The sequence below is a fragment of the Phoenix dactylifera genome, unplaced genomic scaffold (genome assembly GCF_009389715.1).
Source record: "Phoenix dactylifera cultivar Barhee BC4 unplaced genomic scaffold, palm_55x_up_171113_PBpolish2nd_filt_p 000796F, whole genome shotgun sequence".
NCBI lineage: Eukaryota > Viridiplantae > Streptophyta > Magnoliopsida > Arecales > Arecaceae > Phoenix > Phoenix dactylifera.
In genome coordinates, this window is record NW_024068163.1 from 8,512 (window position 1) to 69,459 (window position 60,948).

Here is a 60,948-nt window from a genome sequence, read left to right on the forward strand (position 1 = left end):
ACAAAAGACCCTAGATCAACTTATAAATCTAAACTTTGAATTGAAGTTTCATATACATCACATAGTCTCCAATAGAAGTAGATAAGATCTATTATTTAGATCCAAAGACAATAATTAACATTATTAATAATTCCACCAAGATGAATACTTTACAATCTCCAATTAATTCTTCAATAAGAAAATAACCTATTTGCAATATATCCAAGCATATTTTTCATCAACATAAGAGTTTCATTCATAATCCACATACATGTTCAAACCTCCAAGAATATTCCAATTAGGTATCATAAAAATCTTTCAAAGCTCAAATCTTAAACAACTTTCTATGAATGGATCCTAACTTGCCATTGAAATAATTAATTTCAAGCTAAAAGTAATATCATAGTGTACCTCCATATCAAAATGAACGTCCAAATTAACCAATAAATTACATTGTGCGATAGTATTCCATGACTAATATTTCTTCACTTAATTTAGTCAAAATCTAATTAATCATAACTTGAAATACAAGTTGCTAAACTGAGAAAACTCTCAAAATAGCTTACTTATACTTTGGCTATGAGCTTGGTTAGCTAGCATTCTGATTTCATTAAGCGTCTCAAATAAAATTCACATAAGATAACACAAATTTTTCAATAACAAAAATAAAGACATTTGTCAAATTGCCTAATTCCTACCCGTCTCTCAAACTTTCTAACGAACCCTAACAATCCTAAAAGTTAAGCTCCGATATGACTATTTCAATCACAATCACCAGTCATCTTAAACCTAAGCTCCAATACCACTAAATCTATCCTGCCCCAAATTCGGAGTGGAACAGACATCGCATACTTATATGGTAGACCAAAGTCGGGTCAAAGCATGCCAAATAATTTAGTTAAAAGCATAAAATATTGACTAGGAAATAAATCATTTCTCGAATAATGCAGTTTTTTTTGAAACATACTATAGTTTTCACAAGAAATGCTAGAAACAGAACTTAGAAATCAGAAATCAAGCTATGGTCACATAACCCGATGACATGGGTCAGAATGCACAAAGTGCCAAAAACTACTATTCTTAATCACTGGTGGCATGGTGTCCCAAAAATCACTATTCTAATCATCGATAGTGAGGTGTCGAAACCAATTTCTCATAGATTACAAGTCGACAAGGCCAACAAATAATCCTCATTGGTGGGGCTAGAACAGATCATAGCCATGCTGAGAATGCATATTTATAAAATAATTTTTTTATGATTTGCCTAAGTCACATTTTTAGATTTCATAACATAGCATATAGCACATTTTGCCATCGCATCGACTTCCTCAATCTCAGTTCGTGTGTGCTCTCTTACCGATCAACTGGAAGGGTCAAAGCAGCTTCCTATGGATGGGAGGGGTCTCAGTTCTGCCTTTGAAGCAAGAGGGAAAAAGGTACTCTGTCATTCATAGTTCGAGTTCAAACTGTGGTCTTATCTTCTGAATCAGATGGAAGATATGCTATTGGTTTGCCCCTTGTCCCTACTTCGGGTGGAGCAGCTCTGCCCTTACTATTCTCTTATAGTAACTAGCGGTTATCCCAAGCAAATTGTAAATACTATACTAGTTTGGGTGGATCAATGACTATTGGACTCAATGGCTTCCTCGACATTATCAAAATAAATGATATGCTAAATGTACTATAATAAAATAATCATAACATTAACATGACTGACCCGTTTAACTAAGTATAAAACAAATATATAATTAATATTTAATCAAATAATTATCATTTTACCAAAAATTTGGAAAATACACTTTGAAGCATTAGGTTATTTACCTCTTATCACTTCAAAATTCTACTTCAGTTACACGGGTTCGGTGTACCTATTTTAATATAATTAAAATATCATAAATTTTATCATCATTCCAAAAGTCAATCGAAGTCAAAATCAAATACTACTGAAAAACGGTTCTATGCCCCCAAATCAGGTTGATCAGGTGACAGTGCATGACTACCTAGGTCGGTCTGAACAAGATAAATTGAATTGATCAAGTGAAGATCAATAGTGGCCAAATTTCAAAAAATCTAGCTGAGGCTGAAGTAATGGGCCGATCTACCGCTCGGATATCAAGGTTGTTCAGGATTTCCAAACTAGGTCAACGTAAATCCAAGTAATAAGAAAAGCAAAGCTTACACTAGAATGCCTAAGCATGTCTAGAGAGAAAGAGGGAGAGGAGAGAGAATCTCAGCTCGGGTTCAGTCAGAGGTTTAGGTTTGGTTCGTCATAGTGGCACGGGCCATCCTAGATTGATCATCATATCTGGCCATGAATCAAGAGAGAGAAATGATGGCAGAATTAGAGAGAGGAGAGAGGAGGAAGGCGAGAGGAGAGGAGAGAAAACTCTCTTCTTCCTTCTGAAACAAGGGATTCGTCTCTCCCTTCCTTCATGATCAGATCTATGGGTGGCTGTGGTGGCCAGCCCTGACAGCGAGCGATAGGAGGCAGCTCGACCAACCTCGGCAGCCCCGATGGTGATAAGAGGCAGCTTGGCCAACCTCGGCAGCCGACGCGACGAGCAAGGGCCGACGGTGAAAAGAAGAGAAAGAAAGGGCCGAAAATAGGGGTTTCAGCCCCTCTCTTTCTTCCTTCAAGGTCTCCAACGGTGGGGCTCCGATGACGGCCCAAGGCATCAAAGGGACAATCCCCCTTCTCCAGCGACAAGCGCCGGTAGCAGAGGAGGCCGGCAAAAGGAAGAACAGCCGGGGTTTTTAGATCTAAAAACAAAAGATTAATGGGGCCTTTTATTCTCGGATTTTTCCGACAAAGACTTGACTAAAAATGAGGCCTATGAACAAGGAAAAAGAAAATTAGAAGATTAAGGTTCATACCTATGATTCCGGCGAAGCTTGGCCGTCGCTGCAATGCAAAAAGACAGCTAGCAATTGGAGAGGAAAGAGAACAGAGATTCCGGCGACGGCTCCGATCGAGGGACTTAAGCTCTCCAGTGAGATCAAAAAAAGGATCAGAGGGCTCTAAATAGGCTCGAGGAAGGCTGGAATCCGGCCCTTGGTCGGATTCCTTCCGATGAAGTCGAGAGGAAGAAAACTCCTGAGTCGCACGTGCGGAATCAAATGGACCTCTCTTTGTTTTGGTGTTTAGGGCCAAATTCAATTGGGCCGGTCAAATGGACCAGGCCCAATTGTTTAAAGGGCTGGGTCGTACATGAATACATGATTGTCTTGTTCTCTTCTCAATGAGATCAATGTGCTTTAGAACTTAATGGTGTCAACTGGGAGTTAAAGTTTAGAAGGACAATATCTGATGAACTTACTGTAGATTGTAGGGAATTGGTGGAAATTCTTAGCTTCTTAGTGCCTTCCACTGATCAGGATAGAATTATTTGGAGATGAACAAAGTCAGGATGTTTCACCATCAGATAATTTTATATGTTCTTAAATTTTGGTGGTGCATCTGAGAACCACACACACACACACACATATATATATAAAAGCCCCCTGTTCCACGTTGTTCTGGATTAAGTTAGACTGGATCCAACTTTGACTTGTCCACTGTTATGGATGTCTCCCTATGAATGTGGACACCAATGACTCTTCTACTAGCTGTTTTGTTCTAATCCAATATGAACTAATCTCCAATCTTGGCCACAACTTTTATTTGGACATGTCGACATATAACACTGATGGCTGTCCAACTGAAGGGCTGCTTTGCTCCATCCCGGTTCTTTGTTAATATTTTTCTACTGCATGGGTCTCAATCCAATCATTGGGTCAAGGGGATTGGAATAGATTAATAAGTTGGCAAAGAAAGGGGAGTTATAAAAAGCATAGCATGATAAACATGTGGTCCTTTCAAGGGTCAAATATGTGTGCTCCTTGTTAACCCCCCCCCCCCCCCCCCCCCCCCCCCCCCCCCCCCCCCTCTCTCTCTCTCTCTCTAAGGGCTGTTCATGGTCATCAAGCCTGTGTTGTGAACAAAAGAGTGATGTTATCTTGTGGTTATAACAATCGCTATTTGCATTGCAACTATGTCAAAGTGTAATTGTGTTTGCTACTTATTTGTTTAACATTATATTTGTTTTCCATTTAAATATGATATATGATCTAAACTTTATAGTTGCAAACCATTAAATGTCTTAATGATTTTGCTGGTAACTAAAATTTATGACATTATTCATATTCGATCTGCTACATCCTTGTAGGCCATAACTAGATGCTGCATAATTAGTGTCTTGAAATTTTAATTTCCTTTTCAATTTGGAAGGAAAATTTAGTTCTCCGGCCCGAAAATGGTGCAGCATTTGTTATCAGAATAATTTGGGGCAATTTTGAAGCATGAATGTTAGGTGTGAGTAACAATATTTTTATCAAAACAATGATTTGAGAGGATAGCCAACCTCGTGGTAGGAGGAACCTGCCTCGTCTATTATTTCAGCGTAGCCAATTGTTTCTGAAGAAATTATATCCTATAGGGTGTACACTATATGGAGGTGCACGCTATCAATCACAACCGCTCGTTTTTTTAGTTAGCAGAATAAGAACGAGCGGCTGTAATTAGCAGCATGCATGGCCATATGGTACATGCCATGTAGGATATAATTTTATCATGTTTCTGTCAATTGATATATAATACGTTGATGGATTTCTCCGCAAACAGGAGTTCCATAATATTAGTAAACTCTTTACAGTTTTGCTAGTTCACTTGACCTAAAGGTTTGCAGTCAAAGTGTTTTGCTAGAACCGATTAAGAATGACAAAAGAGGGTACTTGTCGTGTCTCCTAAATATCTTTCATGGATGTCATTGAAAAGCCTTGCATACCAACCATGTTGGCTGGTGCCCTTGTGCAAACCAGAGAAAAAAGAGCAAAAACTTGTCTTAAAACTATGCAACCTTGCTCACAATGCAAATGGAGGATTTTAAAGTTTACTAGTTTGGCAACTTGTCATATGCCACTGCATGGTTAATTATCTAATTGTTCCCATATTTCATACCTACTAAGCAACCCAATGAGTTTTAAGGTAGTTCTGCCTGTTCTTCATAGCTTGGTCATAAATCTTCTAGGCATCCAAAAATTAATCAAAATGTATTAAGCTTAAACACTGAGGGGGAAAAAAAATCTAGATTTGAGTCATGCATCTAGATGGAATGCATAGAAATTATGATTGTTGATATATCTCAAAAAGAAACACCCAGCTTGATAGCAGTCATTGTCTTGAAAATTTGGTGAATCAAATGTATTGTATATATATGCCTAGCAAAATATTTTTAGTTGGGTAAGGACAAAACCTAGCTTTTGATATGTCTTGTATTAAAGTAAACCATGTTGCAATCAAAGGAAATCGAGTCTCGGAGAGTCAATATGACTTGTGCCATGATTGTTATTGTAAAATGCATATCCTCAAACCCGAGTATGTCGCTGCATCGTTGGTTAATGTGAGACCCTGGAACTGGGCTCGGTCCATTTGACCGGCCCAGTCCCAAACCTTGGTCTTACGTGCGTTGGATCGGGCCCAGTCCCGTTGCACGTGAGGCAACATGATGGAATTCCTTCCATCCCGAAGAAGAAGGAAGCCCTGTTTTTAGGGCTTCCTCTCCTTCTCCTTAAGGCCACCAAGGAGAGCCGACACACCAAGAAGAGGGAGAAGGGGGGGATTCTTATTCGTGTTGCCAGAGAGAGAGAGAGAGAGAGAGAGAGAGAGAGAGAGAGAGAGAGAGAGAGAGAGAGAGAGAGAGAGAGAGAGAGAGAGAGAGAGAGAGAGGGGGGGGCCGTTGAGTGGCTTTCTTCTTCCATTGCCGCCGGAGAAGAAGAGAGGCGCCGGATCTTCGTCGGGGCTGAGGTAAGAGTCCCTCGCCTTCTTCTCCTCCTCTTTTGATGCTTGGCCATGACGTGTTGTGTATTGGAGCCGGCCAATCGTCGGATTTGGGTCCAAAACGGCTTCGGCTCTAGCCGTCGGCATGCTCGCCGCCGCCAGTCGCCGGGGGTGACTGGGCTTGCTCCACCACCTCCTGTTGCTGCCAGGGCCGGCCATCGCGGCCGCCCTTCGGATCGACCGAGAGAGAAGAAGAAGGGGGCGGCAGGGGGCACGGTTCCCCTGTTTCGCCAAAGGAGAAAGGGGAGTCGGGAGAGAAAAGAAGAAAGAAGAAAAAGAAAAGAAGGAAAAAGAAAGGAGAAAAGAAGAAAGAAAAAAAAGAGAAAAGAAAAGGAAAATAATTTAATAATAATAAAGAAAGAGGGTGGTTTGTGGGTATGAACCCAAACTTGGGGTGCTAGGCACTCCTGCAGGGCCAGCCATGGAAGGATATTAAGATTTAAGTTTTATATATATATTGTGATAAATTTTAAAAGAAAAATATGATTTTTGGATGTTAGGTTCTGCGAGGGATTTGTGAGATTAATTAGATTGCGTTCAATGTAAGTAATGAACTGCCTTCTCCAGACTCTTCATTTATATAATATTATTTTTGCATCGAATAAATTGTTAATGAATTTATATGTGATTTATGAATTTTACGAGATGATGATTTGAATGAAAAATGGATATATGAACTGGAATAATATTTTTCGGATATATTTACTATTCTTGCATCGTGTATGCATATTTAGATCGGACTATGATATATCTATTATGTTACAAAAAGAATTTTGATGTGCATCAGATTTAAAACTCTCAGCCTGGCTATGTTCCGGACCCTGCCAATAGGGGTTATGCATTGGCAATTCTGGCCCCACTACAGAGTATAAGTGTGGTATTCTGGCTCACTCCGCAGGGTATAAGTGCGGTATTCTGGCCCACTCCACAGGGTATAAGTGCGGTTCTATTTCTGGCCTAGCCACAGGGTATAAGTGTGGTCGTAGTTAAAGGCTGATGTGATGAATGTGATTTGTTTCGAATCAGATTTATGATTATGTATATAGATATTTTAAAAAATACGAATTTTAATGAATTTGTGCTTGAAAAGAAATTGATTATGTTATTATGTTGATTCATCGTAATTTGTATTTATATTTTATGTATTATATGAATTGACTAGTTAAGGTGTTTATTACTTACTGGGCTGTCTAGCTCATCATACAATTTCTTGTTGTTTTACAGATTCCGAGAACTAACCTATCGGGGATTTAAATTGGGAGAGCGACAAGAAAAACTGAAGCACAAGTTATCCTATATTAGGCTTTATTTAAATTGATGTTTTATCTTTATTGTTCCACTGTGTATTTAGAACTGTGAAACTATATAATTTGGGCCAGTCGATGGAATAAGATTGCATTTATTTCAGCTGAATTAATTTAGTTACATTTTTGAGATTTGGTTAAGATGCCTTGCATGCTCGTGGGGAGAGTTTCCTACGGGTGTGCGGCGGTTGGCGTGGACCCCCGGCTCGCGATCTCGGGCCGGGGGCGTGACAGTTAATTAGGAAGTCGGTCGCCGTAATTAATTAAGTCGATCTTGATGAGGTTGCAAACTCTTGCGCCTATAAATTGATTTTTATTAAGAACAATAACTATTGGATCTATAGTAGGACATACATGCCAAAGGTACGGAAAACGACAGTAACATGGTGATAAGGATGAAGGCCAACTCACATCCACATCATTTTGTCTTCAAAGATTTACCCTTCAATTCAAGGGTCTATGGTCTCCTTATCATATTAAAATAGAAATGCTAAACTCTAGTATTTACTTTACATTAGTTGGAGAAAGACTTGATGGAGGTGGTTATGGTCCCCAGATATGAAACTCAACTAATGGTTTCCTACATTTGTTGATAAAATGTTCAACATAACTATAAAGGTCACCTCATATTTCTACCCCATAACTGGGTCTAGCTGCAGCATGCTCATTGTATGCCAATTAGCAATAGTGTATATATATATATATATATATATATATATATATATGTATGTATGTATGTATGTATGTATGCCCCAAGCTATTTAGACAAATAACCTATATCCTACTCTACAAAACGTTGCAATTTTTCGTTAGGATGGCGAAGTCGATATAGGGATTTTCTTAAACAATGTTTCTATTTTCCGCTCGCTTATTGCCCCAAATTGAAAAAATAATAAAATCGTAAAATTTAATAGAGTTACTCCTCACTATTTCTCCATTCGCAGCCATTTTTTTCAAAAAAAATCCTCGGTTTAGTGCATCATGATTAATGGTTTTAATTATTAATCATGAAAGTAAAAGAGTAGTTAGCACAAAATCACTTTGATGATTAATCAATTGAAAAAATTGAAGGTAAAATTCTTGCATATAGACAACTTGGGTGACTCCACAGATCACAAACTTTTCTTCTTTCTTTTAGAAAAAATATCGTTATCTTTGCCGACATGCATGGAGTTCCCACTCGATCCAATTGTCTAGCCTTTAAGGCTGTGAGACCAAGTGGATCCCTTAGTTCATACCTGCCTTGGTCTTTTCCCAGCCGAGCCTGCAAGCCTTATCCCCAAAAATATGAATGGAATCCTTCCTCCTAGTTGTGCTTCAAAGAATTCCTGCCATGTGTTCCAAGGTCAGGGTTCAGACAAGTGCCATCCATCTCTTTCAAAGCCAGCCCACTAGCTTCTCCATTCCAAACTACTTTGAACCATCGCATGCCATAGCTTGAGGTATATAGAAAATTCACATTAGCTTTGTGGTTGATTAGGTCCCACATTTGTGATCATCACATGCCATAGCTTGAGGTATATAGCAAATTCGCACTATCTTTGTGGTTGATTAGGTCCCACATTTATAACTCACATCATATCGTTTGCTTTCGACTATGTTACCGTCATTAAGGATAAATTGCGCATGCATTGCACGCGCATTTCTCCTCCTAAAATAAGATCGAACTTTATGGTCAGACATTTTGGACCAATGTAGGATGGCAGCTAGGGATATAAATTTCCGACTCGTGTTGATATGATCCATACATGTAACCTTTTTTTAGTTGACCGGTCGTTCTATGCACTCACAATGACCGATCATGCTTCGATACGCACGAAGGACCTACATATCAATGTTTTCAGTTGCATACAACAGTTAGTGACATGACGGCCACCGTACATGTATGGGATACATTAGTAATGGCTATAGGCTAGAATAGACTATCCGTCGTACCTTTGTCGGACTAATAACATACATATATTTATGTATGTATGCACAGTCATATGCCTGCTTGATGTTGTCTTTTTGGAATATGGTATTAATTATGTGGTGCATAAACTTTGGCAACTCTTGGTATGCATCAAGAGTTGATATTTGAACGGACAGCATGATAATAAATTTTATGCATTTCTTATATAAAGTTTGTTGTGTGGTGGCCCACAGAACAATCAAAGCAGTCGTAATAGGCAATAGCCCACATGAAAAATTTTTTAATGAAGGCTATCTGAACTTTTTGCTTTGTCTCGGTTCCATGTAAAAGCCTAGGCTCAGGGGCCATAACCCCTGGGCTAATGGGAGCAGGTCAGCCATATACATCATCATCATGCTAGTATGAGACAAGTTTACCAAGGAAAGTGAAATATGCCTACTTTATTTGGACACATACATGCAAGATTCCTTTCCCATAAATGGAATGGGCAATGATTTGGTATACTTGATGGGAAAAGTTTTATGTGACATTATGGAGCAAATGATGCTCACAAAGAATGACCCTTCAGATTTATTTCTCATGCTTCTACATTATGATACAAACTATTACATGGGGCCTCTAGTGGAATAGTTTGATTCTTATATTTACTATAGGTTCTAACTGAACAGAGGGCAGCTTTTCCAGGTGGTCAGATCTTTTGGATGGAGGACATGATCATGAGTGGATAAGAATTTCTACAAACATTGCCATCTTACACCCATGTGCACTCTGTCTTTGAAAATTAGGTATTGGCAATCATTAAATTTGGATCGGCCTCCTTGCTTGAGGTCGTCAAACAAGTGCAATAATTGTTTCGATCATTGTTCTCAAAGGCCTAGGCTTGAGTCTTGTCTTCATCTTATTACGAGCGATGCATGCGCAAGAAGGAAAAACACTATAAAATTTTAGATTTATATTATATATTGACTTTTAAAGAAAAAATGGACTTTTCTCATTTTTCTTATGTTCTCGCCGTTAGCAAAGTGATAAGAATCTAATGTATAAGTCTCTTTCATTTTCTAAAAGCTAGGAGTTTTGATTATTTGACTCTTTTTTTTCAAATAGTGAAAATTATTTAAATAAGAACTAATTATCTATTTCGAGAGAGGTGGAAGGGATTTTTTTAAAAAATGATAGATAGGATTGTAGAATAATTTTTAAATTCAAAAAAATAATATATAGCGTAGTATAGATGTACCCATCCTAATCACTTAACTAGGCTTGCCTAGATTCCTTTTATTGCGCACCATCTCATCATTTATCACTCCTCATTCACCCTAAAATTTAACAACTTATGACACACCAGAGACCCCACAATGAGTAGCTCCAAACTTAGCTATCTATCTAATATGTGTATCAGCCGTCTAATTACTGCCAACATCTAAGCTACTTATTTAATCAAAAAAAAAAGCTACTCAAGTAAAGGTAGTCACTAGGAATAATTTCTCAACCCACTTCAATATATATAGATTATAACAACCTAAGACCTCACTCAAAAATGCTAGCACAAAAGATATTTTTTTGGATTCCTTGGCCTTTTATAAGTATCCAAGATCTACCCAGTATATAGCTGATGTGGGACTAAATACACTTCCACACAAGTCCTAGCATCTTAGTCGGGCTAAGGATCCGAATCAATTCAAATACAATTACAAACATCACGATCATTCTGTAATCAATCCAAATGGATCCGTGTTATAATGTCTCCTTGTCTACATAGACTATAAAATGGGTTAGCTTTGATACTATTTATTATGACCCAGAATTTCACTCAAAAAGGCTCGCTGAAAGGTATTATTCGAATTTTTTAGTCCTTGTAAGTATCCAAGATCTCTACCTAGTACATAGCCAATGTGGGATTAAATACATACCCATACATATCCTCACATATATGTTCAAAAGTTTTCCAAAAAGAAAGAAAGAAGAAGAAAGGAAATCCTACGACAAATTTAAAGTTAAGCCCGATAGTATTAGATGGACAAATATTCAACATGCATTTTACCTTTACTAGTGGTTCCCTTAGACACTATTTATATAGTTCCATTTTTTCATCAAACTCAATTTGGTTTTTCCCAAAGCTACAATAGAAAAATGAAGCTAACATCTAGAATCCACATTTTGTGATCAAATCCTAGACTATGAAAAATATTTAAAACCATTTTCCATCTAAAATTTCATCTCTAGAAATTCTCATTATCTCAAAAATTCTAATTAGGAGTAAGTCAAAGTCTGTTCATATTTAAAAACTGTATGAAAGAAGCAAGCTTTCTGATGTTGCACCTCTCTGCAATTAATACATGCTTGAGTACTATCTCTTTTAATGTTTGAAAAATTATCAAGTTTCAATTTGAACAAAGCAACAAGACTTGTTGATTTAGATGTTGGTATTGCATCCATTATCATGCACCGCCATACATATCATAAACCTCATTCAAAACCTCTCATTTTTCATGACTAAACTTATATTTTAAATGTAATATAGTACCCACTTGATGTTTCTTGCATAAAGTTGCCTCAACCTTTTCATGCTCATAATAATAGCTTTGAATTTAAATTTTTGATTGATGTGCTAAAAGGTAACTTATTGGTATTCTTTATTCTTAGAAAGCATATTATATTTGAAGGTCCTTTTGCGAATCAAATATGGTGACTTTTAAACAAATCATGATGCGTCTAATGAATTACTACACATATTTTTTTTTCCCTTTTGTGTCTGTCTATGTTCTAGCTATTAAATACACATAGGCCACACTTGTAATTCTAAATCTCCTTTTATTCGATCTATAATTTTAGTTTCAGATTTTTAGAAGGAACATTTAGATGATATGACCATCCAAAACATAATATTCTGCACATTTTATAACACCCTTTCTTTTCTTTTCTTTCCTTATTTTCTTTCATGCCTCTTTTAAAGTTCTTTTGCATCATTCATGATCGAATTAAACTAATTTGGAAAGATGAGCTCTACATCAATTTAGATCTATTTAATAAAAAATATGAGATCATTGTCTTATATTCAAAGTCTCCATGATTTAAGCTGAAGAAATAATTTATCAGCCCCATGAATTAAACCGATATAGTTTAAACTTTAGGTTTTATTTTTCATGAAATTCCATCATTCTATGTATCCATATATCCAGGATCCACTTATTTTGTTAATAAAAAACTAACTCTCAAAAATCTCAAATGGATATTTTGTTCATGACTTCAATATATGCTCCAAATTATATGAACATAAGGAGAGTTTTACCAAGTCAATTCGCATAAATTTCTTGTCATCATCCAAGTTCACCATCTTTGAATTTCTTATGCATGATAAACACTAATGGAATAAAATATCTCTTTCAATGAACTACAAATGGCTACTATCTCAAATAACTATAGACAAGTAGTATGAAAAATTTAAAGAAAAACTAATCTCTCCTTTTTAAGTTTTTTGTTGAAGCAATTAATATTGCAACTTTCAACCAAGTTCGCTCTATTCTCTAAATTCATACTTATATCTAACGGTTGATGTTTAATACATTTACATAACAATAACCATCATAACCATACACATTAAGTTTTATCGCAACTTTAAAGCTAGTTATGTAAATCATTTTTCATTATTTATTATCATTTACTATTCTTCTTTAATGCTGCTAAATTTTGCAAACTCCGCTTTAGCTTGTTGTATCTATATAATCTTAAGTCTTAATATTTTTTACTCATAAACACTAATTTAATTAATTTTTCTCATCAATATTTTTAAAATCCTATTATAATTTCTCAAGAATATTTTGCTCAAATCTTTACAATTTGCCTTTCTTTATTCCACTTTATCTTATTGGTTATGGTTTTATTATGCTAATTCATTGTAACTAAATATTTTGGTCTATACAAAGTCAAAGGTCTACCTGTTTAATCATAATATTTTCTCTTTAATTTCAAACTGATATGATATTTTGTTTTACTAATTCTTTATAACTTCTTTCTTTAACTCTACTTAGTTTATCCATTTTCATGATATCTATCTATATAATATAGTTTTTAGCCATCATTTTTTTTAGAAAAGAAAAAAACTCATGTTAATAAACTTCTAGTGTTGAGGCCTCTCTAGATCTCTATTCAAGACAACCTTATCATCTTAGCTGATACATCATCACTTGATTCTATTATCCAATTATAAAATTTCTTTCATGTCTTATCATATTTCTATATTCAAATTGACACTTTTATCACATTTATTATATATAATAGCTAATATGTCAATCAGTAAAGCATTGTGCATCTTATTCTTATGTTGTAAAACAATAATTTTTTGAATTATTATATCAAAGTAATATCACTTACATGAATAGCTCTGATTCTCTAGCCATATCTCTACAAATTGAAGAATAAAAATCCTTAATTTATTAATTTTATTAGTCCATAGTTTTCTATATACTAAGTACTTACTAGATGATATATCTAGTAATAAGGCAAATTTAGAAGTTGGGTATACCACTGGTAGTAAAATGATAAAAGTATATATTGGTAGCTTCAATTAATTATTAAATTATCTATAAGTAGAATATTAGAAAAATAATGGGCTAAATAACTTTAATTTAAGAAATATTGATGTTCTGAAAATAATCAAAATGATGATTTTAAACTTAATCATCAATATAAGTGAGCAAATGATGGTGAAAATAAACATGAAATGAAAAAAATAAATTAAAAAATGTTGGCGATATGATCAATTATGATAATAATATATTTCATACTATATGTAACAACAATAATCACATTTACATTGGTAAATTTGGTGTCCGTGAAATTGGTGGCTCTTATAAACTAGATTAGAGGATAAGCAACAATGAGATGTGCTAGAGAATTTTAAGTTTAAAGATTACAATCAATTAGTAGCGAGCTTGCAATTACAGTCGCATGATTTTTGTATACTAGTTGAGTTTGTATGGAATGTAGGGGTATTATGCATTGAAATGAAAAAATGGTATTAATAAAGCATTAAAAATTGTATTCAAGAGAATTTTAAATATTACACATTAGCACTATTGTAATGCGGCTTTGATATTGCTTTTTGTTTTTAATATAGTTCATGAACTTCATGCAAGCATCAGTCATGAGACAACTAATTTATAAACTTGATAAACAATGCTAAAAAACATGAAAAAAACAAAAATAGAGAATCATAAAGTATTCCACTAGTGACTTGTTGTTTTTTCATTACTGTACTTGTCGTGATCAAGCAAAATCCTAAAAAAACCTTTAAACACGTTTTAGCTTGATTATCCTTCATAAGTTTGATTTGATATATAATTTATCTATTTTCTACCGAAATATCATAAAATTTATACAAATCAAAAGCAAAGAAGAAGCCCTACTACTAAATAAAAAATTGAAGGCACTATTTAATATTATAGTAAAGTCTCTTAAAGGTTATATTAAAGATATTGGATTGGATCTTGTCTTCATCAAAGTTTGTATGGATTGAAGGTATTAAGGGGAGGTCCATGCATTGTTACATAGCAACACATTATCCCGAGACTCATATAAATGATGACCATCAAGAGAGGATTATTGTTATTTAATAGCAGATAGTCATGATCTCATGACTTTGCAATATCTCTACCAATTTTATACTATGCTAGTTATTGGAGCATTAAATTTGCAATTATTAAATTTTGATCAAGATATACATATATAGGAAGACATGAGATGAGCCAAATGCTTGTGGTTACAAAAATAAATGACGGCTATTGCCTTATTGCTTTAATTCTCTTTTAAACCTTGTAGTCTTTCATATTTATATAATTATAGTATATTCTTGTATGAGTTATAGAAAAAAATTGCAATGGGTAGATACCTAGTGTTAGTAATAAAGAGGTTAGAGAATTGTAGGCGTATGACGATGGCAATAGCCATTATGCGACCATTACAATATTTCTACTTTTTCTACACTATGTGAACTATGAAAGAATTAAATGTGTGACCATTACAAGCTAAATCAAATAACCTGCAAGGCTGCAACAAAGAAAGCATGAGAAATACTAAGAAGAAAATTTCAATTCATGCATGTTGTTATTTTTGGTTTATCCAACATTTTTAAAGTACCTTTAAATATTTCCAGTCTTACTTCTCCTCAATAGTCTTATTTAGTATGCTGCTCGATCTATCGAAAATTTTTCAAGGAAACACTAAATATGCATCTAAAGATAAGTGCAATCAAGAAATCATGAAAAATTTAATTTTGTTTCACTAATCCAATCTCATGTAAACTTTGTACACCCAAAAATTTTGCAAGAGAGTATTGACTATTAATAAATACAAACAAGGAATCATGGAAAAATTTATTGCTCCTCACATATAAAAAATTATAACGGGACAACTAAATATGCAACAACCATACGATAAATAGAGATAGATGCAATTGAGAAAACATGAAAAATAACAAGAGTAATGAGGAATGAATTCTTTTGCATTCATGTTTGAAAATTAATGTTCACACAACGTTGTAGAAGCATTTTATAAAAAATCATCAAACTTATTAGCCCTATCCAATCTCCCAATTAGCATATAATTTTTTATAATATAAATTTACGTGGACCTATTTGTAAAAGGTTTTGGACAAGCACAAAATTTGTTAGGACGGTGAAAAGCAAAAAACCCCTGCATTTAATACGGGGAGGTATTCCTCGGAATAAATACAAAACCACAGACCCAACTTCTTTGCGACCCTTTCCATCTCCCCTTCACCCCTTCCTCTCTTGTTTTCCTCCCCCCACCCCCTTCTCTCACTCGAGGGAAAACAGAAAGAAAAAAGATCTGCTTTGGAGTAGGAGGAAGAAGGCAGCGACGATGGTCGAGACGAGGCGGAGCTCGGCGTCCTCGAAGCGCCCCCTTTCTTCCCCCTCGCCCTCGTCTCCCTCAAACGCTAAGCGCATCAAGGTGCGATCTTGCCCCCAATTCCCCCCCAATTTTCCGTCCTTATTTGGGGCTTCTCTGCCTCGGTTTCGATGTGATTCGACGGTGTTGATCGATTTTGGCCGGGATCCGTGGGATTCTTTCAGGCGGAGGCGACCGCGTCCGCGTCCGGGAAGGCGCACCAGCCGGAGCCGATGGACGAGGCGGCGGCGGCCGCCGAGGGCCGGCAGGTCGCGCCCGATCTTCCGGCCGCCGCCGATCCGCCTAGGGAGGCCGATGGCGCTGCGCCGGGGCAGGAGAAGAGGGCGGAGGACAGCGCGGGGCAGAGTTCCGGGTTCCAATTGCCCGCCCAAGGTTCAATGTTTATCTTGCCTGCAGTTCTTTTCCATGGAGGGTGGGTTTCTTTCTGTTGTCTTTTGTGGTTTGTTTACAAAGTTCCCTCTCTTGCATCATTTTCAGCGCAACTGGCGAAGGCTGAAGGGGATCAATTGGGGCTGGTGGCGTTGGAACTCCCCAAGAAACGGGTCAAGAAGGTGCAGCCGAAGGCAGCATGGGCGAAACTTCTTTCCCAGTGTTCGCAGGTTGTTTTATTTTTGTCATATTTTCCCTTTCCATTTTGTTATAGTAATTTCGAGGATGGGGTTTTCTGTTAGCCATTTCAAAGAGTTATTCATCTTTTATTTGCATCCAGGGTTCTTGAGGGCATACAGGTTACCGATTTTATTTTCATTTTTATTTTAAAAAAAGAGTAAATGACTTGCTGGTTTTTGGCTCCCAGGGTAATTTATTCTACTACAAAGGAGAAATATCCCAGGGTGCTTTATACTACTACAAAGAAGAAATATGATTTAAACTATAGTAATCCAAAATGCAAGCCCTTGATATACTTTGTGCTGGATGGAACCTTGTTTTGCCTTCAAGTGACTGACTTCACAAAATTACAGATTTAGTCCTCCGGTTTTCCTGTAAAAAAGACACCATCATTCTTGTTTCGTATTAAGAAAAGAAAAGGTGTATTGCATTATTATTGAATTGTGTCGCTTTTATGGTTTAAGTCTATGAAAAAAATAAGTAACTAAAGCTTTCGATTTACATGTTGCTTACTGCAGATTGACAGGTATGCAGTAGATGGCCTTGTTCTGTTAATTGGGCAATTAGAATAGTTAACAATTCTGACAATGCATGAAAGCAACTGATATGGGATGAGAGGTTGTTAATTTGACCACATATCAAATTGAGAGATACTAGGAATATGCGCGAAGGTCTCTTTATATATGCATGCAGGAGAATGTGTATTTATGTGTGAATGTGTGTATAAAATGCATAAGTGTCAAAGTCTCTTTTCTAGAGTTGAATGTCGATCCCACATATGAATGTCTTATATAAATAAGGATACATACATACATTCATACATGCATACATACACACATTCATACATGCATATACATTTATACATATGTACACATACACGTATGTACATATAATTGATGCATGCATGTGTAGAGATGGGTCTCTTTATCTAAATGTTGCATTTGGGTTTTAACTTGGGCACTTAAACTAATACTAATTGTTGTACTGATTTATATCATTGTTTGTTATATCATACTATTTGTGTGTGTTGAAACAAAATAGCTATTATATCAAATTTGTCTACATTTGTTTGAAGAAAGTAAGGGTAGATAAAATATTTGATTCAAATCCATAAAAGAGTTTCACTCCTATTCTATTGATTTTCATTTAATTTCAACAAGCAAAACTCCACTTAGTGTTGTGTTTACTTGCAAGAAATATAGTCATGTTTCTATTGATTTCCATTTAATTTTAAACAACTATATCTCCAATTCATGTTGTGTATACTTATAACAAATATAGATGTGCTAGAGTATTAAATCCATATATATGTATCCTTTTTGTATTTATATCACAAAAGAAAAGTGGATATCATGGTAAGCTGAACCGGCCCGTAACGGCCGGCTCAGCCCGTGCCGGACCGATCCGGTCCCTGAGCGGGTCCGGTACAATGGTGAAAAATGGTACCGGCCCGTATCGGTCCAAACCGGCCCGTACCGGTCCCCATACCGGCGAGGTCAAATTTTTTTGGCTTTTGGAGGCTGAACCAGTGGTACCAGTTTGAACCGATCCGAACCGATACGCCTATCGGTACCGGTTCGGCGATCCATGGTGGATATGAATATAAATTATACCAAATCCAAGACAGATGTAGTGGTGGGAGGACATGCAAGTCTTGCTTGAATGATCTAGAAAGATGAGACTACCTATAGGAAAAGCAATATATAAGCCAACCAAGAAATAAAGCCATTGTGGAGAGGCAAGTAACCACTGAATTTTTATCAAACTATTACACATATGTAATTTTGTTTCAAGGGGGCAAATTGAAGAACTTTGAATACATTCTTGCTATATGTTACTTGGTGAGTTAAAGTAATTATTTGAATCAATGTTGTTGTCCATCTTACATAATATTACTAGATGTGGTGGGTCAACTTGTACTCAGAGCTTGTTTCTTTTACCCACTTTGAATTCTTGCTGCTCTTTGAAACTGCCCTTCTCATGATCTTATCATAAAACTGAATGAATTATCCTATAAATAAGTTCTACAAATAGCAATTGTTTTTCCCAAAAATATTTGTTTAGAAAAGGTATGTGTTTAATTTTATCATTCCCTTCTGCTTTTAGATTTTCAATGATGAAATTGCCTTGTTTTAACCTAACACACTGCCTGTGTAGAGTAAACTTCCCGTCCCCTTTAAGCACTTGTGATATCAATCAGAAAGTAATTTTTTTAACAACACCATTACAGCAGTTGCAAAACATATGTTGTGACCATTATTTAAGTAGCAGTGCTACGGAGGTGCGTAAACTATTAAAATAACTGTTATTTAAAGAATGATTTGAGTTACCTCCAAGGTGTCTTACATTATTCAGACAGAAACAAATATTGAAAGTAATATTCTTTTGGGTTGCTTTTGGATCTATATAACTAGTGCATTTCTCTGGAGAAATTTTTTGCCAAAGATGATAAACGGGATAAAATGTGAATATATTATTGGTCCAGCATTATAGTTTGCGAAGGGTTGGTTGGCCGTAGTTCCATTGTGATGATAACATATGGCTGCTAGTCCCCTTCAATTCATGTCATGTTACTGTGTTCTAACATCTTGTTATACCTTTATTTGTATGACATTAGTGTATTTTCCCTCCATCTTTCTATTATTTATCATTGTAAGTAATTTTGCTGGATAAGGCATGCTATTCTAGGAATTTTGCTGTTGATTATAAGGAAAAAAATACTTCTATATTCAAAAAGGCATCTGGGTCATTTTTTGATATAGTACTTGTAAGAGCAGGAGCCATCTTAATCTTTGAGGTTCACTTTACTTGCATGTCTGATTCTCCTATCCAGAACCCTCATCTTGTTATCTGTGGTTATCAATTCACTGTTGGTCAAAGCCCAGCCTGCAATTTAACGTTGAAGGATCCATCTATCAGCAGGACTCTTTGTAAACTGAAATATCTTGAGGTATAGTCCAGGTTATTGCTTGTCACTTTTGTAGAGTTTCAAGTTGGTTGGCTTCTAACTGAAAGTCATACCATAGCTTCTTGCCTGTGCTTTTGACTTATATAAAATTCATTCATTTTAATTCTTATATCAGCGTGAAGGCCCACCTGGGGCATTGCTTGAAATAGTAGGAAAAAAGGGCATTGTGCAAGTTAATGGAAAAATCATGGAGAAAAACTCGCCTACAGTTCTCATGGGAGGGGATGAGGTTGTTTTCAGTTCATCTGGGAAACATGCTTATGTATCCATTTGTGGTTGTTTTTTTTGCATATAGCCACATTATGCATTTTTCTTATATATATCTCTGTATGTGCGCGTGCGTGCACGCATGTGTGCATGTGTGCATGCGTCTGTTCTGTGTTATGAGATATTTACCCTTTTTATTCTTTAGAAAGGATGTTCCTTAATCTATTGGCAGATTTTCCAACCACTTGCGAATGACAAATTAACTACACCTGCATCATCTTCTGCACTTGGCATTTTGGAAGCACAGGCTGTCCCTATCAAAGGGATTCAATTTGAAACCAGATCTGGTGACCCTTCAGCTGTTGCTGGAGCATCAATATTGGCATCTCTGTCTAATCACAAGAAAGATCTACCTCCATCAGCATCTACTGGAGAGAATGCTCATCAAGGAGTAGAAAGGCCTGCCGTGCCTTCTGCTTGTGATGTAACAGAAGGCTGTAATTCAGACCTTGAAAAGAACTGCGATGCTAGGAAGGGTAATACTGAGCATAATGGGAGCACTGAGGTTCCTTCTGGTGATAAGGCTGCTGTTATTTTATCTACTGATCTTGGTGCCAATGAATCAACTCAGCATGATACAATTGGTTCGGATGCTCAACTTGATGCGGATATTGGAAAGATATCTGGTACAAACTATGAGATCAGGCCGTTTCTGAAGATGATTGCGGGATCATCAACTGCTGAACTGGATTTGACTGGTAAAGTCTTTAAAGTGTTTGAGGCTCAAAGGGAGCTCCTTAGGGATCTTGACACCCCAGCAGCTTTGCCTACCACTAGATGCCAAGCCTTTAAGGATGGTTTGAAACAAGGGATAATTAATGCCAGTGATATCCAAGTGTCCTTTGAAAGTTTCCCCTACTATCTAAGGTGAGAGCCTTGTTTGATATTGGTGATCATTTTGGTTTACTTCATCAGCTATTCCCATTAGCTTATTCTACTGCTTAGTTTCTTGGTCTTGTAATTGCTTTCTAACATTATGTTTTATCTTAATATGATATATTTTCTGCTTGCAACTGTTCTTCAATCTTTCTTGTTTGTTTGATTACATGAACATGAACTTAAACAAATTGTGGTCTTCTCACCCCCTTTTTTTTGCGTTGTATTGTGTCTCTATGATTGTTGGTGCTTGTTCATCTTCTGAGACAGGAGATGTAAAATTTGTCCAGCAGAATATTGAGATTCATTCTGTGGAACTTGCCAGTTGACCACATCTTTGTTTGGTATCTTAGTTAAAAAATTCTATTTTCCACTCATCTTAGCCTTTGCTTTGCTGTCCCTGAAATATCACCATCATAAGCTTATAATTGCCCTTTTTTTTGCTCTCCGCCTCTTCTGTAAACTTTTTTGCCGGTACTTTATTATTTCATCCATTTATATGGTATTTTTCCGTATGACAAATTATTCTTATGCTCTGCTGTTTCTAAAAATATTATGTGCAATTTTTTAATAGCACACTTTGTGGCTCAAAGACACACGCGCGCGCGCGCACACACACACAGAGAGAGAGAGAGAGAGAGAGAGAGAGAGAGAGAGAGAGAATTTATAAATTTGTACATATTCTTGTTTGATAAACTGGACTAAGTTACTTATATTGCATGGTACCAGGATTCCCTTGTTTGGGGGCTAGCTCTTAGTGACCTAAAGGATGATTTAGAAATTCAGTAGTTAAGAAGGCTGCCTTGTAATCACATAATATGCTTTAATGGAGATGGATAATGCATAACATGAGGAATTTAATAATTCCTTAATACCATGACATCATTTAAATGTCTGGAAAGATCCATGAAATAGAGAAAAGGTGTGATGCTACTTTGGTTAGGCATGCCTCTAAGCCTTAATGTATTAAGTGTGGACCATACTCACGATATAATACACAATTACACATAGCTTAAATGGATGCATCTTGTGCATATTAGCTTGGTGGGTATTTGGTGAGGGAAAAAGGAAGGAATAGTGTGGAGAGTGGCAGTCTAATGATGGTATGAGGGTTCACAAGGAGAAAGGTGCGTGGATACAGATATAAAATTTAATTGCAGCTCCAAGTTCCTGTTTTTTTCTTCCTCAGAATTACAGAATTGTTGATTATACTCCCATGAGAAAACCTTCTTGCAGTCTTTCTCTGTTCAATATTCCTAGGGTATATAACACCAGAATGCAGTCTTTTTGTTATTCCAATTTGATAATTTGAGGAGCAAGAATTTTGGAGCCGATGGATTTGGAATTTTTGGTTAGAGTCTTAATTATATTCAGAAAGGCATGGAAATCTAACGTGATTTAGTTGTGGTTGGAATGGCATTGGAAGGATGGATGCTACTTGGTTGCTATGTCCTTTGATATACATCAAAAAGAGATGTAGGATTCTAAGGAGCATGATTGGTGCAGCAGATCTTGTTAGGAGCAGTGCTGGATTTTCCCCTCTTGCTTTAGGTGGCTCTGGCACCCATTGTTGTTGTTGTTTCTTTTATTTTATTTATTTTTTTTTTGGCGGGGGTGGGGGGTGGGGTAATGTTCTAGGAGAATGTCTATTGTTGTAAGATGAATTTCTGAAAATTTTGGCCTCTGGTCCTGCCCCTGGTGATTGATCAAACACAATATGCTTAGTATTGAAATGTTAGACTTAGCACATCATAGGGGGCTTACCTGAATTTTAATTTAACAAGATTTGGTTGAGTAAAGATGTGATTGGCAAAAACTTCCTCTCGTCGACTTTGATTGATAATATGATTTTGTGAAATCAAAATCTATGACATTGAGTTAAAAGATAGAAGCAGCATATTTTCTTCTTGGTTACATTTCTAGAGTTGGCAAAGACAAATAGATTTTATTTTTCCATTGGGTGTTTTCTCCGCAACTGAAGGTTCAATGACTACAAATGTGGGATCAGTCCCTAGGATCCAAAATTTTGTCAATGCCTGTTTTTAACCAGTATGCCTACTTTATCATTAGTTAATCTTTATACTTGTGAGGTTTCTTATTCTAATTGCTTCCTTTAGATGCAAGATGCAAAGCATGCTTGTTTGAGGCATATGCAGACACTTCTTGAACAATTAAAGATTCTCCAGATTGATAGATTGTATAGTTACTGTTTCCAATTCTAAGGCCTTATTTTTGTTCTTTGTTTTATTTATTTTTTTTGTTACCATGTTTACTTTAGAAGACATTTAATTTACACTATTTTGGAATGTAAACCTTGTCTTCTCTCGTACTACTTGCACCTATCTATTTGTAGACAAGATGTTGATGCATATAGCTGTATATATAATTGTATAATTGAATGTTCTTTCTTGAGATCAAGGTTTGCTGAATCAGTATCGGAGGTTGTACTAGCAAGCGGCCGGTTTGGTATGGTACGGGTCTGTACCATACCATTCCAGGACATACGGAAAACAAAGGGGGAGAGGGAGAAAAGGAGAGAGGGGGAGGGAAAGGAAGAGAGAGGGAGGGAGGGAGGGAGGAAGGAGGAGGGTTGAGGGAAACCCTAACTCTAACCTTAACCCTAGCAGAATGAGGGAGGTGGGGAGGGAGGGAGGAAGGGGGAGGGTTGAGGGAAACCCTAACCCTAAACCTAGCGGAGCGAGAGTGAGAGAGAGAGAGAGGGAGGGAGGGAGGAAGGGGGAGGGCTAAGGGAAATCCTAACTCTAACCCTAGCGGGGTGAGAGGGAGAGGGAGGGAGGGAGGGCTGAGGGAAACCCTAGCACTGACCCTAGTGGTGCGAGAGAGAAACAGGAGGGAGGGAAGGGTTGAGGGAAACCCTAACCCCAACCCTAGCGGAGAGAGAGGGTGAGGGAGGACTTACCGGAAACCTTCAAACTGGGGGCACTTGAATATCACGAGTGAGGGGCACTTGAATATCATTATGATAGGCCCGGGCACGGGGTGGGGGGTGAGTTAAGAAGCAATGGAGATCACATAGTTGAACTGTGCTAGTCCCTGACTGGTTCGGTTCGGTACATCTTGAGCCTGCCGGCTCGATATGCTTGAACCGGCCAGTGCGGCACGGTTCGTCCATCCTTGCTTGAGATATTATAAATGACATAGTTGGATGTTGAAGGCTTACACTGATGACCATACCATCTCCATACTTGCCATTTATGTGTTAAAATTTCCATTTTTCAGCATCATTATGTCTCTTTTAAATTTTTTGCCTGTGATAAATTTGTACTTATGACTAAGATCATGTGGATATAGGGTGCCCGTCCGCCAACCATATGTTGTTGTCAGCTGAACATTTTTCTTTTCTTTGTCAATGTCATTTCTTGACAATTTTTTGGATGTATTAAACGTCTCTAACTTTTTATTATTACATACAGTGAAAATACAAAAAATGTACTTTTATCATGTGGTTACATTCACTTGGAATGCAAGGACTTCATAAAATATGCTACCGACATTTCATCTGTAAATCAGCGGATTCTACTAACTGGTCCAACAGGTATGCTACTCTCCACCACCTCCACCCCACCCCCCCCCCCCCCCCTTCCTTTTTTTTTGAATGAAACATTTATGCCCCTGTTATTTCTGTTAAATGGAGCTTTGACTGGTTTATATATTTTGTACCAGTGCTTATGGGATTTTCTGCTAACTCTTTTCCAGGATCTGAAATCTATCAAGAAACTTTGGTAAAGGCCCTTGCTAAACACTTTGGTGCGAGCTTACTCATAATAGATTCTCTTCTGCTACCTGGTGTAAGTGTCCCTTACACTTGACATCCTCAGTAATTCAACTCTTTGTTGTACAAAAGGGGGATAAAAGGAAAACTGCTTAGAGTTTGAGATAGTATTTTCATTTGCTGGCTTATCGTTGTCATTACCTTGAACATGATCAATGGAATAGTGAATCTTGATTAGACTATTGATCTTGAAATTATTATGAATTGCTCTTGAAACTTGGAAAAAACTGATTGCAGGGTTCATCTTCAAAGGACTCAGAATCCCTAAAAGAAGGTGGGCGGATTGAGAAAGCAAGCTTCCTTTCTAAGCGTGCTGCAGTGCTTGATCTTCGGAAACCAACTTCTAGTGTAGAGGCTGATATTTTGGGGACATCTATGTTAAGTTCGCATTCTTTGCCAAAGCAGGAGGCATCAACAGCATCATCAAAAAACTACACATTTAAAGAAGGCATGCTATGTTTCAGTATATTATTTGGATTACTATTATTGTGCTTTAAGAAAATGGTTGCTTTGTAGTTTGTTCATTAGTTTTCACTTTTAACTGATTAAATATTTGCAATATGTTATGTAGGCGACAGGGTTAAATTTGTGGGTCCGGTACCTTCATCAAGCTTTCCTCTTCAGGCTCCTCAGAGGTATGTTTTCAGTTAACAGATACTGGAGTTACTTCAGTCTCTATTGTTTACATTTTTTCCTCAACTTACATGTCCGTATTTTTTTTTTTTTGTTTCTTTTTGAGTTTTAAGATTCGTTAGCACTTGTTAACTTCTACAGACCCCCAAACATAAAACATTCTAATAAAATAGACAATGCTTTCAGAGGATTGGAAAGTGTATCATTTATTAAACATAAAAAGGTAACCATTATTAGAGATGGAGATCATGAGTGGAGTTTCTTAATTGATTATAGATTGTCAACAACTGGCTTATAAGCACAAATTTTCTTAAAAACAGTCACAAATTTGTACAGGTTGTTTGGAGTGGTTTTAGAACATCCTGTCTAATCCATTAAAAAATGGTTTTAGAACTCAAATTCCCTGTGCCTTTCTTAATTAGGAATAAATCTTAATATGATGTTTCACTATCCTTCTAGATGACTTCCATGCAATATTATAGCCTTGGCTTTTCATGCGTCATGGCAGAAGCCAGGAGCACATTCTTTTCCCTTTGTTTGTTCTCTTCTTTGTTGCACATCATTAAACTATCTCATACAATTGACTGTCACTTTATCCTCTTTCTATCTCATATTTGATGGACACCATTAAACTATCTCATCCAAGTATCCATTACTTCATCTTCCATCTGTTAGCAAAGCTTCCGATATGCACTATATTTCATTCATGCTCATTCTCTTATTGCGGCACATCTTGTGAAGCATTGTTTTAAGCTTAAAAAACTCTTGTTGTGTTAGTGAGAAAATCATACATGTTTCTTAAACATTCCCAGTGTTGCTATTGTTTGCTACATTGTAGGCGAAGAGTTAAATTTTCCTTCACTTTGTCAAATAGTTCTTTTTCTTTTGTCATCATTATCAATATCTGTTTTGCTTGTTTTCATTTTGTGCATTCATTAAGACTTTTAATTTTATTATATCGTTATGCAAATGCTTATGATTTTGCTTTTAGATGTTCCATAAAATGTGTTAACGGCAACTATTTCCGCAAGTTTAAATATGGTAGCTCTGTGAATCTTGATAGAGGATGACTAGGTGTTTCTTTTTCCTTTCTTGACAAAAGTTAGTGTAAGACCAATCGCAAGTTTGAGGGGGTTTTCTAGAGGCTGTATATGGTCTGTGCCTATGCTATCTTTGTAAAGGTTATCCTTTTGTATGAATACCAGCTTGTGACTTATCATATGTATGTTTGTGTGTCCATGTACATGCATGTTTTTTCTCTTCTTGTCTTTTTTTATTATGGGGGTGGGGGGTGGGGGGCGGTGGTGGGATGGAAGGTGGGTGACTGAATCCAACCTACCCAATAATGTAAACGTTCAAGAGTACAGATGATTAAATCTGTTGGTCCACTAGTAAAATGGAACCTATATGCTATCTCAAATTGTGATTCGAGGGCAATTAGTTTAATACCGTACTAGAATTAATAAATACATGTAATCTAGCTCAAAAAAATTACAATAATCAAGGATTATTAGCTTGAGCATGAGGTGTCTTACCGTAGCTACATTTCTTGAGATAGTAAATGCTCCAAGTGAACCAATCCCAACATTAAGCATCTTGCTTAATAATATTTCTGATAGTCCGATTATGGTATTTTAAAATCAACTTTGATGTTATTGTGCAGAAGTCTCTTTTTAGATTTGCCTTTTCCTGATTTTTTACTTTGCTTTTTTGATTTAAGTATAAATGTGCTGTCGATGTTGTGCGAAGTTCACTTATGTATTGTTTTTGTTGATATGTAGGGGTCCAAATATTGGATATCGGGGCAAAGTTGTTCTTGCTTTTGAGGAAAATGGAGCCTCCAAAGTTGGAGTTAGATTTGATAAGCAAATTCCTGATGGTAACGATCTTGGGGGCCTATGCGAGGAAGATCATGGCTTCTTTTGCACTGGTGATTCTCAGATTACATTTTCCCCACTATTTCAGCTCTTTGCTGTTGCTTTATATTTTACCCTTTTTAAGTAATAAACATTATGTGGATAAAGGATTATGTGTTTCCCATTCTTCTATTCAGCTGATTTACTCCGCCCAGACTCTTCTGGAGGTGAAGACAATGAAAGGCTTGCCATCAATGAGTTGCTAGAAGTTTGTTCTGTTGCTCTTTCAAATTTAGTGATGTGTTTTGAAATCTATATTTGCAGTTCCTTATTGTTTATTAAATTTTGTTTTACAGGTTGTATCTGAAGAAAGTAAAAATGGCCCTCTAATTATTCTTATAAAAGACATAGAAAAATCTATGGCCGGAGGTACAGATACATATTTAACTTTAAGAAGTAAGCTTGACTTGATTCCGGCAGGTGTTCTAATAATAGGTTCCCATACCCAGATGGACAACCGCAAAGAGAAGGTAACACTTTCATTTATTCATATTCAGTTCATTTGGAGCATTATCTTGTGGAACTCAATATTCTTCCTTCGTGGTTAAAAAGTAGGAGGAAAGTTAGTGATTGAGTTTGATCCATGTAGCTGAACTTAGATTTATGTTATTTGATTTGTTTCTGTCATTGTTGTGACATGTAATATGGAATTTGCAGTCGCATCCAGGAGGTCTTCTCTTCACAAAATTTGGAAGCAACCAGACAGCACTGCTTGACTTTGCCTTTCCGGTATTCCATTTATAAGTCAAATTTGTAAAACTTCGAGCATGAATATTGGGCATCATTGTTTTGTTTTCTTTTTTCTTTCTATTTTTTGGATGTGTTTGAATGTGGACGTGTATACCTAACCTATCTGCATTCACTTATTCCACTTTTTATGGAAACTCGACATATATAATGGTTTCTGTGACAGTGCAATCAATCGTCCAACTTTTATGGCTTGGATTCATTTGTGTATATAATGCAACAGACACTGACATAAATATGTTTTATGCTGGAAGAGAATCTCTGAAACTATTTTATGCTTATTTGTACCATAGCAGATGTTGTCTATTTCTTTGAAGTGTTACATCAGTGCTTCAAATGTCGAATTTCTTGATGTCTTGCAATTGAAAATTCCCTGACACTTATGGATGTTTCAGATTTCTAAATGAGAATGACAGTAGCTTTAGATCATTACATGTTTACTGCTAGCACTTCAGGAAGGGAGACTACATATGGTAAAGAAGTCATGTTTATTTGAGTTGTAGGCTGTGTTTCCTGGGACTCTCTTGTCCACTTCAAAGAATATGTAATGGATAAGTATCCACAAGTTAGATATGGATTAGAATACTAGGTACTTATCAAATTCTTTTGTTATAGGTTTTTGACATCAATGGAGAGTTGGCTTTTTCAACAATGAGTTTGACTGACCTTGATTATGTTGGAAGTAGGCTTTTATTGTTTTTAGAGCTGGCTTCTGGGGTATTAGAATAACTGTGTTAAACATGCTTCTTATATACTTGTACTAATTTTGGAGTTTGAATGTGGAATATGTTTTTTTTGTAAGTATATGTTCCTGTATCATCTTTTTGCCCCATTTGCTGGTCATGTGTCTGAATCCAATTTTTGCATCCATGTCCATGCAAAGTTAGTTGTGGGCAGCTGATCCAATTGGTTATTTATTAGAAACATAATCCTTCATGTACATTTGCACCCATACTTGCACTCATGGTTCGTCGTACCCGCTTGAACCGGGCGGTACAAAGCATACTGTACCATTTTAGTTTGGTACCAGTATACGGTATGGGAGGCATACCGATACTCAGTATGCCGGCAAGACTGCGTACCATATCGTAATTGATACAGTGCTAGTGTAGCACTGGTACGGGGTCTGATACCAAGACACGAATATTGCTTGCACTTCTTCGTTTTGGATGAAGCTGTATTTTTTGTCATGTTTGTTAAATGCTTAATTTTTTTCCTTGTCATCTTATTTTATGAATGGTCATTGGCTCCCCTGATATTGATTAAGTTTGAATAAAATATTTTAATGATAATTGCAGATATAGCTAATAAACACCAGTCATTCTGATATATTCTGTTTTCTGCCAACAACTGCCAATGGTGGTGATGTTTATATACATACCAACGGATTTGTTTGATCAATCATAGAAATATTTTAGGTGGGTTTATTGGAGATGGAAACTGTTAAAATAGCAAAGGATGGATGTAAATATATTTGAATAGAATTAGAAATATCATGGCTAGATGCATGGAGATGCACTTTCTGTTATATAAGTGAGACATGCATAAGGCAGTTTACATGATATACGAGGAAAGAGTTGGAAGGCAGACTGTGATATATGTATTATGATGATGCATGGAGACGCACTTCCTAATGTATTTATATGGAGACGTGTAGAAGGCAGTTTACACGATATATTAGGTAAGAGTTAGAAGGCAGACTCTGATATACGTATGGTGACGTGAACCATGATTCCTATAAAAACCAGGAATTCGGCCAGCTCTATTGTCTCAACTGTCTTTTTGAAGGCACTTGAAGCATGCTTACCCATTAAAGACATGAGCAAACTAGTAAGGGCATGTGAGCACTAAATACTCATCATAGCTGATTTTGATTGAGACAAAATTTAGTTGGTTTCAGCACTGTAATGGACAGAAATAAGCTCAAGGTTGGAATGAAATTTTGAAACTTCCTAAGATAGTTTCTAGTGTTTCTTTGGGATGAAGCAAGAGCCTAGGTCGTACAATTTTGGATGGGAAATGTTTAGCAAGTGTTATGGTTGCCTTTAGACTTGTTTGGGCAGCTTTGTATTTGGGTGTTATCATGCCTACGAATTTCAAGTGCAATTTCAGTGAGTTATGATTATATTTGTCTTCTCGTTGTTGCTCCTTTGTCCTTGTTTGGTTATAATGTGTTTGTACATGCACGAGTACTGTAACGATAGTTATATTTGAATTCAAGGTTTGCCGTATTGGCCAGTACCGATGTGTACTGATTGTATCGTAACGTACCGATGCATACCGACCGTATCGTATTGTACCAGTATTGAACCAGTGTATGGTACAGAGGATATACTGATACTCGGTATGCTGAAATATCCTTCATATTGTGTGTACCGACACTATAATAGGATGGTATCGGTACAGAGTCTGGTACCGAGACGGAGAACCTTGTTTTGAATGTGCATAAAGATTTGGAAGTATAAATATTTATAATATGATCATATGAGAGAATTAATAAATGTGTTGTAGATACTATGAGTTCGCCATACTGATGCATATCGTCCCATAGCGGGCATGCTTTGTCGTAATGGTATCGAATCAAGACTCGGTATTGGGGCAATACAAAGTTCTAGTACACCAAACCGATCTTGTACTGGGCGTACCCAAGATCCGCCGTACCGGTCGGCGTATTGATGGCGGCCCGTACCGGTACGAACTGGTCCCGTACTGGTCCGAACCGGGCCCGTACCGGTCTGAACCGGTTCCGTACCAGTTCTCCAACAATAAACTAGCGGTACCGGATTCCACGTTGATCCGGTACCGGTCCCAGGCCGAACTGGTACGTACCAGCCCGTACCGGCCGGTACGGCAGACCATGGGCGTACCAACATTGTTCTAGCGTGGTACAAGGCCTAGTATTGAGATGACGAACTTTGATAAAAATTTTAATGCAATTTATTTTAAACTTGATTGAGTGGATGGCAAGGGTTCTTAATTTTCTTTCAGATCTGTTTGCTAAGTAAGTAGTAGCATTCATGTGTTTGTCTCATTTGCTTATCTCATATCTACTCAGCTTAACTCGACGGTTATGTTGAATGAGGCTTGGAAGTGTGAAAAGGGTTGGACCTGAAGGTCCTGAACTACTTGCTCTTCAAGAACATTTGTAGTGCCTCTTCAAACAATCTGTTACCTCCTAAGCTTGTCATAATTTCTTTCACCTTTCCTCTGGTGGGACATCAACATGTTTCATTTTGTGAACAAACTTGCTCAGTAATTCCCTCGAGGATGTCTAAATGAGATGCTAATTTCATTAACTGACCCTCACGAATGTCACCAAGAATAAGCGAGCACTGTAAATTTGATGGATTTCTTTTTCCTGATCATTAAAATTTTATCAACTAGATTTCAATTACTATCATCGGTGAAGCTGTCCTTCTAGTTTCATGATCATTTTGGCATCCCTTTTGATACATTTTCTTGAGTTCAGGAGTATAGCCGATCTATTTGTTGGCTGATGCATCTATTAGCGACCATGAGTTTTTTGGTTCAAGCCCATCTTAATCAGAAGAATGAAACTTCTTTCAAACTAAAAATTAAGAGGTGAAAATGCCAAATTGGTTTTTGACTGAAAATAGTAGATAACATGTAAGATGATGATTAAGAGTTCAATAACAGGAACAATGAAAAGAAACATTTTGTGACTTATAACAATGTGAGCAATGCGGATATTTCTTCATGCCAATGTTCCAAATTGCTCTAGCGATAAGAATAAACATTCCATCTTTATTGATACTGGTCATATTATGGAAGCATCGTGCTGGTTTTATTGTCTAAGAAATTCTGTGCTGTCACTTCTGGTGTGCTCCTTCAGAATTTAGAATAGTGAAGTTATTAATAGTAATTTAGACATCTGTCATAGCCCGGTCGCTGCTAGGTTCTGGTCCGCTTCTTTAATGAATTGGAAATAGGTATTTTGCTGAATGGTTTCGAAATGGTTTCGAAATGGACAATTATGTTGTTGGTTGCTACAGATTTTTTAGATACCCAAGACAAGGTTAAATATGTGCCCCATGCCCCACTTCTTGTTAAGGAGCCATACAATAAGTATGACTTTCTACACACTTGCATTTGGGAAACGAGTAGGTCCTTTCATGGCATCAGATAACCATTGTGGAGGGGGAATTGTGTAGATTTAGCAACTGCACCGACAAATAATTAAGAGGCACCGGATCAAGCTATTAGTTATTTTGAACGAATCCAGAATTCCAAATTACATATTATATCCAATAAAGATCGAAGATTCCTAATAATAAACCAAAATCTCCTACACGATTAGTTACAAAAGTTTTTTGACAAGCACTTGCAGTAATAGGTCGTGTGAACTAAAACCTTATTAATAAATATGAACACATTCCCACTAGTCCCCAAAAGATATGAATTTGTATCATATTAGAACTAGTAACTTATCCCAACATGGAAGTATTTCCCACCCCAACCCCATTCTAGTACTAGTAGTTTAGCTGTCCATGTTTCATCCCTTCTATCATGGATTTCTTATCATCCTGCACTAAATTTTGTGTCTGAATAGAACTGTCAATTGTTCTCTTGATGTTACCCAAAAGAGCTAAAACTGATTGAAAGGCCACTTATATAGCTGTCAACGAGATGCAATCTAAATATCACCTGATTTACTTGTATTTACCTTGACAGACCAATGACAGCAATGTTCTTGCTGTCTTTTCCTGTCTGCTTGGTATATCTTTAATGTTTAAATCTTGTGGTGTTGTGCAGGATAACTTTGGTAGGCTTCACGAGAGAAGCAAAGAAATTCCAAAGACCATGAAACAGCTCACTAGATTATTTCCTAATAAAGTTTCTATCCAACTTCCACAGGTTTTATTTGGCATCTTATTATGTTATGTCATTTACATTTTTTAACTTGTAGAAAGTATTTCTTGATATGTCTAAAATATGGCAGGATGAAGCCCAACTTTTAGATTGGAAACAACAATTGGATCGTGATATTGAAACTCTTAAAGCCAAATCCAATATTCTTAGCATCCGCTCTGTAAGTTTTCAAAAACTTGTGAAAATCGAGATTGCTCATTCAGTTCTTTCATTTGTCTTTTACTATTCAAGAAATTATTGTTATTAGTTTTAATGTTGACAATTCTCCTACATCACCAATGACCATAGTGGTATATCTCCATTTTGAGAATTTCTGGTTGTGTTAGTCTATGCGTGGTTGCATTTTGTGTTCATCATTTTTTCTGATGGAAAAGCATAACTGTCTTTATATGAAAAAAAAGCTTGCCACATACATTTAATAGATTGAAAATCTCCCCCCTTCAAGAGGTTCATCTAAACTGTCTTGATCTGCATCTAACCTAGTACTTTCTGTGAGATCTTGATAATTTATTTGCGGCTTTATGCTCAATAAGTTCAATATTCTGAAAACAGATTTCTTGTTAAATTGTAAAAGGAATGAGTCAAATAAAATCGTTGTAAACTTGTAATTGCTTTGTTGTAATTGTTTGAGAATTTGTATACATCATTACATTTACTTGTTTAGCTTGCTGTATTTGTTTATTCTCTATGAATGAATGCATATATGGCAAACACCAAATGCAACCTTAATTAGGGGTTTAATTGAGCCAAATTTGATCAGGCCCAGGTGTAATCAAGTTAGGGTTGTAACTAAGTTTGAACCCGAAACCTGAGATCAATCTTGGGTTGTTTATTATTTGATTGGGCCTAAGAGAGCCTAAATTTGAACCGTGCCAATCAAGAGCTCATTTGGATAAACATGATATCCTTAATGAGCTGAAGTTAGTGCAAATTTGTATGGAGTTTGAATCAAACTTGATTTTAACCTGATCATGCTCAGTTCGAGCTTGAATTGAAGTTTAACCTGATTTTAACAATTTAAATAATCCACTAACAATTGAGTAAAATCTGCTAGTCAAATCATGAATTATAAATTCAAAATAAAATTAGAAACCATTAAATATACTTCCAAATACATCATTTTCATGAAACATAATAGTTTATGTAAGTCATTAGATACATATTTATATTATCACTCTCTAGAAAAGGTTTGCCGTACTAGTCGGTTCTGTACCATACCAGGTGTTTGTACTGTACTGTCACCAGATCGGATGCTATCTTGTATCGATACTGGACCGGTACGCTATTTTGTACCGGTACCGACATTCGGTATGTTTTGCCATTTCGTATCGTACCGCATACCGACACTGTAATAGGATGGTACTGGTACGGGGTCCTAACTATTGTTTCTTGCAACCCAATGTTTCGGTTTGGTACCATTATATTACTGAATATTTTATATAATCAATGTTACATGATTCAAATTGCTATTGTTATAAAATTGACTTTTGAGATCTTTTATTACTGAATCACCACCAAATCCAGCTAATGTTACATGATTCAAATTGCCATTGTTTCTTACAGCCCCCAGGCACCTTTGCATGGCTTGCGAACCCCTCGATAATACTAACACAGTCTTTTTGATTTTGTGATTGATAGGGTTTTAGGATTCTTCTTCCTTTTTTTTTGTTCCAATGGTTATTTAATTGTTCATAAGCTGTGATTACTGCTCAAGGATAGAAAAACCTTTCTAAACTCTGATCTACTTCCCCATAGTCAGTTAAGCGTATTTTTTTTCTTTGTTTGACTTTTAGACATGCTAGTTTCCTCTTCTAAAATTTGCTCAACTTGATGTTTCTTGAGATTTTCCTCATTTTTGTATATGTAGCCCATATTTGAGTTCTCCACATTTTGCCTTTCTTTTTGATGATCTGTTTTCAGTACCTAGTGGCCTGTGATATCCTCTTGCACAACTAATTCATTTGTTTTAATGGCGAGCATTCTTTAACCATGTCTCTTTTGTTGATTTTACTTTACATATGCCAGACAACCAGATATAATTCTACTTCCAATGGGGTATCACAAAGCAGTGCAAATATCCCTTTATTTAGTCATCAATCAATTGTCCCTTCGAATAAATCATGTGCGTTGCATCATTGCATATTTCTTAATTCTAATCTGGTTAATCAAGATATCTATATGTTGTGATGGTTCTGGATGTTATGGACCTCTTCATTCCCCAATTGCTTCAATGGAGGACCAGCCCTCTGATCTTCCCTTCATGCTATATGTTTCCGAATGGATGTTAAAAATCTTAAGGAGATGCCACTGAAATGGTCATGGCTGCAAAGTAAATGAATGTGTGAAATTAACTATTGGCGTGCCTTAAGCTGGTTGACCTTTATCTGTTAAAGGTCTGTTAGTTTGTTTTCACATGATTGTGTTGAATAGTATTGCATGTTGACTAGGATGTTCTGAAATTAATCAAGTATAAAATCAGGCTTCTTTTAATCTGTGTTGTAACTGTTATTATCCTATTGGGGTTATTGTTAATAGATGATCACCTGTAAGATTATCATTTGCAGTCAGTTAATATCCTTCCATCTTCCATGTTTTACAGTTTTTAAACCGCAGTGGATTAGACTGTCATGATGTTGAAACTATATCCATAAAAGATCAAACACTTACGAATGAAAGTGAGTTTTTTCCTTGAACTTGGTTCTCTTCACCTTGTTTTTACTATGTCAGTATGCTTACTATTTTATCTTTTTTTTGAATTTTTTTATTTTGCAGATGTGGATAAAATAGTTGGTTTTGCACTTAGTCATCACCTTAAGAACAATAAAATTGAAGCATCTGCCAAGGATGCTAAGCTTGTACTTTCCAGTGACAGGTCTCTATACATTTGACAAATATTGTTTTGTATTGTACTATGAAACTTAAGCCTGATTTTTCCCACTCCTGACATACTAACATTGTTGTCGATGGCTGGCAGCATTAAGCATGGGCTAAGTATGCTACAAAGCATCCAAAATGATACTAAGAGTGCAAAGAAATCACTCAAGGTCTCTCTCTCTCTCTCTCTCTCTCTCTCTCTCTCTCTCTGTGTGTGTGTGTGTGTGTGTGTGTGTGTGTGTGTGTGTATGTGTGTTTCCGCCCTCTCCCTTTCCATGCATATGTGCATGTGCGATTTATGCTCCAACAGTGTGATGTTTTTAATACTTAGTTTGAGCTCATTAGTTTTGTTCTACTTTAAAGTTTAGTTCTTCTTAATCTTTTTCCTTGACATTCCAGGACGTGGTCACTGAGAATGAATTTGAGAAAAGACTTCTAGCCGATGTTATTCCACCCAATGACATTGGAGTTACTTTTGATGACATTGGTGCCTTAGAGAATGTGAAGGACACATTGAAGGAGTTGGTGATGCTTCCTCTGCAAAGGCCAGAATTGTTCTGCAAAGGACAATTAACAAAGGTATTAGCCTTCTACACACCATCCAAATATTAGCATCCTTCCTAATTAGCTGTTCTTGTAGTCCTGGATGATATTTGCTTTTAAACTTCTTACCCATTGTTGGAGAACATTTGTTTGGTGGAAGACAAGCAACTAAGTTTGCCCACATTCACATTCTACAACACCTTGATGATGGTTGAGCTCCCCAGTTGCTCTTGTGCAAATGAATTTTGTATATCTTTGATATTCTTATTGGAGGGATATCAGTTCTTAGACATGCAAGTTCATAAAGCTTATTTTTATATTGAAGGCATAAATGGCATATGTAATGGCTACCTTAGAATGGAAATTATATTTCAACACTTGACAATATCAGCTTTTCTTCTTGTTTTGTAGCCCTGCAAGGGAATATTGCTCTTTGGTCCTCCTGGCACGGGAAAGACAATGCTTGCTAAAGCTGTTGCAACGGAGGCAGGTGCAAATTTTATTAATATATCTATGTCGAGCATCACCTCGAAGGTATTATTAATTCCTAGAGCATTAGCACTTCACATTGATTGCATGTTTTCTGATTCCTTACAAATCTAATGAACACCTCATTTGTAACAGTGGTTTGGGGAAGGAGAGAAATATGTAAAAGCAGTTTTCTCATTAGCAAGTAAAATTGCTCCTAGCGTCATTTTTGTTGATGAGGTTAGAAAGTAAATCAATAAAACCTTTTTCTTCTCTTCATTAATAAGTGTTCAGTACTGCCTTCCTTCTACTTCAAGCTGCATCATTTTTCATTCTACTTTTTAGAGGCCAATAATTCTGTCATGTCAATTGTTCTTGGCAATTACTTTCATTTCCTTGTGCAGGTTGACAGTATGTTGGGCAGGCGAGAAAATCCTGGAGAGCATGAAGCCATGCGCAAGATGAAAAATGAGTTCATGGTAAACTGGGATGGGTTGCGGACAAAGGATAAAGAACGTGTATTGGTGCTTGCTGCTACCAACAGGCCTTTTGACCTTGATGAGGCTGTCATAAGGAGGCTTCCTCGGAGGTAAATACTATCATTTGAAGTTGCATGTGGTAAGTATTACAGGTTTGCAACTTAAATGGTAACATAATGATTTTAATATATATATATATATATATTATGTAGGTTAATGGTAAACTTACCAGATGCATCAAATAGAGTAAAGATTCTCAGAGTAATATTAGCCAAAGAGGAGTTAGCACCAGATATTGATTTGGAAGTGGTTGCCAATATGACGGATGGATATTCAGGAAGTGACTTGAAGGTTTGTTTGAATTAATGTTTTATAATTTCTTCTTTTGGTGGTTTTTTTTTGAGAAGTCGATTAAACTTTGACATTAAACTATCTTTTGTTCTCAGAATCTGTGTGTAACTGCTGCACATTGCCCTATTAGAGAAATTCTGGAAAAGGAAAAGAAGGTTTGTATTTATTCTATGGTAGCTAGTTCTGGTTGTGTATCTCTAGTTTGTAGAGAAAATGGTGATGTTTATTTATGGATCTATTCTTTACTCTCAACTTGTCATCTCACCAAAATTAGTTCAAGATTTATACATGGAGAGATACAAAAGGGGGTTCTGCATTTTGTAGGATGTGTTATCGTATCAATTCTTCTAAGATTCTAAGTTCTGATACTCTATATGTGATCATGTGATGGCTGTTTTTGGTTGCAAAACAATTAGTCTGCAATAAATGGGTTAACTTAGTCTTAACTTATTGTGGAGTATGCTACCCCATATATGTTGGAATAGTTTACTCAGGTTTACCTCCAAAACAATTTGTCCAAGGATCGTCGAACCGGCACCGGTAGGCATACCGGTCGGCCATCGGATCCGTTCAGTACCAGTTCGGATCGGTACCAAATCGGTACCATTGGTTCGGCTTCCAAAAGCCCAAAAAAATTTGGCCTAATTGGTTCGGGCCGGTACGGTCGGTACTATTTTTAATGCCGAACCGGTTCGGTACGGGCTAAACGGGCCAGTTCAGCATTTCTTGATCTGTGCCTACTTTGGTAATGCCTATGTTATCCTTGGGATAAACTGACTTTGAAAAGATTGTTTGTCAGGTTAAAGTGGAATAGACTAGTTAAAGTGGTCTTATTTTGCTTTAACCCTGTATGGCAACACAGCCTGACATCTATATAATGGTAAATTAGAAAATTCCAGAAATATGAATACTGAAACTTTTTAGCCTCTAAATGTAGGATGATAGCCCTTATCCTTGTATGTTTGTTTGTGCTTATGCTATTAAGGTACAATGCAAATGACTCCATGATTTATGCTTATCTTATTGCCAATAGTTATGTTTTTAGCCCGTGTTTTCGATTTTATGACTGAAAACTCAACTTTAAGTGTATGTTTTAACTATCAACTATTTTTTCCCTTTATTTAAATAAATAATAGTCCTTTCAGATATATTTTAACAAAGTGCATGTCCATCCAAACCAATAATCGTCTTGAAAATATATTCTTAAATGCATGTGATTTCCATCTAGATCATATCTAGTCTTGGAAAGATTGTGAAAATCAAAACTAATAATTTATCGAATCATGATCTATGCATGGGATGGTTGTGCTGCTTGTCTAGTTGCTACTCTTAAGGTAGGTTTTTGTCATTTGAATGGAACACCAACACATGCTCCATCAACTATTTAAACACCCTCACCCCCCCCCCCCCCCCACCCCCCACACCCACCCACCAAAAAAGAAAAAAAAGCAGTCCTCTTTATTTCCATCCTCTTTCATTGTTGGAACCCTTCTTCCTCAATCCTTTTTCATCTCCACATGGCCCACTTCTTGGGGCTCCTTCCTCCAAGCTCGGCAACATTTATCTGCATTCCCAATTCCAACTCAAGTCCACCTCTGAGCTTATTGCTTATAGCTTGCTGTCTTTCGAGGAATGGGGGTAGCAGGTAGGTTAACAGCATTGATGACACTGTGCGGTAGTAGTTGGTGGGGGAAGGTGAATGGTTGTTGGCTTGTTGTGCTAAGTTGTTAAAATGTTGGTGGGATCAGCACTTGGACATGAGATGCAGGGAGCGAATATGTACCATGGTACTGAGTTCGCATACACGCTCGTGCACAATTGCACAAACCAGATACAGAAGGGAGGATTTGGCTATATCGATCTAGTTTATAACTTTTCATCTAGCGCTTCAGTCATGTACATTAATCTAGTCATATAAAGTCGTCCATTTATCATTGCTCTATGATGCCTTGGTTTTTATTTTGATCACCACTCTTGCATTAAGCACATAGATGTATACATGTAAAATATCAGACTTCTCACTGTGTTTTTGTTTTGTTTGGACCTCCATGTATGTATTTTTGATTGTTCATGTTGACATTGCGGTATGCTCGTTAGAACAAAAAATGATTCTAGAAAGAATGAAAAAAGAAGAGGGAGTAATGAGTGGTATATACATGGTATACATTTTGATGACCCCATATATATATATATATATATATATATATATATATATATATATATATATATATATATATATATATATATATATATGGGGTCATCAAAGTCATACATTTTTATCTTACAGCAACTGAGTACTCAAATACAATAATATATTTTAATAGCACGTTGATTGTTTGATTAGTCACAAAAACTAGTGCTCTTTATTGTTGTGTTTTTGTTTTATATACATACACACATACAAAGTCATACATTTTTATCTTACAGCAACTGAATACTCAAGTACAATAATATATTTTAGTAGCATGTTGATTTTTTGATTCGACATAAAAACTAGTGCTCTTTATTGATGTGTTTTTGTTTTATTTTGTCTATTGTTACAGTTAAGTACATTTATTTTGCCATTACATGTATTACTGCACTAAAATATGCATTTGTTTTTGGTTGAAACTTAAAGTTTGTGCTTCTTTATTAGTTATTGTTGGCATTGATGATTGTTCATCCATTATTTGTTTTGCAATCTGCAGGAGAGAATTTTGGCATTAGCAGAAGGTCGACCTTTACCTGCATTGCATGGAAGTGACGACATTCGTCGTTTAAGCATGGACGACTTGAAATATGCACACGAGCAGGTTAATCTTATTTTTCTTTAAAAAAAGTTAGCTTGGATTTCCAGCATACCTTGTTATCATGTCCAACCATAACCCAATCTTTTCTGGGTCAAGCATTTGTTTCTTTTTCCTTATTTCTTCTTTGCAGTTTCAAGATGTTACATCTTAAGTGAATCTAGTCTCATTACAATGCTTCCTAGGGTCTGTTCACATACACCGTGGGTGGTTGTTGGATAATGGTGACCTGGGTTACAAGTCGCTCTCAATCTGTTTTGCGCCAGGCTTCCTCTCATCCTAGTTCTCAAAAAAAAGGGTCTTATCTAATATTTTTAACTATAGACCTAATTCTTCTCCATCTTGTGTAAGCTAGTTCCGTCTTGCTTGCCGCTTGTGCATAACCTTCTTTGCTCCTGCAGGGAACATTATGTGTCTCAGTTATCTCCTTTCTCCAACACTGTCTCTGACTACATCCCTCTGCCATATGGTATCCACAACACAGACATACGTTTCCATATATCCTATTTCAAACATCAGAAGTTCCACGGAACTCTATTTCTTTTAAATGTAGAAGCACTGTGGATTTCTTTTCTTAGCGCTCTTTCTGCAAGCATCTACAAGTGCCATCCGCTGTTGATATGTTGATTAAATTCAAGGTCTCCCACTAGGAGCGTTCAAATGTCATTATTTGCATTCCAGTTGGGGTGCATAAGTGGGATGTCTAATCTCTGTGATCTCCATTTTCTCCTACTCTGTCTCTAATCAACTGTATTGAATTCTGATGGTTGTTTTAGAATGGGAAGACAAAGGCCCTAGCATCCTATTATGGTACATGAGATTTTGCCCAACCTTGTTTGTCTAACTATATATCCTAGGATGCACGAACACTCCATTTTACATGCCATTGCTATATTGTATACAGGCCTAGTGTTGAATACTTTAGTATCCCATTTTGTTTAAAAAAGATACTTGCCTGAGATGTCTGGATGCTTTTCTTAGACACCCCTGGGATATGTCAGGATGAGGGGGCCTATTTTTTTTTTCTAATGAATGTTAAACATTTTGATGAACGTCATGGCTTTCATTGACTGATTGTGCTTAGAATTTGTGATATTGAATGTTATATGAAGTATGCACTATGTTATTCTGATATCTAATTATGCTTTTTGGAATTTTTTTAGCATATATGTAAAGAATATATTTATTCATTGCCATGCTCTAGCTGATTAATTTTTTTTTTTAAAAGTATTGTTAAATCAGGATGTCTGTATCATGTCATATACGTATCTCAAATGCATGTGATTGCTTTATAAGACCATGTATATGTCAGTTTCAAGTCAAGACACGGCAAAAGCTTGTATGTATATAGAAATAGTTTTATACTAGCAAACGGTTGCTCATCATTTTTCCCTTTTACCCCTAAAAGACCTTGCTGGAATAGGAATTTATGTTTCATTTGCCTTTATGAAAATAATGACTTTTTTTGCTGACTGATTTGTTTGACGATGTAGGTATGTGCTAGTGTATCATCTGAATCCACAAATATGAGTGAGCTTCTCCAATGGAATGAGCTCTATGGTGAAGGCGGGTCAAGGAAGAAAAAAGCACTCAGCTATTTCATGTAGGAGATATCCATCTGGTGTACAGCCCCTTTTCTCTTACATCCCTTCTGCAAAAGCTCGCAACTTCGGCAGCCACTATTTGTGGTTTCCTTCTCAGACTCCCTATGTATTTCATTTGTGTGTCAAGTCATTTATCAATTGGTAACTTACAGTAAGCTATCATTTTCATCAAGCTGGTATAAATATAGCCTTTTTTTGTCTGGAATATGGCACTTCAGCGTGGCTAAAGGCCTGTGTCTGTAAATACCATAGAAATTGCTGAAAGGATTTAATACTGCAACTAGAGCTTTTCCTTCTTTTATTTAATCTCTCTTTTGTTCGTGTGGCAAGTGTTGTTGTTACTGGATGTTACCAACAGCTGTTTTTGTGGCATGTTTTGCCATGTTTTGGCCATGGATAGAGCACTCTGCGCGGACTGCTTAAGAACTGTATTAAAAAAAAATAGTTGGGAGCTATTTGTGTATAAATTAGGCTTGTGGAGAGAGGATACAAATATGATGATACAGGTAGTAACATTCATCAAGCTGAAGTGGCAGAAACTTGAAGACTTTGTATGCTTCGTAAATCAAACTGAAACTTTATGAACTTGTTTATCATTTCTAAACTATTGGAAAACTCGGTTATGATATTTACCTAATTACCGAAATGTTTGTTGTCGCCCAAGAACTTTGAATGGATGTTTCCTATCTCTGGTAACAGATCGTCCATAGCTGAATGCAATCGGCTGGTACAGCAATTTATTAATAGGCTGGAGGGTTAGAAGTGGAGAGCGTTATCCACCATCGGCAGAGCTGCTCTTAACAAATCAGTGTTATCCTCCTTACCCCATATATTGTAATGATAAATTCTATCATTTATATGGAATGTTACAGAGATTGGAGTGCATCATCAGGAATTTCGTGTTGGGCTCGTCACACAACTTGGACAGTGCACTTGCTTCCATGCGATTCTTTCCCTATCATTGAGAGAAGAGGTGGTGATCGGTCAAACATGCAGCAAGATTTATATTAAATCGGGACAGCTTATAATGCTCGCTCATGAAAGCAAAATATGGCCCCTGGCCCCTCTCTCCCCCCCCCCCCCCTAGACTGGCTCAAAGTTGCTCCCTGATGTGGAAGAGAATTTGTTTCCATGCCCCTGCTATCTGCTCTAACAGCAGATGGTGCATTGGCAATGCAGCCTCCATCGATGTTATGTCGTGCTGATGGATATCATCTATACCCCTTGATTGATGGTCGACATTGATCATTTTTAGAGCCTTGTGCGGCTTATCCGTTAAGAAACTCATGGTACTTGGTATGAGGTGGTGGAACTCTTCTCATCCGTCAGTTCTTTGCTGTGGACTTGGCCAACAAAGTACAGTCCATGGTGATCCCAAGCTTTGATGCTGCTGATATTGGGTTGGAGTGGGGTTCGTTCTTGGGTTTAACTATCAACATGAGGGACTTCTATAGATTATTAGTGTTGACACCCCACATGACTCAAATCACTGGCTAAGTATGGAGGCTTGGTATTCTATCTTAGAATTGCCTTGTTTCTGTGGAAAGTTGTTTAGAATCAATTCCCAAGTCTCGCGATCTTACATCATCATGGGTTGCATATCCCACCTTATAGTAAATCCATGCTTCGAGGTCGAGGAGTCCATATCTCACATTCTCTTTGAGTGTAAGTAGCAGCACAAATTTGGAGATAGACTGCTTTCTTGGGGCCATTCGCCAAATCCACACTATCCCTTGCTTTCCTGCAGTTAATTAAGGAAAAATCTCTTAAGAGGGAGTTAAGAAATGAGGGGATCCTAACATGTTACATTGCCTACCATATATAGCTTGCTAGGGATGAGTGCGTCTTCCACAACTACAATTAAAGGCCCAAATTGATTTGGTTGAATGCCTCTATCCAGGCCTTTGAGTTTACCCTAGTGACACTATCTCTAAGGAACCGACTATCTCTAAGGGACCATTGATAGAAGGGAAAATATGTGGCAACCTCTGTGTAGATTTTACAACTTCCCGGGTGATCTTCTCCTGGGAGTCATCACCCCCTGCTTCCTCAAGGTCAACTTGGATGGCACTGTGCATGATAGGGGAGATTATGGCAATGTTGGCTTTCTCAATAAAACCCATGCATGCTCCCTTCTTGCAGCAAGTAGTATATGGGTTTTCGACACTTCGGTCTGATAGCTAAATTGCATGGGGCATGGGAAGGATTGACATATGCTATGAAGTGCTTGGGGGCATCCAAAATGGTGTTAAAGGTCTAAATGGTTGTCAGTTTGATCTTGGATTGCCGGTGGTTGGCAGTATTCTACACTTCCTTGGTGCATATCTATAGAGCTACAAATAGTGCTGCTGACCGAATGACCAACTATGTGGCTGATAAAACCAAGGTAACTTTGTGGGACTCTCACTGTTTCTCCTCTTCAATTTTGGGATCTTTTATCATAGACTCTCGTGGATGTATTTATACTAGGATTGCATAATATATCTGTTTCACCAAAAAAAAAAGAAAAGCAAGGATGATTGGCTGAACTGATTTGGAAGGATCAAACTATTCAAGAATATGTATTATAATTACATTAGCTGAGGAAACTCATTTTATCTCGCTTCCCTGAATTTGGAAGTGCAATTCCGGTCTTAAATTTCTGAAGGGTATTCTGCAAAGTAGCATCAAGCATGGTGTCCTTGATTCATGGAGGCAAAGTTCTAAACTGTACCAAGACACTGTTAGAAGGCATCTATAATATTGTTCTCCATCATGTATTATTTTCTACAAAGTATTGCAAGGAAATGTACATGCCATATTAGCTAATTGAGATGTTTCCTAAGTAACAAGAGAAAACTACATTACCCATCAACAGAATAAAATATCTCATTTTTTTAGCAGTTCATCAGGAATTCTACATTTGTTTTGTTTCTTCACTACCAAATGGTTGAATTGTTGCATTTACAGATGAAGTGTCAATGAACGAAAAGAGTTTAACAAGAAATACTTTTGAAGCTCATTTTCCAATTCCTAACCACTAGACAAACAAGTCATTGGAGATAACCTAATATATTCTATTTGCTAATTAGTATATAATCCATCTTTCTTCTCCTGAAAAGAAAAATATAGAGGAAGCTAGGAAAATTAGACTGCGTGACTCTAGCTTTGGCATGAAGAAAAAGGAAACGAGGAGGGGAAACTGGCGAGGAAAACTTAAGATAGCATGACTCCATAGCTTATCCATGAAGAAGAAACTTCACATATCATATGACTCCAAACAATGAGGAGTCACCGAACAATTAAGCCGTCTGTGCTGGGCTCCACCACCAATGTCATAACATCATCTCCACGCAAAACTGCTGAAGATGTGTGTTTCATTTGAACCTACAGATGCCAATTAAATGAGGAAGCACCGAATTCAAATGGTTTTTATGATGATGCAATCTTTCTAACAAAAGAATGCTCAACTACTTGGTGTTGGCTTTATCTCCATTGCCATCCACTTCTTTGTATGATGACTCATTAAATTGTTTGTTTACCATTCATTTCCTGAAGAGTTTAGACTAATATTAAGAATTCTGGCATACAAGTCTTCTCTCTTAGAAAATTTGATGTAATAAAAAAAATGAAAAGAGTTGCTCCTTTTTTCATGTGATCTTTCAGATATAATGCGACTAGTTATTCTATAGTATTAATCGGAGAAGAGCACTTTGCATGCGAAGTTGGAACAGCTCCCTGACTTTATGTGGTTCCCTAGCGCCTGCATAGAAATGTTATGCGGCTGCAAGGATGCGCGAATCTTGCGATGCTCGGGGAGCGCCAGAGAGTCCGGCTTCTTTTTTTTTCTTTGATACATTGGTATCTCACACCATACGCACATGAGTACACCCATAAGAGAAAAAAAGAAAGTAACTGAGATGGGAAGGAATGGAGTCAAGACTCTTTCGGAGGAACTCTCCTGAATGGTGCGCAGCAAAGGAGGCAACTCAGTCAGCAGCATTGTTCGCCTTCCGATAAACATGAGCGGCCCAGAAGGCTAGTAGCGCTCCCACAAGCTCACACATATTCTGTAGTAGCGGATGCCTGTCACCACAGCTGTGCCTACGAACACTCTCCTGAATCTAGTCAACCAACGTGGCTGCATCGCTTTCAAGATGAATACACTCCGCTCTCAATGCCAGCCTGGCATGGGTAATGCCCTCCCAAGCTGCTCTCAGCTCTGCGCTACGGACAGACTCATCGAAGATATGCTGTCCCTCGACCGCCACAAGCCTGGACTCGTGATCCCTAATCACATAGCCCACTCCACTACTACCTCCCTCCTTAGAGATACTACTATCACAATTGACCTTAAGGAAGCTAGAGGGTGGGGGTTTCCAGGATACAAGGATAGTTTTGGGCACTGCACGAGCTAAATGGGAACCCCAGATGTCCCTAGCCAACCCAGGCAACGTCATAGAAGTAACACATGTAACCTCTGCTGCATGAAGTAAGGCACTGTCAACCACTTTTCTCAGGTGCACATTCCTACCCTCAAAGATCTGGCCATTTCTGTCCAGCCATATGTGATAGGCCACATAGGTACATCTAATCCTTCACTCCATAGAGCTAGAACGTCATCAGGACTCCTCCAGCTGGCCTAAGAAATCCTTCGTAGAAGTCACACTCTGTAGTGAATCCGCGACATGGCTCTAAACCCACACTGCACGGTGGCATCCAAAGAGTACATGGTTGATGGTCTCCTCCACACCGAGGCATTCCTTACAAGCTGAAGCGACTCGCACCCCCCTCCTTGCCAATACACCTCTAGTCGACAAGCAACCTCATACCACCTTCCAAAAAAAAAGGACAACTCGGGGGTGGATACACATTCTCCAGATCCACCCTCCCTCAATCTGTCGGGTCAACCCCTCATTGACCAAGATCTGTAGGTCTCCGACGCTCACACTAGTCCCTACAGTTGCAGTCCAAACCCTCCTATCCATGGTCTCCACAGTGGGTAGTGGCAAAGCCAAGATCCTCTCCGCTAGTTTAACCCCAAATGCTCGATGGGCGAGGTCCTCATCCCATCTCCTCGCCCCAGGAACAATCAAGTCACATACCCTGCTCCCTGCCAAGCAAGTCGGGTCAAACATGGTGGGCCATCATCCGAGAGGTTGCTCTCACATCCAATTGTCCTCCAAGGCATCAACATCCCGGCTGTCCTAAATAGCCCATATGATCCTCAGCAGCACCATCAGAGCACGGGCACAAATCTCTCTCTAGATGGAGCACCGGCCACCCATTCCCCATACTTTGCCCTCATCAGTGTGCACCATAGGCTCTCCGGTTCCAGAAGGTACTTGGCTGCATGTCTGGATGCCATAACCTCCTACCTAGTAATCAAGGAATGAACGCCCAAACCCCCACAGCTAGTTGGTTGACATATCATATCCTAGGCAAGTAGGTGGGTACCGGGCCCTCCCCCGTCTCGCCTGCCCTAGATGAAGTTCCTGATCATCTGCTCCATAGACCTCAGGGGTGCCACCGGTACAATGGTATTGGACAACAAATACATTAATTGGGATTGAGCTGAAAACTGACCTGACCACGGTAACTCTCCCCATCATCGATAAAGCGCTCGTCTGCCACCCTCTAGCCTGTGCTTGATGCTCTGCTTGATGGCTGAACAATCACCTCATCGTAAACGCCGTCCAGTGATCGGAACCCCAAGATATCTCAAGATGTTTTCTTGCTCACCCACCCCCAGGATCTCCATATAGTCCCCTTCACTCATGTCTTCGCCTTCGGGCTAAAGTAGATTGCTGACTTTGACAAATTCACCTTTTGCCCAGAGGCCTCACAGTACTCCCATAGAATCTTCCATAAAACCAGCGCAGAGTGTCTTGTCACGTGGGCAAGCAACAGGCAATCATCCGTGAATAACAAGTGAAAGATATGGATAGACCCCGCTATCGGTCTATAAGCCTCCAACGCCAGAACCTCAACAGCATGTCGTAGCTATCTAAACAATGCATTGGCACAGATGATAAACAGTAGAAGCGAGAGTGGACACCCTTGCCGCAAGCCAACCGCCGACTCAAAGAATAGGGAGGGTGAGCCGTTCACTAAAATAGCAAATGAGGGAGTATGGATGCATCCCAAAATCCACCTTTCCACTGCTAATGGATTCATCAAATATCCAAATTAATCTCCAATTCATCTCCGAATATCCATCGAATAGATTCTGGAGATATCCCCGTGAGGAGCCCCAAAAGAGGGTAAAACCTCGGAGGAATCAGACCTATACCTTGACACCATAATAAATGATTAATACTAGATTGATACCTTTTATGATGGATGAAAGTTGTGGATCTGATTCTTGACTTCGCAGCCACGCACACGAATGGCCTCTACGAGAAGTACACCGAAGCCCTGAAGGATCTTCTTCCGCAATAGTGCTAGCAGCTGCAGAACACTTGAAAGCTGAAATCTGCTCGTCGGGATTCAATCAACTCTTGATCAATCGTCTTGAAGCAGATGGAGATAAGGTTTCTAAGAAAAGTAGAGGACTCAGATCTTATCTTGAATCTTCTATATATTCATCCTAAAAATCCTATCTAAAATGGAGAAGAGGAGGAGGAGGAGGAGACGTTGTGAGGAAGAAGGCTGCAATGGATCATTTGCCGGCGCCCATGTTTGACCCCTTTTAATGGCCTCCGAATTTCATTCAAAATTCGAAAATTATCTTCAGAAAACCCTCTTTAGTTGGTGCATGCAATGGAATAGGAACAACCCAAATCAGATCTCAACCAAATCTGATTTAAATTCAAATTTTAAACACATGCACAAGAGGGGAGGAATTTGAAATCCATGCGGCAGAATTTTCCTTCTTCTTATCGCATATATTTCATTTGAAATTCGAATTTAAATGATTCAGAGGTTCACACGCCAGCTTGGAAAGTTATTTGATGCATGAAATCATTTAATATATTGCTTAATATTTGAATTCAAATTCAAACAACAAACAATGTCGCCATGTGTCAAGCAATGGATCCATGCGCCATGCAATAATTTTGTTTTATTTAAAATTCATGAAATCCAATTCCATGTCACCACTAATTGCCACATCATCTGAGCCTAATCCTCTTGGGTTGCACCTAATCAAATTTGGTCAAACCCAGATTAAAACAAAGCAATTTGGTTAAACCCAATCTAATCAAGTTAGACCCTGATTGAGCTCAAATTAAATCCAATTCAATTTTTGGCTCATCCAAACTCAATCAAATTGAATTAATTACTTTGTGTTGGACCTAATCCAATTAGGTCAATCCCCAATTAAGGGCAAATTAATTTAAAATTAATTTGATCAGCTTGAGTCCGTTTTGGTTACGACCTAATCCAATCAGGTCAAAACCATGATTGAGCCCAAAGTTGAATCCAATTCAATTTGGCTCATCCTTAGCACAATTACCCAATCAAATTGAGTTTATTAGTAATTTAATTATTAATTAATCCTCCAATAATTACTTTAATTATTTTATAAGATAATTTGCCAATCAAATTGACCAAATTATTTCTAATGATTCTTAATCATTCATCAGCCTTCTTGATCAATCAGGAATTTTCTATGCGTGTGACCTCATAGGTTCGAACCTAGGCCGGTAGTATAGGAACGACTTCCTATACTAATCGATGTGACCATCTAGCAATGCTATCCGACGTCCGGATAGGCCGAATATATGTGAAGCAAATATTCTGGAATCCTGAACTATGGTTATTGTATAATTCAATCCCTTTGACTCCTAATGCGAGGATGACATAGAGCTCACTGTCAACCCTATAATTAGTGCATCCATTATGTAATTAACTTTAGATATCTCGTGACTCCTCACTGCGATTACCCTGGCCAAGGTTTTGCTAAATTAATTACAAGACATTATCTCCTATTTTCAGGAGGGGTCAATTCCATCTTGACTCACAACTGACTACGTAAGTACTTAACTGCACCCAATGACCTTCCATCACTGTTTAGAAATTCAGGTAGTCCCGGTACCAAAGTACAGTGAGTTACTTGCTAGTCACAGGTTGCGGTCTTAGGTCAGATGGCCAAACTTATACCCATATCCACTTGGAACATCTCTCGATAGTAGAGCGTTCGGAATTGGTCACGTTCAGTAAAATGTACTCCTACACTTCACCTGTGTGGCATACCAGTGTCTCCACACTCCTTGGTTAAGAGGACAACCAAAATATATGTCACACAACGACCTAATCTCGATAATGCTGTCGTCCTAGTAACAACATATCATTTGGTTGCGAACAAGTTTAAGGACTCAAAGATAAATCCTCCTTTATCGTAACATAAGTCCTAAGGACTTCATCATATAAGAGTTCATTTGAAGATGAAATGATGAATAATGCCAAAAAACACTTTATTAATTTGTCAATTCATTTACAAAATTCAATCATCAATATGCTGACAATTGACATTTAGGATACAAATCCCAACATAAACAAGTATAGAGATAAGGGACATCCATGCCGCAACCCCATGGTGGACTCGAAGAAAGATGATGGTGTGTTGTTGACCAAGATAGAAAACTTTGGCCCCCGGACACACCCCATAACCCAACCAATCCACTGCCTGTGGAAACCGTACGCCTCTAGTGCCCGTTGGAGAAAACTCCACCTGATCCTATCGTAAGCCTACTCCATATCCAGCTTGACTGCTATCAAGCTTCGCCGCTTAGATGCTCGCTGAAGATCCCACATCATTTTCTGGGCTAACATGACATTGTGAGAAATATTTCTACTGGCTACAAAAGCCCCCTGCTCCTGGCTGATGATACCAGGCAAAAGAGGCTTCATCCTACCCACCATAATTCTCGCCACAACCTTGTATAAGGTTGTGCACAAGCTAATGGGCCTAAAGTGACAAGGCTCAGCCGCATCCTGACGTTTAGGTATAAGCGTGATGAAGGTGGCCTTCCAATTCTCAAGCATTACTGCCTGGGTGAAGAAGCACTGAATAGTCTCCACCACCACTCGTCGAATGATACCCCAATACTGCCGAAAGAAGAAGGGGAAAAACCATCAGGTCCCGGAGCCTTGTTTGCTGCCAAGGCGCAGACTGCCTCCTGCACTTCCTATGCCGACATCGGCCGGATCAGGGATGCACTCTCAACATCACCAATACCCACGTCCACCCTCAGAGGGTGGACACCATCACTGGCCTCCTCATCCTCCGTCCATCTGGTGTGGAAAAAATCAAGTAAGACCTGTCGGATGGCAGGCTCACCCTCCACCTGATGGCCAGACCCATCTTGCAGAGAGTGGATCATGCTCCGCTGTCTTCGGATAACCGTCGTCCGATGAAAGAAGCTAGTATTATGATCACCCTCACTTACCCACTGCACACGAGATTTCTGTCTCCAGAAGATCTCATGTTGCCGTAGCAGCGAATGGTGAGTCGCTAGTAATCCCCGAAGATCGGCCATATCGTCCTCCGGAAGCACGCCTCCTAGGTCTTCCTTCCTTTGCAACTCAGCGATCGAGGTCTCTACCCCCTCCAGTCGCCGGAAAATGTTGCCCACAACCTCATAGTTCCAACAGCGAAGACGCCTCTTGGTCAACTCAAGTTTGCACGAGATTCGTTGCATTGCATCCCCACACACCGGGACACGCCACGCATTGCAAACAATATCCCACGACTGGGGGTACGGCAGTCAAACCTTCTCAAAGTGGAAAGGGCTGTGATGAGTAGGACCCGATGAGGTAGAAAGCAGAGGACAATGGTCCGAGGCAATCCGGGATAGGTGACTGACCCGGCAGGTAGGGAATCAAAGGATCCAATCTGGGGACGCAAAGGCCCTATCTAATCGCTTCCAAATTCTAGCACTGTCAAACTGATTATTGCACCAGGTAAACTGTGGTCCGGAAAAATCTAAGTCTACCAGGCCATTCTGCGACACAAAATCACGGAACTCCCTCCTGTCTCCTCTATCCATGAAGGCTGCACCCCCCCGCTTCTCATTCTCACTCCAGATACAATTGAAGTCACCAACCACCACCGTCGGAATACCCCGGGCGGTCAGGTTGGTGATCTCCTGCCAAAGGACTCTCCTAACCCTATGATCCGTGCTAGCGTACACGCCACACAACACCCACGGAGCAACGTCAGGTTTCGATACGACCATGACTACCTGTTGGGGGCAGTTATGGAAGACATCAACTGTCGCCACTCCTCGCCTCCACAGGACCAAAATGCCTCCCGACAGCCTCTAGGAATCGACTGCATAGGTATCCCAATCCCTCTCCAGGAGTCGTCTCAATCGTCTAAGCCCATTGCCAGATAATCGGGTCTCATAGAGGAAACAGATCTTCGGACAATGGACCTGCGCTAACCGTTTAAAGGAAGACATGAAGGATGGCTTGGCCGCCCTTCTGCAATTCCAAGTGAGAATCATCATGGATCATAGTCCACATAGTCGGCCTCCGACTCATCCTCTCCTAGGGTCGTGGGGGCAGCCTCAAGCTCGACGCCCAGGCTGCCGCGCTCCTCCTCGTCGCGTGCAGTGGATACGACACCCATAACTGCCGCCCTGACACGCTGTGCGGTAGTAGAATGGTCCGTACCCCCTCCTAGCGACAGTGCCTCGACCGAGCTCCCCTCCAGGTGCAGGATGGGGTGGCCCCCCGCCACGCACCTACCTGAGGTAGCATCCTCCAACACACCCGAGGTCGAAGGTGGGGGCCAAATCGAAAGATCCCATCTGGGCCACTCCCAAGGCCCTCATGAATGTCCCACGACCGCGGCTCGCTCAACGCGCCCAACATGGGGAGATCCTGACTAGCGGCCAGGGGGATCCCCAACCCTGACTCCAACTCCTAACAGGGTGGGCTACACTGGAAAGGACCTGCTAGGGCCTCAGGGCCCCTAACCAGGGTCTGCTCGCCCTGGGCCAGAAGGTCCGACTCAGTCAGAGCCCTTAGCCCCAACGCTGACTGGGCCAGCGGGCCCGCCACAGCTTGGGCGTGTGGGATTCCCATGTCCTAGCCCTGTGGGCCCCCATCAGACTGGGCTTGGGGGTCCTGGGCCCGCAGGCCAGCCCCATGGCCCAGCACCATCGGGGCCTGCGGCCCTGTTGCGAGATGGGCCCACGACCCTTGCATGTCCAGGGGCCTCTCGCCCCTATCGCGGGGCACGGCACGGCCCCAGCAACAAGCACGCCCTCGACGCGGGGCATGGACCCAATGCGGGGCGCGCCGTCGGCGCGGGCCGCGCCGTCCGCGCGAGGCACACCGTCGGCGTGGGCCGCGCCGTCAGCGCGAGGCACGCCCTGGGTTGCACCAGCCGGCCCACAACCTCGGTGCCCGGCCCACGACCCCGGCGCCCGGCCCTCTGGGCCCGGGCACGCTGGGTCGGCAGCCGAGTGGCCTGCTGGGCCATTTGGACCGCCAAGCCTAGGCCCCCTTGTGGGCCAAGGCCCGCTGGGGGCCTAGGCCTTTTTTGGGTTTGGACCCGAGCTGCGACCACCCCGCTGGTCCCCGGGTCGGCCCGCGGAGGGGCCCAGTGGACCCGCCGGCTTGGCCCCGGGTCCCCCAACTCGACCGAGCCGTCTTCTGGCTCGCCGACTAGGGCAACTCGGAAGTGGCCGCTTGGGGGTTCTAGAAGCAGCCCGTCCCCTCCACCGGCCAGCGGCAACGGTGGCGCGCGACTTTCGTTGGCTTTTGCCAACCGTCGGTGTCTGCCAGGGACGCCGGCAAGGTCGGGCGGGCCGCCGGGGATGACGGCCGAGCCCAGGACTACCCAGGCCCCCGATCAGGCCCGGTCGTCTCCCCCGACCGCGGCGAATGGTTCTCCCGCGGGATTCTACTCCGCATCGCCACCATCCAAGGGCCATATACTAGCCCTTGGTTCTCCTCGCCAGTAGCCGGAGGCCACTGATCCGACCCGCCCCCCGGATCCACCGCCCCCGAAGACGAGCCCTCTGCGGCTCGGCCAGTCGCCGAAAGACGGCAGGCCGCCTCCCCATGGCCCATTTGCCCGCAACGGGGGCAGAGCGCCGGCACATTTTCGAAGATGAAGGGCTGCCAGCGCACCTTCGTCTTCCCTTGGATCAGAACCCCCGGTAACAGAGGTTCAGTGGCGTCGACCGCCACCTTTACCCGAGAAAAGCCCATCGCCCCTTGTTGCTAGGTGACCCCGTCCACCGAATCGGCCGGCCCGCCCTAGCCGCAATGTGGAGGATGGTCGACGTCGACTAGTACTCCGGCGATAGGCGGGGCAGGCGGAGCCACACTAGGGCCGTCTTCACGGCGTCATCCTCGGGCTCGAAATTCGGGACCCATGGGCTCATGGCGAGGAGCTGCCCCGCCACCACCCACGAGCCCTCGCTTAGGGCTCAGTCCCGGTCCTCCGTCGACCGGAACCTCAGAGCGAGGTAGTCGTCCGCAAGCGGGACGGCCACCACGTCCTTCAGTTTGGCCCGGGCAGCCATGTCTTTGGCCACCCATTCCGCCGGGATACGGCGACCAAAGCTGCGAGCCACCAGCGCCCACCCTTCCCATTCTTGCTGGGCTGCCGCTATCGGCTCCTCCGAGAGTCGAAGGACGTTCGGGAAGTGACGGCTCAGTAGCTCCACCTCCGCGGCCGTGGACCACTGAGTAACCCACGGCCCCGGCCGCGACCAAGCGCCAGATTTCTCCCCGCGCCATGATCGTGTGCCTTACTAGGTCCTCTCGCCGCTCCCTCCATCGCCTTTCCCATCGGCTGCTTCCCCTTCCGATCCATAGGGCCTGAAGAAAGAGGGTTAGCCAAAATCAGAGTGGAGCGAAATTACCTCGCCGGCAAGGGCCAACCACTAGGATCTCTCCTGCTAACGGAAGCACACCGACCGAGTTGCAGACTGCCAGAGGCCCGACCACCTGCCTCCCGGCTCAAAATCCCTGGTGGACCGCCCCTTGCTTCCTCCAAGCCACCCGATCTGATCGCCGGATGAGCCGAAGGCACTCGCAGAAAGTGATCAGAGAAATTTCTCACTGCTCCGCCCGCCGTGGGTACCACACTGGTCGGCCGAAGCACAGACAATCTTCCCCGCCGGACGCCGCTTGGGCACCGCCGACTAGCCGTTAGCTTTCTCTCACTACACCAGAGCTTCTCGCTCTGAAACTATCCGTTAACATTCAATATGCTTTCCCACGCCCTCCATCTCTGTGATGACCTTTCATGGAGCAGGAGAAATAAGTGAGGGGCTGACCCCCATCTCTTTCGATTCCTGTGTTTCCACCAGCCCCTGAAGGGCCTTGTTCATTTACACCACCATTTGCCCGTGGTCTCCCTGAGTCGGACACACCTCAGCCGATCCTATCTTTTCGATCCCCCTTGAGCTCCCTCTGTCACCCATGTCCTTGCCGAGCCGCACCTCCATCCCAGCCTCGGTCGCCTTCATCCCTTTCGTTCCCCGCACCGCGGGTAGCATCGTCTGCCCCTCGTCTTCAATCTCCGCCGTGACTCTACCCAACTCACCCGCCGCTTTCCGCTGCACCACCACAGGGTCGCCCCCCCCGCTGCCGTGCGAAAGTTCCTCCAGGCTCCTCCCGCTTGGACCAGCCACCAACCCCCACCTTAGCCCTGCCTGTTCGAGAAGAGGGAGGGCTTCTACTCCGTCGGCGTCCATTCTCGCCATCGGGGCTCACCCCCTCCTTGCCCGAGCCACGGGAGGTGGGTTGCAGGCTACCCGACTCCGCCTCCGACACCCGGCACCGGCAGCCAGCTCGCCCACCACAGGGTCCTGCCTCCATCACCTTGGGAGAGGGCCGAGGGCTTAGGGTCCGCAGATGGTCACCCACCCCCCCATGTCGGGCCTCCGATCTCCGAGAAAATGGTCCACGACTCCCTAAGAGCCTGGTCCGATCCCCTTCGGCCCCGTCTCCGCACCGCCTCCCCCTGGGCCCTGGCGCCCATCCCGCTTCCCAAGCCCCTACGGCCCTACCCTCCACGCGCTCGTTGGGGGCTGGCTCACAAGGCCCAACCCCGCCTCCACTGGCCCGTCCTCCGATCAGGCTCTGGACGGGCTCCTATCCCATTTCAACGGGCCAATCCCAATGCCCACCTCCGCCATGGCCGCATCACACTGGGCCTCATCAGCCCGCCCCACCAGGCCCAAAGCCTACACCCGGCCCGAGCCGCTACCCCGACTCGCCCCCGACTCAGAGCCGGGCGCATCCTTCCTTGCCTCATCTCCTGAGTTCGCCGAGTCGCCGGCCGGGACACCCTTCACCGGCCAGCTCCTCCGCGCCATCTTGGAGGGCTTCTGCCACCCATTCGAGTCCGGCGGAGACTCGGGTGATTTCGGTCGGATCCTTGGGGAGCTCGGTCCGGATTGACTCGACGAAGGCCCGAGTTCGGAGAGTCCGCCTTCTTTCGTGGCCGTGATTACAGCGAGATGGAGGGGATGACCCACTCCTCCACCTTCCTCCTCCCATCTCCGCTGCCTTCCGCCGCCGCCGGCGATCGGATCTATGCCCTCGTCGTCCTCAACCAGCGCCTCCCCCGCTTCGCCCCTCTCCTCGGGAACCACGGTGCTCTCCCTTTCTCTCTATCTCGCATTTCCTGCTAGGGTTTTCGTTCTCGTGTCTCCTTTTTCTGAGTGCTTCTTGCGGGGTTTTTGTGGGGGCTGCGTGTAGAGCAGCACAGTTGCGGGGGTGTGCGCGGATGGAGGGGCCAACCGGATCTTCGACGAGATGCCTCAGCTGTTCCCCGATCAAGATCCTTTACAAGTTCGATGAAGGTTATCTTCTTCTCCTTCTTCCCGCTTGTTTTATTTTTAATTTCTCGATCATCTTGTGCGGGTTGTGATTGTGTTTCACAGGTGAAGCCTTTTATTTCCTCATCACCTACAATGAGTTTTTTTTTTCATTTATAACTTTTATAATCCTTCTAGTAAGTTCCTGGAAATCTTGGATGGATCAAGAAGGGCATATGAGTTGATTAAAACATTTTCAGTTTAGAAAATTGTGTCATTTGTTAATGAATAAAGTTACATCGAACGGGATGCATTGCTTCAAGAAGAAGCAGCTGCGGCGTGAGATCGCATAGCGTGCACACGCAATTGGTATTTTGTAGCTAGTTAGGTATAATATAAACGCCCCCCAAAGGTTTGTTGTTGAGCGGGCTCTCCATCAGGCAATGGAGGTCATTGAGTCATTTGAGTTGGATTAATCAGTGATGGCTAGGAACATTTGGGACCCCCCCTTCGCTACCATAGCATCCAAGTTTGTTCTTGTCTCTTGGGAGTTCACACCCCCTAGCCATTTTAAAGTAAATTTTGTTGGGAGTATGCCTGCTAGTGGAGATTGGGTAGGAGTGGCTTTTGTGATCAGAGACCACAGCACCAGGCTAATTGCTATGGGGAGATGCCGTTCTTTTGAGGCCTCAGCATTTGGGGCGGAGCTCAGGGCTGCATGGACGGGGCTATCCCATGCGAGATATGTGCTGAAGGCGGATGGGATCATTCTGGAGGGGGACTCTGCTGTCTTGATTAATCGCTTTCGGTGGAGAGACAAGAGGTGGTGGAGCATCTGTTTTTGTGCGACATGCGATGGATGCTACGGGGATGCTGGGCTATTCAGGTCAGGCACATCCTTCGGGAGGCGAACCAAGCTGCTGATTGGGTCGCCTCCTTCGTTGCTCAGCATTTAGGGGAGTTTCTATGGGCCCAAATCTTTCTGCTTTTACTAGTATTTTTGTTAGCGATGTAACTGACTGTGCTCATGTGAGAGTAGTTTGAGCAGCTGAACCACAAAAAAAAAAAGGTATAATATAAACAATAATGATAATGATAGTTTTTTTAGGAAAAACAATATTAATATCAAAAACAGTAACAACTAACATTTATTACTTAGTTCTTTGTACATCACATTAATAGCAGTAGTTATAACATAATTGAAGCTTACATCGAACCTAACCATCGGTTTGAACATGCTCTATTCGCCTACATGAGAGCGGGCCACAAATTTGGCCCCTTATGCAGTGGCAGTTTGTTAATTGAGCCACATATATGGCCACATAGTACTAAGTGGACTGCCTTGTCTGCTATGGTATGACTGTATACAATAAGCGCATGCAGACAAAACAGTGCGGTCAAAGGATAGTATCCACATATGTGGCCTCATGTACTGCATTTTAAAACACGGATGGGATGGGAATTTTGTTTTCTAAAGGAACTCAAAATAGAATGAATTGAGTTTACAGAGTTAATCAACAATAGCAATGATTAGGAAACTCGTAATTAAGCCTCTAGGTAGCATAGATCATAACCCTTATGCTCAATGCAGTACCATGTAGATATGCAATATAAAGAATCAACGAAGTAGATAGCAAGTTTTCTTGAGTGGAAAGGAAACAAGTAGGGAAGAAAGCAGATACTTGAAATCTAAAATTTTTGTAAGTTTTTGGAGTCCAATCGATCATGATAAACTTAGGGAGTCGCAATTTTCTAAATAAATAAGACAAGTTAGGCCGTGCATGCTCATTATTTTTACCTAAGAATTGAGGCAGATAATATGACGGAGTCAAAAGAAATATTCTTTTCCCCTCTTTTAGTAACCATATTATTTTGGTGCATGCACAAGAAACTCAAGGAAAAGTTTCATAGGAAACAAGAGATAATGGAATATGGCAAGCTTTATTCTAAGGACGAACATAATCCTAAAACCTTAACATTATATTTACACTAATAGAGAGGCTTTTGAAATCTCATGCATATTATTATAGAAGATACCTTTTTTAGGACTTGTCTATGAAAATTAAGATGCATGATAAAGATACTCATTTGATGGATCGGTACATTTCCAGTTGTCTTTAAAAGCTTCGTGACTTTATGTGTTGGAGAGAACATTATATCTAACAATGAGAGCTTCTGCAAGCAAGATTTTAAATCCCATGGGATGGAGGTGTCCTAGTTTCTCCATAGAATAGGACGCCCTACTGTCCCACCCCATCTCGGCGGCGGTCTCGGTCATGCATCCCTGTAGATATTCTCCGTCTCTCCCTCCTTCATCGTTCTTTTTTTTCTTTCTTTCTTTCTTTTTCTTCTTTCTTTTCTTCCTTTCTTTTTCTTCTACCTTCTTTTCTTTCCTTTCCTTTTTCTTTCTTTTTCTTATCCCTTCCTTTATTTCTTTTTTTTCTTTTCCTCTTCTTTCTCTTTTCTCTCTTCCTTTTTTCCTACCTTTTTTTCTTTTCTTATCCCTTTATTTCTTTCTTTTCTTTTTATTCTTCTTCTTTCCTTTCACTTTTTCTTTTTCTTCATCTTTCCTTCTTTTCTTTCTTTCCTCTTTCTTCTTCTCTCCTTGCATGGATGGGTTTCGGAGTCCCGACCCCGTTCCAATCCCATTTTATCATAGGAATGGGGCAATACGTCCGGGACGCCCCCCATCCTGCCAAGACTTAAAACCTTGTCCGCAAGTTAGTTTGGGTTGTGTTGGTAAGGTAAACAGGTCCAAGTCAAAATTGCCACCACAAACGATTATACTATAATACAAGTAAGGCATGCTGAAAATATACTAGGTATATTACAAGTATTTATTGCTTAACCTAGGGAGTGATCAGATGGTCACAGGAACATAATTTTGTTGTTTGTTGACTATGTTATGACTCCAGGCCTGACTATCTTCATTGTTTCTTTCATTTTCTCAAGCCAAGTGAACAATTTTTACCCTATTTGCTGGGAATATATACATATATGCATACCAGACATAGATACACACACAAATGTATAATTGAAATAACATAGGGTATTTCAAATATACCCTATGTTAAAAATATACAATTTTTACCCTATTCGCTTAGGAAGATAATTTACTCTTGATTTACTCTGTTAAAATGTACAGGGATATTGAACCCACCTTTCACGTGTAGTGATTTACAAAAGAACATTTTTAAGTGATTTCATCTTTAAGGTTATCTCGTTTTGTTTTTCCTACAAAATCATTTATATCTGTTTTTTTTTATTTTGATTAAGTTTGATTTTTATGCTATGCTAATTGATCATTGATTTCTTTTGTATTTCTTCATTCTTTTTGTTTCCTATGTACTATACCAGGTACAAGCCAGATGTAATTAAAGGAGACATGGATTCAATTAGATCAGAAGTACAGAAGTTCTATTCCTATTTGGTAATCTTTCTACCAGACTTTCTGTATTTTGTATTAAATTAGAGATTTATATTTGTGCAATATGACAAATTTGGCATAGATGGATAGCTGTTTATGTTTCTTCACCTTGATTAATACATTAGATTTGACAATATTTAGCTGAAATTTTAGCTTAGCATGGCATATATCATTGCATGCTCATAAGGAAGACATCCACTTTAATTTGCGATTATTACATAGAGAATGCTTAATGTTCAGGGCCATCTAGATAAAAACAAGTGCATGACTTGTTCAAGTAATGAATACCCCATGTTGTGCAAACACTGCAAGACATGTCATGTGACCTATAGGCATTTGGTGGGGGCATCAAGATATTTCTGATGGTCTTTGTATCCATACAACTGCTACCATGGTCTGCCAAACTGCCCCGTACCGGCGTACTGTATTGTACTGAGAGGAAACTAGTACGAAACTTAACTTCAAGTTGGTACAAACCTCGTACAACCCTATACCGAGGCGTACCGACCTGTACCGAGGCATACCGACCTGTATCGAGGCGTACCGAGATAAAAATTGAGAAAAATGGCTAGTGAGCTATTTTGGTACAGAAGTATATCTTACCGTACTAAATCAAACTGATAAGGTACTGATACGGTACCCGGTACCAAGATTGCGGACCTTGAGCACTACTTAGAACTTTCTTCTTTTTATGTACCTCTAAAGGTTTAGTTAGCTGATCAAATGCCAGACCTTTGTTAGATTTTTATTTCCCCCTGAAAGAGGGACTGTGAGTTCACTTTTTTTTATTACTGACGTTGTTGTTTTCTAAATCTCCCCTACTTTTTAATCCTTAAATTACTTTTCCAGTTTCTTATCCTTGAGTTCAAAATCATATTTTCATTCATATATTTTTGATGTGGCTAACTGACTTGTTAGGATCCATCCTGCATTATTAGCAGCTCATTGGCATTGTTAAAAGCATTGAACTCCAGCCTCCAACATCCAACGAAGACAAAGATGATGAGTT

General features: G+C 39.9%; 1 protein-coding gene across 3 annotated transcripts; it reads left to right on the forward strand.

Moving 5' to 3' along the window:
- Positions 1–15,819: 15,819 nt before the first annotated feature.
- LOC103718614 lies at positions 15,820–42,107 on the forward strand. Of its 3 annotated transcripts, XM_008807521.3 has the most exons (27): positions 15,820–16,039; positions 16,162–16,369; positions 16,475–16,596; positions 19,440–19,556; positions 19,690–19,836; positions 20,014–20,708; positions 24,152–24,273; positions 24,435–24,526; positions 24,748–24,958; positions 25,082–25,145; positions 26,925–27,073; positions 27,197–27,267; positions 27,356–27,529; positions 27,717–27,788; positions 32,580–32,681; positions 32,767–32,856; positions 35,296–35,371; positions 35,469–35,568; positions 35,671–35,740; positions 35,970–36,149; positions 36,525–36,647; positions 36,738–36,821; positions 36,986–37,170; positions 37,273–37,411; positions 37,507–37,566; positions 40,099–40,203; positions 41,691–42,107. In XM_008807521.3, exons 1-27 carry the CDS (start codon positions 15,950–15,952, stop codon positions 41,802–41,804), a joined length of 3,762 nt encoding a protein of 1,253 aa, XP_008805743.1. In that variant the 5' UTR covers positions 15,820–15,949; the 3' UTR covers positions 41,805–42,107. The 3 variants fall into 3 exon arrangements, with proteins under 3 accessions (XP_008805743.1, XP_026664881.1, XP_008805746.1); XM_026809080.2 differs by lacking the exons at positions 19,440–19,556; positions 19,690–19,836; XM_008807524.3 differs by lacking the exons at positions 19,440–19,556; positions 19,690–19,836 and having other exon boundaries at positions 20,089–20,708.
- The last annotated feature ends 18,841 nt before the right edge of the window (positions 42,108–60,948 follow it).

What these genes read in the sequence shown, in the direction of transcription:
- LOC103718614 (XM_008807521.3), top strand. Translation starts at nt 15,950, where the DNA reads ATGGTCGAGACGAGGCGGAGCTCGGCGTCCTCGAAGCGCCCCCTTTCT. An exon ending in AGTTTCCCCTACTATCTAAG is followed by an intron (nt 20,709 to 24,151) that starts GTGAGAGCCTTG and finishes TATTACATACAG; the next exon opens with TGAAAATACAAAAAATGTAC. An exon ending in TCTACTAACTGGTCCAACAG is followed by an intron (nt 24,274 to 24,434) that starts GTATGCTACTCT and finishes ACTCTTTTCCAG; the next exon opens with GATCTGAAATCTATCAAGAA.